Genomic DNA, 72,089 nt, shown 5'->3' with positions numbered 1-72,089 from the left:
CTTATAACCTAAACTTAATTCCCTAAACTTTAACCTACAACTTAACCTAAACCTATTCTCAAATCCCAAAACCTATAACCTAAACCTTAACCTAAACCTATAACCTATAACCTAAACATTAACCTAAACCTATAACCAATTCTCAAATCCCAAAACCTATAACTATAACCTAAACCTTAACCAAAAACCTATAACCTAAACCCGATCCCAAACCCGAACCCGAACCCGATTTCTTAAACCTAAACCTTAACTTATTCTCAATTCCCCAAACCTATAGCTTATAACCTAAACCTATACCTTAACCTAAACCTAAACCTATAACCTATAACCTAAACCTAAACCTAAACCTAAAACCTAAATGTATTCTCAAATTCTTAAACCTAAACCTACACCTAATCCTAATCTCAACTCCCTAACCTAAACCTAAACTTAAACTTGAAAACCCAAACCTAAACCCGATCCCGAACCCGAACCCGATTTTCTAAACCTAAACATTAGCCTATTCTCAATTCCCTAAACCTATAGCTTATAACCTAAACCTAAACCTTAACCTAAACCTAAACCTAAACCTATAACCTAAACCTAAACCTAAAACCTAAATGTATTCTCAAATCCCTAAACCTAAACCTACACCTAATCCTAATCTCAACTCCCTAACCTAAACCTAAACCTAAACTTGAAAATCCAAACCTAAGCCCGATCCTGAACCCGAACCCGATTTCCTAAACCTAAACCTTAACCTATAACCTAACCTAAACCTAAACCTATAACCTGCACTTATAACCTAAACCTATAAAACCTAAACCTAAGCCTAAAACCTAAACCTAAACCTAAAACCGAAATGTATTCTCAAATCCTTAAACCTAAACCTACACCTAATCCTAATCTCAACTCCCTAACCTAAACTTAAACCTAAACTTGAAAACCCAAACCTAAACCCGATCTCGAACCCGAACCCGATTCCCTAAACCCAAACCTAAACCCGAACCTGATTTCCTAAACCTAAACCTTAACTTATTCTTAATTCCCTAAACCTATAACTTATAACCTAAACCTAAACCTATAACCTATAACCTTAACCTAAACCTAAACCTAAACCTGTAAACTATAACCTAAATGTATTTTCAAATCCTTAAACCTAAACCTACACCTAATCCTAATCTCAACTCCCTAACCTAAACCAAAACTTAAACTTGAAAACCTAAACCTAAACCCAATCCCAAACCTGAACCATATTTCCTAAACCTAAACCTATATCTTATAACCTAAACCTAAGCCTAAACCTAAACCTAAACCTGTAACCTATAACCTAAACCTAAACCTAAAACTTAAATGTATTCTCAAATCCCTAAACCTAAACCTATACCTAATCCTAATCTCAACTCCCTAACCTAAACCTAAACCTAAACTTGAAAACCAAAACCTAAACCCGATCCCGAACCCGAACCCGTTTTCCTAAACCTAAACCTTAACCTATTCTCAATTCTCTAAACCTATAACTTATAGCCTAAACCTAAACCTAAACCTATAACATATAACCTAAACTTAAAACCTAATGTATTCTTAAATCCCTAAACCTAAACTTACACATAATCCTAATCTCAATTCCCTAACCTAAACCTAAACCTAAACTTGAAAACCTAAACCTAAACCCGATCCCGAACCCGAACCCGATTTCCTAAACCTTAACCTATTCTCAATTTTCTAAACCTATAGCTTATAACCTAAACCTAAACCTAAACCTGTAACCTATAACCTAAACCTAAACCTAAAACCTAATTGTATTCTTAAATCCCTAAACCTAAACTTACACCTAATCTTAATCTCAACTCCCTAACATAAACCTAAACCTAAACTTGAAAACCAAAACCTAAACCCGATCCCGAACCTGAACGCGATTTCCTAAACCTAAACCTTAACCTATTCTCAATTCCCTAAACCTATTGCTTATAACCTAAACCGAAACCTGAATCTATACATTAACCTAAACCTAAACCTAAACCTATAACCTATAACCTAAACATAAACCTAAAACCTAAATGTATTCTCAAATCCCTAAACCTAAACCTACACCTAATCCTAATCTCAACTCCCTAACCTAAACCTAAACCTAAACTTGAAAACCAAAACCTAAACCCGATCCCGAACCCGAACCCAATTTCTTAAACCTATACCTTAACCTATTCTCAATTCCCTAAACCTATTGCTTATAACCTAAACCTATACCTTAACCTAAACCTATAACCTATAACCTAAACATAAACCTAAAACCTAAATATTTTCTCAAATCCCTAAACCTAAACCTACACCTAATCCTAATCTCAACTCCCTAACCTAAACCTAAACCTAAACTTGAAAACTCAAACCTAAACCCGATCCCGAACCCAAACCTGATTTTCTAAATATAAACCTTAATGTATTCTCAATTCCCTAAACCTAAACCTACACTTAATCTTAATCTCAACTCTCTAACCTAAACCTAAACTTAAACTTGAAAATCCAAACCTAAACCCGATCTCGAACCCGAACCCGATTTCCTAAACCTAAACCTTAACCTATTCTCAATTCCCTAAACCTATTGCTTATAACCTAAACCGAAACCTGAACCTATACATTAACCTAAACCTAAACCTAAACCTATAACCTATAACCTAAACATAAACCTAAAACCTAAATGTATTCTCAAATCCCTAAACCTAAACCTACACCTAATCCTAATCTCAACTCCCTAACCTAAACCTAAACCTAAACTTGAAAACCAAAACCTAAACCCGATCCCGAACCCGAACCCGATTTCTTAAACCTATACCTTAACCTATTCTCAATTCCCTAAACCTATTGCTTATAACCTAAACCTATACCTTAACCTAAACCTATAACCTATAACCTAAACATAAACCTAAAACCTAAATATTTTCTCAAATCCCTAAACCTAAACCTACACCTAATCCTAATCTCAACTCCCTAACCTAAACCTAAACCTAAACTTGAAAACTCAAACCTAAACCCGATCCCGAACCCAAACCCGATTTTCTAAATATAAACCTTAATGTATTCTCAATTCCCTAAACCTAAACCTACACTTAATCCTAATCTCAACTCTCTAACCTAAACCTAAACTTAAACTTGAAAATCCAAACCTAAACCCGATCTCGAACCCGAACCCGATTTTCTAAACCTAAACCTTAACCTATTCTCAATTCCCTAAACCTATTGCTTATAACCTAAACCGAAACCTGAACCTATACATTAACCTAAACCTAAACCTAAACCTATAACCTATAACCTAAACATAAACCTAAAACCTAAATGTATTCTCAAATCCCTAAACCTAAACCTACACCTAATCCTAATCTCAACTCCCTAACCTAAACCTAAACCTAAACTTGAAAACCAAAACCTAAACCCGATCCCGAACCCGAACCCGATTTCTTAAACCTATACCTTAACCTATTCTCAATTCCCTAAACCTATTGCTTATAACCTAAACCTATACCTTAACCTAAACCTATAACCTATAACCTAAACATAAACCTAAAACCTAAATATTTTCTCAAATCCCTAAACCTAAACCTACACCTAATCCTAATCTCAACTCCCTAACCTAAACCTAAACCTAAACTTGAAAACTCAAACCTAAACCCGATCCCGAACCCAAACCCGATTTTCTAAATATAAACCTTAATGTATTCTCAATTCCCTAAACCTAAACCTACACTTAATCCTAATCTCAACTCTCTAACCTAAACCTAAACTTAAACTTGAAAATCCAAACCTAAACCCGATCTCGAACCCGAACCCGATTTCCTAAACCTAAACCTTAACCTATTCTCAATTCCCTAAACCTATAGCTTATAACCTAAACTTAAACCTATATAACATATAACCTAAACATAAACCTAAACCTATATAACATATAACCTAAACCTAAACCTATATAACATATAACCTAAACCGAAACCTAAACCTATACCTTAACCTAAACCTAAACCTAAACCTATAACCTATAACCTAAACCTAAACCTAAACCTAAAACCTAAATGTATTCTCAAATCCCTAAACCTAAACCTACACCTAATCCTAATCTCAACTCCCTAACCTAAACTTAAACCTAAACTTGAAAACCAAAACCTAAACCCGATCTCGAACCCGAACCCGATTTCCTAAACCTAAACCTTAACCTATTCTCAATTCCCTAAACCTAAGCCTAAACCTAAGCCTAAACCTAAACCTTAACCTAAACCTAAACCTAAACCTAAACCTGTAACCTGTAACCTAAACCTAAAACCTAAATGTATTCTCAAATCCCTAAACCTAAACCTACACCTAATCCTAATCTCAACTCCCTAACCTAAACCTAAACCTGAACTTGAAAACCAAAACCTAAACCCGAACCCGATTTCCTAAACCTAAACCTTAACCTATTCTCAATTCCCTAAACCTATTGCTTATAACCTAAACCGAAACATAAACCTATAACCTATAACCTAAACATAAACCTAAAACCTAAATGTATTCTCAAATCCCTAAACCTAAACCTACACCTAATCCTAATCTCAACTCCCTAACCTAAACCTAAACCTAAACTTGAAAACTCAAACCTAAACCCGATCCCGAACCCGAACCCGATTTCCTAAACCTAAACCTTAATATATTCTCTATTCCCTAAACCTAAACCTACACCTAATCTTTAATTTTTGTATCCCTTTTAACACATGTCCCTTTTTACAAAGCTTTAATTTTTGTTGTTATTTCTATTAACTTGAATTGAAACACTTTTTTGCATTATTTGCTTGCATTAGTTTTATTTTAATAATCAGTTTTATTTTAAAAAAGTGCCCACTTTTTTGGAAGAAGTTTATGTAATTCTTCATGATTCTGAATTATAATGTTTTGTTGGTTTAATATTTTTTTCAGATGGAAGATAAAAAGAAAATTGTTGCTGATTTTTTTTCTTTTTTTATTTATGAAGTTAAACTTATATGTATTTATGCGTGGATGAATGTAATGTGGATAAGATTGTTTGTGTTTGGATGGATGTAGTTTATGTTTGGATGAATGTAGTTTATGTTGGATTTACGTAATTTGGGTTTAGATGGATATGAATGTGAATATGATGAAATATGTTATATAACAGGTGTATATCAAGAAGAATACGATGATATTGTAACAAGTAATCCATGAGTCCTTTTTAAGGACGGTCCATGACCGTCCTTTTAAAGGACAGTCTATAGCCGTCCTTTGAATGGTGATAAGAGACGGTCGATGACAGTCCTTTTTAAGGGCTGTCCTTTGAAGGCTCATTAAAGACGGTCTATGACAGTCCTTTTTAAGGACGGTCCATGACTGTCCTTAAAAAGGACTGTCGATAGCAGTCCTTTAAAGGCTCATAAGAGACAGTCCATGACCGTCCTTTTTTTGTCAATAAGAATGACAGTTTTCGACCGTCCTTTAAGTAATACGACACATCAAAATTTGACCGCCCTTGCGACGGTCCATGACCGTCCTTTTTGGTCATTTGAGAGGGTTTTGGACCGTCCTTTTTTCACAGTTTTGGCGTAGTGAATTCTTCATTATCTTACTCGTTAAACGAGCTGATTCGAGCCGAGGGTAGCCCAATCTCCACTAGGGTGACAGCTTCCGAGCCATACACAAGGGAGAAAGGAGTTTCTCCCGTGGCTGTTCGAGCGGTGGTTTGATATGCCCACAGTATCTTAGGAAGCTCTTCAGCCCATGCGCCTTTAGCTCGGTCGAGTTTGGTTTGGAAATGCTGTTTGATGATCTTGTTAACTGCCTCGACCTGTCCGTTCATCTGAGGATGATATGAGGACGCATAAACGTTTCTAATCCCGAGATTACTGCACATTTCTCGATATTGTCTATTGTCAAATTGCTTCCCATTGTCTGTGATAATGGTCTGAGGTATCCCAAATCGACAGATAATGTTTTTTCAAACAAAGTCTGTGATTTTTGGTTTGGTTATCCTAGCCAATGGCTCGGCCTCGGCCTATTTCGTGAAATAGTCTACTGCAACAACAGCAAACTTGGTTTGTCCCTTCCCTAAAGGGAGTGGTCTGATGATGTCGATTCCCCATTGTGCGAATGGCCAAGGGCCGGTCATAGGAGTCAATTCCTCAGGAGGCTGTGGCGGAACGGTGGTGAATCGTTAGCATTTGCCATAGCTTTGGACGAGCTTCCGAGCGTCATGCTGTATAGTTAACCAGTGGTATCCCTTTCGTAAGACCTTATGTGCAAGTGATCATCCTCCCGAGTGATTTTCACAGATCCCTTCATGGATCTCTCGTAGCACATAATCGGCTTCATTGGGACTTAGGCACCGGAGCAAAGGAGAGAAGAATCCTTTCTTGTACAATATCCCATTAAGTATGGTATAACGAGAGGCTCAGATTTTCAATCGTCGGGCCTTGGCACGATCCTCGAGAAACTTTTCACTGCCAAGTTATTGGACGATCGAGTCAAGCCAAGTGGGTTCCGAATCGATTGAATGTACGGTCGAGCTAACCGGGTCGTCGATGCTAGGTTAGCAACATACTTAATTGGAACGGACCTGGGTATATTGTCTTCGTCGGCAGAGGCAAGTTTCGCCAGTAGATCGGCCTTGGGACCACTTCGAGGGATCCGAGTCACAATATATTGTTGAAAACCATCGATCAAATCTTTGGCTTTTTTCATGTATGCTTTCAGCTACTCTTTTCGTGTCTGATATACGCTGGTGACTTGATTGACGACCAACTGCGAGTCGCTGAATACGTTGAGATGAGTAACACCCAGACTGGCTGCTAGTCAAAGGCCAAGCAACAAGGCTTCATATTCTGCGGTATTGTTCAAGGCTTGAAATCCAAGTTTTAAGGCATATTGCATGTAAGTTTGATCGGGAGTTTTCAAGACGACTCCTGCCCCGCTTGCCTTAGAGTTGGATGAGTCATCGACATAAAGCTTCCAGGGGATTGAGTCAGGCGATGACTCGGGAAGAGCAGTCGTCAATTGTTCGATTCCAAGCTTGGTAAGTGAATCGGCTTGTGGTATAACTTCAGCAATGAAGTCGGCCACAGCTTGTCCTTTTATTGTCATTCTCAGCTTGTATTGAATGTCGAATTCACTAAGCTCGATTGCCCATTTTGTTAATCGACCAGAAGCTTCTGGTTTCTGAAGGATCTAACGCAGTAGGAGATCGGTCATGACGATGATAGTGTGAGCTTGAAAGTATGGCCGAAGTCATCGTGAAGAGACGACTAGGATTAGGGCCACCTTCTCCAGAGGCAAATATCTTATTTCTGCCGGCAATAATCCTTTACTGATGTAATACACCGGCAATTGTTTTCCTTCATGCTGGTTTATCAAAGTCGAGTTTACAGCAGCGTCGGAAATCGCCAGATACCATAACAAAACTTCCCCAGGCTCGGGTTTCAATAAGATAAGTGGAGATCCGAGGTATGACTTTAACTACTAGAACGCTGCTTCACACTCTTCCGTCCACTCTACCGTTTGTCGTCCCTTAAGTTGTTTGAAGAACAAGAGGCATTTGTCGGTAGCTCGGGAGAGGAAGCGATTTAGTGCGGTTACTCGTCCAGTCAGCCTTTATATTCCTTGATTATTTTTTGGGATTACATGTCGAGTAATGCCTTAATTTTCTCTAAATTTGCCTCGATTCCTCACTGGCTGACCAGAAATCTGAGAAATTTACCCGAGCCAACCCCAAAGGCACACTTGCTCGGGTTTAACTTCATCTGGTATTTGCGAAGGATGAAAAACATCTCCTCTAGGTTGGCAATATGATCGTCTACGTGTATACTTTTGACGAGCATATCATCAATGTATACTTCCATGGTTCGGCCGATCTGTCAAGCAAACATTTTATTTACCAACCGTTGGTACGTTGCTCCTGCATTATTTAGACCAAATGGCATTACACAGTAACAGTAAAGTCCTTTGTCGGTGACAAAGGTAATCTTAAATTTATCTGATTGATGCATTACAATTTGATTATATCCAGAATAAGCATCCATAAAACTAAGAAGTTCGTGCCCTACCGTGCTATCTACTAGCTGATCGATCCTTGGAAGAGGGAAACTATCCTTTGGGCAGGCTTTGTTTAAGTCGGTATAGTCAATACAGACTCATCACTTCCCATTGGCTTTTTTTCACGAGGACAACGTTAGCTACCCATTTCAGATAATAGATCTCCTCGATGAATTTAACCTTGAGGATCTTATTGACCTCTTCTACAATGATGGTGTACCTTTCAAGGCCGAGCTGACGCCGGATCTGTCGGTAAGTCGGATCGATGTTGAGTCGGTGAGTCATTACCGAGGGATCAATCCCAGGCATATCTTCATAACTCCATGCAAATACATCAGCATATCGTCAGATTAGTGATATCAGCTTTTCTTTCAGAGGCGATTGCAGAGACGAGCCAATATGTACTATTTTGGACTCGTCTGTCCCGAACAAGGGTACTAGAATAAGATCTTCTACCGGCTGACCTCACTTGTATGTATCGGCCCCTGGGTCCAACAATTCAATCGTGGTTACCTCGGCTAGAGCTTTCACATCTGTTGCGTAGCAGCGCCGTGAATCCTGTTAATCGCTTTTTACGACTCCTACTCCCGACTTAGTCGAAAATTTCATGAAGAGATGGTACGTTGATACCACAAATCGGAGAAGGCTCAGAGAGGGTCGGCCGAGTATAGCGTTGTAGACCGAGGTTGGTTGACTATCAAGAAATCGACCATTACTGTCACCTGATGCAGAGAGTTACCAGCAGTGAGTGGCAATGAGATGACTCCTTTGGGGAGTGTTCTTCCTCCAGAGAATCCAATTAATGGGGTGTGAACTGGCCGTAAAGCCGATCGTTCGACACCGATTTTGTCGAACGCTTGAGTGAACAGAACGTCTGTAGATGACCCTGTATCCACGAGAATGCGGAATACTTTAAGGTTTGCTATCGTGAGGGTAACGACTAATGCGTCATCATGCGGGTGATAGATGTCCCGGGCATCCTCATCAGTAAACGAAATGTAGTATTGTAACGTCTTGGATTTTTTTCAATCTGGAGTTAGACATCCTTAGGCGATGGGTCGATCATAACACCTTATTGACTTCTCAGAACCCAATCCCAAAGTTTAAAATCCCTTTTCAACCCATTTCCTTCACAAATCTCACCTTTCACCACCTTATTCTTCATATTTTTCTAAGTACTTTCATAATATATGTTAATCCTAACATTTAAATGATGGAAAACAAAACTTAAACTTAAATTTACTATAATAGTAAATATATAAATCAAAATGGGTTTTGGGCCATTAGTCTTATGGAATCTGACAAAATAAATAGGTGATTTTGATAGAGCAACCTAGTCCGTCGTAATTAGGCGACACGTAGTTAAGTACTAAACTAAACAATCGATGGATTTGGCTTGAACCACTTTCTATATGAACTACAAGACTCAAAACTATTAAAATCACTAACTCAACATTACTTAAAAACCTATGAGCAATCTCAAAACCCAGTTGCTCACAGGAGCACATTGGAACTCCGTAGTGGACCTGGACCGCGTGTCGAAAGTCCGATGACTGCGAAACTATAAGGTTATGACCACCTTACTAGGCTTGACAACCATCGCAGGAATCGAGTCCAAATAGTATCTAGAAACGCACAACTTGAGCCTGGAGCGAAGTGTATGGGAAACGCGAATATCTTTAGAAAATGAACTCAGATTTGAGTGATTTGGGCCGTAGGCTAAATTTAAGGTCTTAGACCATCAAAGTTTGACCCAACTACACCCTTGGATCAGAAAAATTTCCCTACACAAGTCAATGTACTTGTGGCCCTGATCGAGCGACGATAGCCGTTAAACTGAAACTGGTCCTCCACGGTCGATCCACAAATCCGATCAGACCGAAATCTTAACCTGGCCTAGATCCATTGCTAGGAAACTTACCCTACGCCGTGGGTGAGTAATGGACCTTCAGATGGGCCCCGTTTATTAGAAACAGACTCCCTTTCGCTATAACCTAAGTATACCATGGCCCTGGGGCCATTTGAACTAGTTCTGGGCCTATATAAGACCCTTAACCCACCCATTCTCTCTCACATACGATTTTTCTCCAAACCCTATGAGAGAGAAGAGATAAAAGAGGAGAAAAGTGTGAGGAGAGAAGAGAAAGAGTGGGAGATCATTGCTGGGATTCTTTCCCACAACTCCACGCCTCGATTCACCCTTCCACATCGCTTCACGATCGTCTCCAACTTCGATTTGGGTAAGAAATCCTAACCCTAATCTCGTTTTAGGAATCCAAGTAGAAGAATCAGCGAAATAGCTAACCTCTTTCGTGATTTACGTACCCGTTGTGCTATAGACAAAGACGTAGGGTTCGAACCGAGTTCGTAATCGGCGTACCGGTGAAAGGCGCGGACTATAAACGTTTAGGTTATGATTTTCAAGGCTTTCAATGTCAGTTAATGATTTATGACTGACTTGATTGCTATCACATATGCTTAGATGCGATGTTTTTCGCGTATTACATATATATATGAACTATGTTGAATTAATGCATTTCTTGTGTTTGTTGAAATGTTTGTATGAATGTGGAATTATGATTTATTCTTGTCATGATTGTTGTTTGAGAATACATGATTGTTGTACGTGTGGCAACTCCCTTATGAAAAGATTTACTATAATATACATTATAACTAATTTATTACGTATATGTTAATATGTGTAGTCTAAGTGTTTGATAAAATGCCTGAATGAGAAAATGTTTGTTGAAATGTATTTAATGAGGGTATTGAGATAGGATTCTCAATTACCTTATCTATAGTTATAGTTTTCTTCATATAACCTATCTTACTACTACGTGCTTTATGGATGAAATGCTTATGTATGACCATATGTGTACAATGTGTTTGTTAAAATGCTCAAATGAGATTTATATTTGAATTATTTGTCACATGTTGTTTAACTATCACATATGAATGCCTATTGTGTTTGAATATTATTGGGACTACTGCGTAGTCCAGGCAATCGGTAACGGTTCCCGTTTGAGTGGTCGAACTAATTTCACCACATTTGATGCGTTCGGTAAATCCGAGTCATACGATGATTGTCGACAGTGGTAACATGTCAATTAATTCAGCGTACGCTCGTACCAGTCGAACTTGTCTAATAAACCGATGGGCTTATTGTGTGTTTACCATGTATGAACGCTACTGCTTGAATCTAAGGTACCACTTACTAATGTAAAAGCTCGTTTTAATCATGGTACCACGATCCGCTAAGACTCATGAGCGAGGCATAGTGGTATGGGACACCGTGGTCGAACTGTCGGCCTACGCTGGGGTGACGAGCCTCTCCGTAGTGACCAGTGAGCAACCCAAACTCGTGAGCCGAATACGGTGGTATGGGACACTGTATTCGAGCTGCCAGCCTACCCCGGCACAGCCTGGCTATGGTCCCTAGTCGGGTTAGTGACGAGCCTTCGAAAATAGACTACCAGTTGGTAGGGCATTGGTGGTGTGACCTCGAGTACAAAATAGGCCTACGCTGATTGTGACGAGCCTCTCGTAGCGACCTAGAGTGTAAACTCTCGAACTTGCCTATCGTATGTAATTAACTAGGATTGACGACCCTATATGGATCATTATTTGAGTAAATGATATAAAGGAAGGTACCTTAGCTTCCCAAACCTGCTATATGAATAGGTCTAATTAAGAACTTGGCTAACACGCACATGCACCGCATTACATGTGCCTTTGGCGATGGAGTTGAGCACAGCGGGAGTGTTGCATGCGTGACCGTGAGATGATGTCGTTGAGGGAGTGCAGGCGAGGGCATGCATCATTATAGCATATCATCCCTACATTAACAAGAGTACTTAGGACATGATTGTTGTACTGCTTTATCATTACTGCTTAACTGAATTGATAACATGTTAACCTTTACTTTATAGTTCCACTGAATTAGCTACTCATTCTCACCTGGCACGGTGTTTTAAACACCACCCAGACTCTAGTTTAGATGCAGGTGATGGCGAAGTCTATACAGCAGAGTTGGACTTCGTAGGCAAGAAGGAAGAGTTCTCCTACGTTCAACTATCAGGCGGATCTATGTAAATCTCATACCGATGCGCAGGGACTACTGGGATACTTGTTTAGTTGAACACATCTACTTTCCACATTTATATGGTTAGAAACAACACATGTATATATTTAGCCCGATTTCATACTCATACTTTGAAATTTGTGAAACATTTTCATAATTGAATGCATATATTTCAGTCTTCCGCTTGCCAAATTACATTAACTCTGGAGTATGATATGCTGTTTTAATATAATCTCACTCATGTTTACTATATTGCTAATGGACGATATCTAAACATCATTATCTATGTTGCATAAGTGATGCGTTAGAACTCGGGAGTAGAGCTTTACTCAACCCCCGAATTTCAGGGCGTTACAAGTATTTCTCCACTTTCTTTTCTTTTAAAGGCCGAGCTAGTATCAGGATCTCAGACTCGGGCCAACTAATGCTCCTGGCGTGGTTTTTTCGAGCATTGTTTGAGTCGCATCTGCCTCGGGGACCACCGACAATGGTTAAGAATTCCTCCGTGGGCCGGTTGTCACCCGGGCGTTCTCCCGTTGTCCCAGTTTTCTTGAGTGCTCACTGAGACGGCCTTCTCGGATGAGTCGCTCAATTTTCTCTTTCAAGTGATAACAATCACTGGTGTTGTGCTATGATCGCGATAGTAATGCAGTACTTATTTTTGCTTCATTGGTTCGGGTTGCTTTGGAGCCTATCTGGCCAATTGACAAATCCTTCACCCTTGATTTCCATCAACGCTTGTTCTTGTGACTTGTTGAGCGGGGTATACGTTGAAAACTTGCGATCTGGCCATTTACCCTACTTACGCTCATCGCGTGTTCAATCATCCTTACGTTTCTTTCCGCTAGCCGAGTCAACTTCTTTCGTTGTTGACTCTTTGGTCGGGACTTTGGCATTTTGGACGGCTTCACGCATGATCCGGGTTTCTTCAGCATCCGCGTACTTAGCTGACCGGGCCATGCACTCGGCTAAAGTAGTAGGCGGGTTCTTGTCCAAGGATGCCAGAAACGGTTTGTCTCTGATGCCTTGCATGATCGAGTTAAGTATTTCTCATCTGAATGTTTCCGGACCTGGAGCGACTCGAAGTTGAAACGTTTAATATAGTCTTTCAGTAATTCTCCCTCTTTTTGAACTATGTTGTTCAAGTGCGCAGGTGGCTTCAGCTTCTTCTTCCCACCAATGAAATTGGTGAGAAAGGCATCACTGAGCTCCGTAAACGAGCTAATGAACTTAGGTTTCAACTACTTGAACCAAAGTCGAGCTACGTCGGTTAAAGTGAGAGAGAAGGCTCAGCACATCACAGCGTCCGAGGCATCGTGCAACTCCATATATGTCCAAAAGGATTCGATGTGCTCGGTAGGGTCGGTTTTGCCGGTGAAGGGCGTAATCTGTGAAAGACAAAACCGTTCTGGTAACCGAGCTTGCATTATCTCTTCTACATATGATGTTTTTGCCTCGGTCTCGTTTGATGTATATCACGACCCTGTTTCATATCCGCAATCTCTTTCCGCACTTCTCTCCTGAAGTCCTGAAGGTCAGCTTTCCAGGGTTCGTCACTATCTGTCGTACCTTCAACCGGAGGTCTGCTGCGCCTCCTCCAATCTATTTCATGTCGTAAATCGGAAGCCGGCAACGGGGCAGTCACAGAATGAGCGGGCGTAGGCCCGGCCGGACCCTGGTGCTGACTCGGCTGAAGGACAGATCATGGAGCGGCAGGCTGAGGGTCAACGAATTATTGCGAAACATTCGCCCGGCCATTATCACATTGGGGCGGAACTTGCTGGCAATGGATCTGCTCCAGCATCTGCTTCATATAATTCAAATCAGTTCTAAGTTCTTAGACTTCCTTATCTAGCCAACCATTTCCTCGATTTCATTGATTTTGCCTGGTTGAAACAGAGGATGTTGGACGGGGGATAGGGCCTTGTTGGTTGTCAGGTTGGTTTTGAGCCCCTTGGGCCCAGTTCATACCCGACGGACCTTCAAGTGCTGGTGGTCCAGTAATGACCTTAGCAGGTTCGTTTTGAGCAGTTCTTCTAGTCCTTACCATTGGAACTTGTTTGAAGCTACTAGATAGAGCCGGAGAAAACGAATTTTCATATTGTTTCCCACAGACGGCGCCAATCTGTTGATACAAAAAACTGGTGAACCTTCCTCCAATCTACCACCTGCACAAAGATGAAACAAAGGAGACCCTGGCTAGAGCTGGGGACACTCCGATGCTTAAGTCAGTGATAGGAATGCATAGAAAGGGTCTTGAGAGGGGTTTTCTGCATACCTTTTTAGCTTGGAGGTTCGTGTTTTTATAGGAATGGGAGGGTCCTATCGTGCAGGGATTCTCTTCTTGATATCTTGGAGATTTGATTTCAATCCGTTTATGGTCTCTCTCTGATCCCGAGATCCTCGGGATTGGGGATCCTTTTACGAGATTTTCGGGACAGCATTTTTATTCACGCCCAGTCCTGACCGACTTTAATAATGAATTAGTATGGGCCAGCTTTATGGACCAGGTTGCTCGCCATCTGTCGGGCGAGATGGAGTCGATCCGTAATCGACATCATCTCTTACTCCGATAGTCGACCTTATAACTGACCTAATTGGGTCGGTCGGGCGGCTTCTGAACTTGAGGCCTTAACCGGCCTTTTAGATGTTGTTGCCTTGGCTTCCGAGTCAACTTCATGCATCTTATGTACTTTGCCTTTGGCTTGTGACTTTATTCGTCTCGATCGGGGTCTCTATTCCTTACAATCCGAGCTAAGTCTCTCCTTGAGGCATTCAAGTCTCTTGCCTCGGTCAGGCTTAGCCTCGAACTCCCTGGCCACGTCGATAGAGTTGATCCATTCCATAACCGGGTCTCCGGACTTGTCATATTTTTCCCCAACAACCAATATTCTATTATTTCTAAATTTACACAAGGCAATGATATGTTTTTTGAGTTCCATCCTAACTTTTTTCTAGTCAAGTATCAACACACGAGAAGAGTAGTGCGCAAGGCCCACCATGGTAGTTGTATGACATCTTGTTTATTTAATATGGTTCTCCCACTATGAAAACGAGATGGTCCAAAAATCAAATCAATTCAACTATTAGGTGGGGCATTATAGAAAAATATGAACAACCACTCAAAAAACTCTATATTCATGTGAGATGTATCTAACCGTTGGATCCATTTGATTTTTAAGCTCCTCCATTTTCATGGTTGAACAACTATGCTAAACCATCAAGATATCATACAAACACAATGGTGGCCCCACAGTAGTTAGACGTCCAACTAATTGGATGTGAGCATTATTGAGCTCCCTCTAAGTAGCGTGAGGGAGGGACGCCTTTGTTGAAAATTTAGGTGAATTGTAAATTGAGACAAATATATCTACTTGAGATGCTCATTAGAGATTTGATTGAGTGTAGGATTGTAGGAGTGTACTTATGATGCAAGTATGTGTATATTTATGAGAGTATGAGTGCACGTGTGAGTACGATACATGTGCGATGTCTGTGTGTGAAGTGTGTGAGGTGAGAGTGCATCAAGTGAGAGTGTTTGTGGTACAAATATAAGAGATATATGAACGTATGTGTGCTTCGTGTGTATGTGTAAGTGATTATGAGTGTATACTTGCATCAAATAAAAGAATTGATGGAGAATAATGGATGAGTGAATGGATGCATGGATATTTAGATAAATAATTAAATGAATAATAAATTGTACGGATTGATAAGTGGATAGATGGGTGGTTAAATAAATAGTTGGATAGTTGATCCAATAGATGGATGCATGGGTGAATCATTAACTAGGTAAATAAATTGATGTGGTTGGATCATTAATTGAATGGATAGATGCTTAGATGCATGCCACTAACATAGATGAACGGTCAATTTTAAGGAAAAAAATTGTATCTCCAAAATTTTCTAGGGTTAATTACACTATGTGACCTAATCAACATATTGGATTAGAAATAAACATTACATTTTTACCCTCTTGTGATGTGGTCCACTTGAGATTTGGATCTGCCTCATTTTTTAGCTTATGGCTTAAAATGGTCTAGAAAAATGGATGGACTACAGCATCTTGGCATAGTCAATATCCAATTCGAGCTGATTAGGTGAGGCGGGACCTCACCCAACATGGCATGGTGAGATTTAACTGAGTTCTCAACCAGGCTCCCATGCTTCATACCCCCTTCTTAAGGTAAAGGGTCAGGCATGGTGGGGTAGGAGCATCTTACCATGTAATAGGAATCTAGGTGGAGCCCACCGTGATATTTGTGAGAAATCTACCTATCCATCCATTTTTCTTCTATTATGTTAGGACATGAGTCAAAAAATAAAGTAGATCCAAAACTCAAGTGGGCCGCATGATAGAAAACAGTGAGGATTGATTGTCCTCTATTGAAGCATTCATGGGCCACAAAAGTTTTGGATCAAACTATTTTTTGTTTTTTGTTTTCAGTTCATCTCAGTTAGTATGACCTTATGAATGATATGGATAGCATATAAATCGTCACAGTAGACCGTAGGATGTCTCAATAGCACACAATATCTTACCCACCTTTTCCTGTCGTGCGTCCCGCTTGAGTTTTGGATATTCCTCATTTTTGGGCCCACGTCTTAAAAGATCACGAAACAAATGAAGTAGGAGGATTTCTCACAAACATCACGATGGCCCCCACCTAGCTCTATAGCTGGCTATTGCAGCAGCAGGCAATCAACATCTGTTGGGTAAGGAGTCGGATTTCACTAGTGATCTCTCCGGCACTAAGGTCGGTATTGTTCACTATTGTGGGCCTTATAATGATGTGTGTTTTACCAGGCTGTCCGATCATTTTGTCATTTTACATTGGCTCAAATATGATTTGGATCGTTGAAAGGAACGGTGCAGCAAAATCATCATCATCGTTGCAACACATGTAAGTGATGTCAACACATCATTATAAAAGCAAATAATTATTACCTATTTATAGTCATTTACTGTGGTACATCCAAATCTTAAGTCAACCACGCTTAGGAAACGGTGGTGATTGAATGCCCACCATTAAAAACCTTTTAGGGGCCATAAAAGTTTTGGATCAAACTGATATTTATGTTTATCCACCACGGAATGTAGGAAGTTTTTAACGGTGGGAGTTCAACACCACTGTTTTCCTATGGTGCAGAAATCAGTAGTGTGGTCCACTTGAGATTTGGATGTGCCTCTTTTTCAAGTCATGACTTATAGTGAGCTGGAAATATGGATAGATGGCATGGATAAAATATATACATCATAGTGGGGCCCACAGATGCCATTATTGGTAGGGTTAGCATCCACTTGGAGCGGATTAGGTGACGCCCCGCCTCACCTAACATCGCTTGGTGATTTGATTAGGCAATGTGTTGCTTTCGACCCACATGTGGACCAAATCTCACGGCCTGCCTTATTGTGTCAGTGAGGGCATAGATTGCCTTATTAGAGCCTGTCCCAAGAGCTTCCCGTGACAAGAAACTAAGTGTGGTCTATCGCAATGTTTTTGAGAAATGCACCCCATCCATCCATTTTTGCCAAATCATGTTAGGACATGACCTAAAAATGATGCATATCCAAAACTCAAGTGGGCCGTATGATAGGAAATAGTGAGGATTAGACATCCATCGTTGAAACATTTGTTGAACCACACAAGTTTTGGATGAGGTTAATATTTCTATCCACGTGGGAATGACCTTATAAATGATATGGATGGCATCTAAACATCATGGTGGACCTTAGGAAGTTTCAATAGTAGAAATTTCCTTACCCACTTTTCATAATGTGCTTGAGTTTGAATCTTTCTCATTTTAGGCCCATGTACTAACCTAATTTGACAAAACAAATGAATTAGGTGAATTTTTCACAAACATCTCATGTAGCTTCTTTTGAAGGCAATCCATGTTCTCCCCATCTAAGCCTATGTTCTTCCCATCCAAACCCCATTTGCAAGGGATGACCGATTGAGTCCTGATGGGGATTCTCTCTTCATTGCTGGATCCGATGAAATCGAACCAATTTCGATATCAACGATAATTGTCAGATTTTTCACCGCTGGTCGCTGGACAGTTTTTGTCCTGTTTCCATATCATCGAAGGACTTTCGATGATATCGAAGTCTGTCATCGAGAGACCTTCAATGACATCGATAATTGTCAAAAATTTTCACCCCTGGTCATTGGACAGTTTTGGTCCTGTTTCAATATCATCGAAGGACCTTAAATGATATCGAAGGCTGTCATCGAGAGACTTTCGATATCATCGAAGAGTTACGCAGATGCGATTGTGGAAACGCAGATTCTGGAGAAATTGTTTTTCATTTTAATTCTACCTCTTTCTATTCTTATATAAAGGGGTGTATGCGGGATTGGGGTGTATTCCAAGGTATTCTAAGGCTTCCTAAAGGTTTTCTAGGAGAGCTTAGGGCTATCAAAGGTGTGAGAGAGATAGAGAGAAAAAGAGAGAGAGGAAGCTTGTGGACGGGAGATTCTGCTCGTAGAGGTGATCTACTTCGCAGTTCACGTCTCAGCGCTTCTACGTCCTCGTGATCGGTGAGATCCCTCTGTTTTTCCATTATTCTCTTATTGTTCATCTACTCCTGCGTGAGTGAAGAAGGCTTGATCCAAGCGGTGTGTGCTTATGATCAGTTGTAACATTCTGCTTTATAGTGGACTATTGATCTGGACGAGGTCCCGTGGTTTTTACCTCTTTGAGGGTTTTCCACGTAAAATTCCCTGGTGTCGTGTGGTTTATGCTTTGATTTATTTAATTGCATTATTATTCCATAATTCTGGTTTGTTTTGGGAGGTTAGATCCTAAGGTTTTGTGCAAGGCCCCCAACAAAGTGGTATCAGAGCTAAGTTCATTGAACAGGTAGGATCGGTTTTGAATTATGGAAGGTGGCTCATCAAGGATGATCAGCCTCAATGGTTCTAACTAGACCCATATGGAAGGCTAAGATGGAGGACTTGCTTTATTTTAATGACCTATATTCTTCAATTTTAGGCATATCAGCAAAATTTAAGAATATGTCTGATGATGATTGGAAGAAGATGGACCGGAAGGCGGTGGGGTTTATTAGACAATGGCTGGATAATTCTGTGTTTCACCATGTGTCTATGGATACCTCAGCCGCTAGCCTATGGCTGAAATTGGAAGGGTTGTATGAGAGGAAAACAGTCGATAATAAAATCTTTCTGATAAGACGACTTGTGAATCTCAAGTTCAAAGATGGTGATTATGTGGCCAAGCACATGAATGAGGTCAGCAATATAGTGAATCAGCTCTCTGCTATAAAGATGGTCTTGGATGATGAATTGCAGGCTTTGCTATTGCTTAGTTCATTGCCTGACAGTTGGGAGACATTGGTGGTGTCCCTAAATAACTCCATGCAAGACGAAAAGGTATCCATGGAATAGGTAACCAGTTGTCTCTTCAATGAGGAGACAAGGAGGAAGTATCAGGGGTCTACTCAGCAAGAGGCCCTTGTGACACAGGAACGGGGGAGAGAAAAGAACAGGAAGGGCGGGAAGGCCCGAGAGAAATCAAGAGGCAAGTCGAGTACCAGGAAGGATATTGAATGTTAGAATTGTGGCAAGAAGGGCCACTACAAGCATGAATGTCATGGTAAGAAAAACGACAAGAAAGGAAAAGGAAATGAGAAGGAAGATGAATCAGATTCCACTGCGGTCGCTTCAGATGGCGACATTTTAGTTATTCTTTCAGTAAATCACGATATATGTCTCACGACTACGAGTCAGGACACCGACTGGGTAATAGACTCGGGAGCTTCTTTTCACACGACTCCACACAAGGACTTCTTCACAAGCTACGAGTCAGGTGACTATGGAACCGTGAAGATGAAAAATTCTGGCGTATCGAAGATCGTAGGGGTCGGTGATATTTGTGTGAAGACCGATGTGGGCTGCACATTGGTTCTCAGGGATGTGAGGCATATCCCAGACCTTCACCTCAACTTGATGTCGACGGAAAGGTTGGATGATGATGGCTATGACAGCCGGTTTGCTAGTGGGCGCTAGAAGCTCATCAAGGGTTCGTTGATCGTGGCCAGAGAAAAAAAGTGTTGCACCCTTTACAAGGTAAGTATCAGTGTGTGCAAGGGTGGGTTGAACGCAGTGGAAGATTCAGCTATTGACATGTGGCACAGGCGTCTAGGCCACATGAGTGAAAAAGGACATCCCCATCAACCCCATTCAGGATGCTCACTAGATTCCCAAGGCTACTTATCTTGCGGTGACTTTAGTTTCAACAATATGTAATGTTTCCAAACCACAATTCCCATGATGAGTACATGGTGTGGGCACCTCCTCTCATGAAATGAGATCATCCTCAGCCCAAATATCATTCCAAAATGGTGACCAAGATATGGATACCCCCACTCATTAGTACTTCCACCCTTTCAAAATCCCATAATGGGAAACCTAACTTGCTTATATCCAAATGATAAACCCTCTGTCTTGAGAAGCCATTCACAAAAACCAATCCCTATTTTCTTAGACATTTTCCAACATTAGCTGATGAAGAGTTTACTTCTCTTCGTTGAACCCATGCCACCATTTGCTTAAAAGTGCCCAATCATTTCCTTCAAATTACGATCCCCAATTCTCTTCCTCTTTGGTTCTCAATCATCAATGATTTAATAATCGAATTACATGAGTAACTTACTCTATGGTCTATAGGAAAGGGAAGGACAGAAATTAGCATCTATGATTGGGTTACTATAGAGAAATACCTGGACAGAGTAGGTAGGCTAGAGAAAATGTCGTTGCATACAATGGTAATTCATATAAAATTTTGTGCCTATAAAAACTTTTTAGGGTGATCTTTGACCATAAGCACATTAAGAGATTTATTAACCCCCAATTTGGACATGAATAAAAAAACGAGGACTCTCTTAGACCAAGACCCAAAAGACAACCTTATAAATAAAAGATTTAAACTTTTCAATGATGGTCATTCCCTAAACATTTAGATTGATCGGACTACAAAATTACGAAAGTATACACCTGCGAAGCATTCGTGGCTTGACCCAATTCTCAATCCTACGCGACTACCAATGGAGTCACTGATTTGACCAAGCAGAAAACTAGGATCCACCAGGACGAAGAAGGGATACGATGAGCCTTCTACCCTGGTCAGGTAAATGATCGACGTATCGGGTTCAAGCCCACTAAAACCGTCTCTCCGTATTGGTCTAACATTAAAAATAAATATTTTTACTCTATATAGGGAAATCGTCGTCATGAATCTAAATATTTAAAAATAAATAGATAATTAAATAAATTGTAGTAAACCATCAGGGTGAAAAAGTTTTAAAAGGGGTAGACTAAAATGAGCCAAACTAGTATAGATAGTATACACCTTACCATGCATATAAACTTGAAATCAATAAAACTTACGCAAATGAAATAATAAAATCTTTGCTTATTACCCTTAAGTAATTTCGGAGACGAAATTGTTTTTAAGGGGGGTAGATTGTAACATCCTGGATTTTCACTGTTTTGGATTTCTAAAAAAAAATCCTTGAAATTTTTTTATTAATTAACTTATAATATCACTTAATGACCAATAGCACTCAATGTTAGTTTATACAGGGGTGGTACCAGTAAAGAACCGCACAAGTCAGTTTAATCAACTGTAGAAAGCCAACAAATCCGCCCGATCATTTGGACAACAAGTTTAGCCCCATGATTTACTCACATAGGGCCCAAATCTAACGGACCCATCGCTAACTAATCAAGATAAGTATAACCAAATTAAAGATCTAACCGAATCCGAGTCAGATAAGACCCGGATCTTAACCAATGGACCAAATCAACCCCATTACTCTTTTAGCCTAAAACCGACAGTTTAGAGTAATCATGACCAAATCTCCACTTTCACTAGTTATAAATAGGTCACACTATGAACATAGTTAATCCAAACCCTAATCATTGCCCACGAGAAATCTCTATACCTAATTCATTCCAGAAATACCCTGATTTCCCGAACAAGCTCTAGACCGCTCGTTAGTGGGCCACTAGTTCCAAAACTATAAGATAATATCCGTCTTACTGGGCTTGACGTCCATCGCGAGAGTCGGACCTGGGAACAGTCTAGAACCGCTCAACTTGAACCAAAGGACGAGTGCATGAGAAGTGCAAATACCCTAAAGGAAGACGCTGAAACTTAATTGAATTGGGTCGTTCATTCTTATGCAAAGTTAAGAGTTTCAGACTGTCAGTTTGTCACCAAACTTCACACGTAGAGTAAGGATATTTCCCTATTCATATCCGTATAGCCGCGGCCTCGATTGACCATCGGTGACCGTTAAATAGACTTCCAATCATATCCGTTGATTGGCACATCCAAATGGCGGGCTGATCGTATCCATTTGTAGATCATCATTAGGACTAACTATCATACGGTGTATATCGACTTGTACACCCCATAGTGGGCCCTAGAAGCTAGAAAAACCTTCATATAGGGCTAGTATAGTAAAAACCCAAAACTTGGGGCCATTTGCACCAAATCTGGCATTATAAAAGGGGCTTCTTTTGGGCACCCCTCTCCCCATACGATTTTTCCCTAGAAGAAGGAAAGAGAGAAGAGAGAAAAGGGAGAAAGAAGAGAGGAAGAAGAGAGGAAGGGAAAGTGAAGAAGAGAGAAGGTAGGCCATAGCTCTAGTGGGGCCCAAAGGAGACCGATTCTTACAACTCATCACCTCTTCCTCAACAAATCCTTCACCCACAACCGAAAGAGCCCCTCTCCACCGATTGAGTAGGTAAAACCCTCATCTCTTAGAAATCCCTCATGTTGAGGATGGATTCACATGGGATTCTAACATGCAAGTACATTGCTTTAGAGATTCCGGTCGTTTGACCCCAAAAATCCACATTCCTAGGTCATCTTCCAAGCTTTGAACGATCCGAAGGTGCGGACTATTATTCTTAGGTGGCCTAGCACCAATTGTATTATGAGTCTAATAATTTTGATTGCTTGGATGATGCGTTTGGTGAATCTAGAGAAAACCTAGGAATTGTTTGGTTTGTTTGGAATTGTATGGAATTGTATGTCTTGTTTGATTTTCTCATATAATGTTATTCTTGCCTCTCACATGGTTTGGTACAAACGATTGATTACATGTTTATGTCTTGCTTGATTTCTCATATGATGTTGCCTTATAGCATGTATGATTTATTGATTCTTGTGTATGTTGGTTCTATGAGATGTAGGAAGTGCTTAACTTCCTCACTAACCCACACAACACACATGCACCTTATTCATGATATTGTTAGCTTCGCTTGCTAAGAGAATCTGAATTGTATGTTGAGAAGTATGAGAACATGATGATGTTTATGCTAGAGGATAACCCTGATTGTTGGCATGTTATGGATTACCATCAAGGCCCTTGGGTTGGTCAGGAATATGAGGAGAGTGAAGGTGGTCCCGTTGGTAGGACTATCCTAAGGCTAAACCCATGGATTTGGGCGAGTGCGCGTGGACAACAGTAGTTAGACTACATGAGTCGCTCGTACCTGATGTCGTCTGTCATGTGCTTGCCTGAACTCGTGCGGTTTGGCCTATTTACTAACCAACCTTGTTTGTTAACCCTATTTGCTCACTTATGTATAGAACCTGGAACACCCTACAACCGTTATAGCCCATCGATAACCAAATTTAAGCCGATCTACTGACTCGTGAGCCGAGCATGGTGGAATGGGACACTGTGTTCGAGCTGTCGGCCTACGCTGGGGTGACGAACCTCCCCGTAGTGACCACGAGCGATCTCAATTCTCAGCACTCCCCATGTGCTTGAAGTCGGGGATGGGGAACCCGACGGGATCAAGGATCGCGATGCCCTGGCCTTGCACGTTGAGGGGCCTTGGCATCGCAACTAGTTAAGGGCATTGATATGTGGGGTGCATCAGTTTTCCTAACTTGCTGGATGAATGGAATTAACTAAGACTTGGCTAACTTATCATCGCATCGCACTAGTTAAGTTGGCAACTCGGTAGTCGAGGTTGCTCTAAGGGAGTGTTAGTCATACGCGATCGTTAGATGGAGTCGCTCGAGGGAGTGTTATGGTGAGGGCATGCATCATATCATCTATCATGCATATGCATTAACAAGATTAGTTAGGCATTTATGAATGATTATTTTTCATTAAGTTCATAATGTAATTGATGTATGTTACAACTTAAGATTAATAGCACCCACTGAGTTGATCACTCACTCCCACTCTGCGACGGTATTTTAAAACACCAACCAGACTCTTCAGTAGTTGCAGGTAATGCTAAAGACGAAGAGCCTTGTGGCGTGGCCTGGATGAGGAGGACGAGTTGTCCTACTTCCAGCTGATGGGCGATTCTTCATAGGTCTAGTAAACGGACTTTGGACCGCTGGGTGTTGGACTCGGCACATCATTCTTTTAGACATAACCTTTGTTGTATTTTGTTGGGCAACGCCTTGCACGACCCACTGATATTATTTTAGACTTGTATGCATTTAGCCACTTTCAATTCAGTAGACTTGTTGTGATTGTGATTCATGTTTCAAGTAATTTCATATTGCGCATTTAAACCTAATTAAACGCAAAACAATCAAAAAAAATTGGTTATAAGTGATACACGGGAACTTGGGAGTCAAGACATAGACTCCAAGAAGTCTACATCGGGGTTCATGTTCACGTTTGCAGGGGAAGCGATCTCTTGGCAGAGCAAGCTACAGAAGGTCGTAGCATTGTCGACGACAGCGGCCGAGTACATTGCAGTTACAGAGGCATGTAAAGAGATGCTTTGGATGAAGATGTTCCTACAGGAACTTATCCTGAAGCAAGAGCAGCACGTGGTCTATTACGATAGTGAAAGTGTTATACACTTGAGCAAGAATCTAAGTCAGTACTCCAAGTCGAAGCACATAGAGATTTGGTATCACTAGATCAGTGATACTTTGGAACAGAAGGTGTTACAGCTTGAGAAGGTCCACATGGACGATAATGGGTCAAACATGATAACCAAGGCTTTACTTAAGAGCAAGTTTGAGGTTTGTAGAAACCAGACTGACTTGAAGAAGGTGAATTCCTTCTAAGTCGAAAAGGGAGAGATTTAATGGGAATCTTCTCCTCATTGCTGGATTCGATGAAATCGAACCAGTTTCGATATCATCGATAATTGTCAGATTTTTCACCGCCAATCGCTAGACAGTTTTTGTCTTGTTTCAATATCATCGAAGGACTTTCGATGATATCGAAGTCTGTCATCGAGAGACCTTCGATGACATCGATAATTGTCAAAAAAATTTACCCCTGGTCACTGGACAGTTTTGGTCCTGTTTCGATATCATCGAAGGACCTTAAATGATATCGAAGGCTGTCATTAAGAGACCTTCGATATCATCAAAGAGTTACGCAGATGCGATTGCGGAAACGCAGATTCTGCGGAAATTGTTTCCTATTTTGATTCTACCTCTTTCTATTCTTATATAAATGGGTGTATGCGGGATTGGGGTGTATTCCAAGGTATTCTAAGGTTTCCTAAAGGTTTTCTAAGAGGGCTTAAGGCTATCAAAGGTGAGAGAGAGAGAGAGAGAAAGAAAGAGAGGAAGCTTGTGGAAGGGAGATTCTGCTCGTAGAGGTGATCTACTTCGCAGTCCACGTCTCAGCGCTTCTACGTCCTCGTGATCGGTGAGATCCCTCTGTTTTTCCATTATTCTCTTATTGTTTATCTACTCCTGCATGAGTGAAGAAGGTTTGATCCAAGCGGTGTGTACTTGTGGTCGGTTGTAACGTTCTGCTTTATAGTGGATTGTTTATCTGGATGAGGTCTCGTGGTTTTTACCTCTTTGAGGGTTTTTCACGTAAAATTTTCTGGTGTCATATGGTTTGTGCTTTGATTTATTTCATTGCATTATTATTCCATAATTCTGGTTTGTTTCTAAAGGCTAGATCCTAAGGTTTTGTGCAAGGCCCCCAACAAGTCCTACCCATAATAGGACGGACGGCCCCTAGCAGGGGCTCAGTAGGGCCATCCATGATGTATGTGTTTCATTCAAGCCACCATTTAACATATCATCATTTTAAGGACCAGCCAAAAAAGAAGATAGATCCAAAGCTCAACTGGAGCACACTATAGGAAGCAGTAGTGATAATGACACCACATAAACGTCCTTAGGGCCACTATGATGTTTATTTGCCATCCAACCTCACATAGACCGGGGATGAAGGGAAAACACAAATATCAATTCGATTAAAAACCTCTTTGGTCCGTAAGAAGTTTTCAACGGTAAGCATTCAATTCCCATTGTTTCATATGGTGCGGCTCACTTTAAACCTTAGATTTGCCTCTTTTTTGAGCTCATGCCTTAAATTGATCCGTTAAAAATGGATGAACAACTTAGATAAAACATACACATCACAGTGGGCCCACAGAGCCCTTGCCAGTACCGAGTCGGTCCTTTGGGGGTAGGACACGATCCAAGTCCATCTGTGACAGTGGCAACGGACACAGATTGGGGACTAACCCACCCATCCCAGCTAGGAACGAATAGGAACTCTAAGAATTACTACGGCGTATGGGTTTTATCCACACTTCCCATCCATTTTGCCATATCATTTCGAGGTACAAGCTAAAAAACTGAGGCAGATCCGATGCTCGAGTGGACCACACCACAAGAAGCAGTCACCATTGAAACCTTCCTATGGCCCACTATGATTGTTAATTAGCGGTAATGACACTCACCACTGTGACCTTCCTAGGGCCCACTGTGATAGTTAATTGTTTAAAAAAAAAAAAAAAAATCAACAATCCGGATCCTTGGCTTACATCAAACAAGAAAATTTACTTTTCTACATTACGGTTGGTCTACCTTATCACTGACGTCATCATCTCTACTGCCTTAAATGCAGAGTATGATGATGTGCGCCAATTTGATTGCAACGCATGAAATTTGTCGACGCGGAATTCTTGGGAAAGCCTTTTCTGTGGTGGAAACTTAGGTGGGCATACCGTGATGTTTGTAAGAAATCCACCCCCATCCATCCGTTTTTTGAGCTCATTTTAGGACTTAAGACCAAAATTGAGCAGGGTCCAAGACTCAAATGAGCCGCACTAAAGAAAAATGTGTGTAGGAAAATTCCTGCCGTTGAATGTTCCTAGCGTCAACGGTGATGTTTATAAGCCATCTATACTGTTTATAACGTCATTCATATTAGGATGAAATGAAAACTGATATTATCCTGATTCAAAGCTTCCATGACCACACGAATATTTCAACTGTTGATGTTCAATACTCACGTTTTTGGCCCACCTAAGTATTGGATCCGGATCAATTTTTTCCCAAATGTCCTGAAATGAGCTCACAAAACGGAGGAATGGAGTGGATTTCTCAAAAACATCACCTCGGGCCCCACCTAAGTTCCCAGCACAGGCACTTCCTGCAAAGGCTACGGCAGGAATCCCCGTCCCGGAGAAAGCAAAGCATCCATATTCAAATAACAAATATTAGCTTTATTCAAAACTTTGTAGCCCACAAGAAATGTTCAACGGTTGATGGGGTATTTAATCACCACTACGTGGCCCACTTGAGCCATGGAACTATCTTGTTTTTCATATTATTTCCGGCGTCGATAAAATCTATACATCACATTGGCCTCTCAATGTCCACACCGTTCTTAGGATGGGTGTAGTAGTACCCACTTCATGTCTGACCATGGCTTGTTGTTAAATTTCAGTCTTAAATTATCATTTTTTATTGATTAGGGTAGAGAATTTGGATTTAAATATGGCTATAAAAACAAGGTCAAATGCAAGTTAGCCACACTTTCCTTTTGTCTTCTTTTATGCGTAAACACGAAATCTAATTGCGTAAAAAAAAAATAATAATAAATAAATAAAGAATAGGAGAAGACAAAATCTCTTTTTTTTTTTTAATTGTATTTGTTCATTCTACTACTTATCTTATAATATTAATGTCTATTTTATCTTATTGAGGTCATTCTCTAAGGAACTCTATTTAAATCATTACAGTGAATTCCTTCCAATCTCCTTATTTGATGATCTCATTGGAAATCATGTAAAGACAATTTCTATTTGATATAGCTACTTGCAACGGGTGTTTTACTATTAAGAAGCATCTCTTGTACACATCATGTATTAACCGACCATAAGTTACCCTATTCTCAGAAGTTACTCCATAATTGTATTAGGTAAATTCAATTTGGCTACTGTGAATGTACGCGAGATATATATATATATATATATATATATATATATATATATATATATGTGTGTGTGTGTGTGTGTGTGTGTGTGTGTGTGTGTGTGTGTGTGTGTGTGTGGAATAGGTACTATATGCTTGATCGTATTATACCTTCCATAAGGTCGAGTGCTGGCAGGACATTATTCGTCAGACGCTAAAAGTTTTAAACAACGGGGAGATTTTATACGGAAATTGGAGAAACAAAACCGGTGCTATGTGGACCCCACCATGATGTATATTTTCTATTCACGCCGTCCATACATTTTGAAATATAATTTAAAAGATTTACACTAAAAATAAGTTATATCTGAATCTCAGATGGACCACACCATGGGAAAATAGTTGTTATTGGATTTCTACCGTTACAAAGTCCTAGGGCGCACTGTAATGGTTATGTAGGGAAAAATAAGTTGTTATTGAATTTTTACCATCCAACCTATTCATAAGGTCATGTAGACGTGGATGAAGTGAACTTCTCTAGCTCGTAAGAAGTTTATAATGGTGGAAGTTCAATCCCCACCTTGTGGTCCACTTAAGCCTTAAGCCTGCCTCATTTTTGGGTTCATATATTAAAATGATCTGAGAATATCGTTGAACGGCATAGATATAAAACACTTACATCACGTTCGGCCCCACAGAGCCCTACTCGGATGGATTACCGTCCGGGAGGTGGTAGGACGCAATGGACGCAGATTTCCTGCGAAAGCCTTTCGCAGGAAGTTCCTGCACTGGGAAATTAGTTGGGGCCCACTGTGATGTTTTTGAAAAATCCTCCCCATCCATCTGTTTTGTAAGCTCATTTTAGGACAAGTTACCAAAAATGAACCTTATCCAAAGCTCAAGTGAGCCAAAAATGTGATAACTAAATGTCCACAGTTGAAATATTTGTGGGGCCACATAAGTTTTGATTCATGCTAATATTTTTGTTTTCAGTTCATCCCAATAGGAATGACGTTATTAACGGTATGGATGGCATCTAAATATCACCGTTGAACCTAGGAAGGTTTCAATGGTAGGAATTTCCCTAACCACATTTTCCTTTAGTATGGATCACTCAAGCTTTGGATACAGTTCATTTTTGACAACATGTCCTAAAATGAACTCACAAAACGGATGGATGGGGAGGATTTCTCAAAAATATCACGGTGGGCCCCACCTAAGTTCCCAGCGCAGGAACTTCCTGCGAAAGGCTTTCGTAGGAAATCCGCGTCCGGACGCAATCCGCATTCTAATGGAAGCGGATTGGGATTGGCTAGTGTACCTCACACCAGCCATATAGCTGTTGTAGGTACGTGTCGTGCGAGAGGAGCACTGACGCTCCTCCAACGAACGGTGTAAAGGAGATCAAAGTTACATGGGCCCACACTAATGTATTTATTATATCTACACGGTTCATCTATTTTTAGAGATCATTTTAGAGCATTATCCAAAAAAACAATCATATCCAAAGATCATCTAGACCACACCACAAATAGCAGCGGAGATAATGATTTTCACCGTTGAAAAATTTGTAAGGCCTACCATAACGTTTATTTTCTATCCAATCTGTTCATAAGGTCAAAAGGACCTGAATGAAGAGGAAAAAAAATAAAATTCATACTGATCCAAAACTTCTATGACCTAAAAAGTGTTTCAATGGTAAACGTTCAACCTCACACTGCTTCTTGCAGCGTGGTCCAATTGATAGTTAGATCTGTTTTATTTTTTGTCCAAAACCTTAAAAGGAGCTCACCAAATGGATGGACGGTTTGGATATATATAACACATACCTCATGATTAGACCAAAAAAGCTTGCTAACCAGCCAATCCGCTTCCCCTTTTAATCTGGAAGCAGATGTATGCATGGTTGAGTACTGAAGCTACGTCACCAAGTTCTGTGAGCCCCACTATGATGTATGTGTTGTATCCACACCGTCCATCCATTTTGAAATATCATTTTAGGATATGAGTCAAAGAATGAGGAAGATAAAAATCCGTAGTGGACCCACCACAGAAAACAGTGAGGAGAGTGATTTCCACCATTGAAACTATCCCAAGGCCACCATAATGTTTATTTGAAATCCAACCTGTTCAAAAGTTTAAAAAGACATGAAATAAGAGAAAACACAAATATCAGTTTGATCTAAAACTTTCGTGGCCTTTAGAAGTTTTCAATGGTGGGCCTCACTATCCCCACTATTTTCTAAGTTGGGTCCACTTGAGCTTTGGATTTAACTCATTCTTTGCATATTGCCCTAAATCTCTCCAGATGGATGAAAGGTGTGGATATAAAACATACATCATGGTGGGGGCTCACAGAGCTTAATGACATCACTTTAATAGCATTTCTAGCTATTTTAGTATCAATACACCCTGTATTTCTTCCGTTTTCTATCAAATCTCCCCGTTAACCTTTACCATCTGACAAATAATGTGCTGCCAGCACTCAACCTTATGAAAGGTATAATACGGTTAAGTGTATAGTACCTTTTCTCATATATATATATATATATATATATATATATATATATATATATATATATATATATATATATATATATATATATATCCGGTCCATTGGTTTTTTTCAGTTCATCTTAAGGATTGAGCTCAAAATTAAAGTCTATCCATCAGTGATTTGTATTTGTCATCCAACCTGTTCATAAGATCAAAAACACAAATATCACTAAAAGAAAAAATCAACGGTAAAAGTTCATTTCACACTCTTTCCTATGGTGTGGTCGAGTTAAGCTTTGGATATCCTTTATGTTTGGTATCAAGCCCTAAAATTATATGTTAAAATGAATGGACGGAGCGGATAAAATATAGAAATCATGGTAGGCCCCACAAAACTTACTCAGTACGCTAATGGTACCGAGCGACACGGCACGCAATCCGCTCCCTATAAAGACGGGATACTCATACCAGTGCCTTATCGGCGTTCCGTAGGGACCACCACAATAATGTATATGTTTTATTCACGCCCTCTAAATCATTTTGACAGATCATCCAAGAGTATGAGCTGGATAACACCACATGAAGCAATGGGGGTTGGATTCCTACGGTCAAAAACTTGACAGATCATCCAAGAGTATGAGCTGGATAACACCACATGAAGCAATGGGGATTGGATTCCTGCGGTCAAAAACTTCTGTGCCCCCGTGAAATTTTCACGGGTAAACTTTCGATCTCCACTGCTTCCTATTGTGTGGTCCACTTGAGCCTTTAATCTATCTTCTTTTTGGGCTTATGCTTTAAAATGATCCATAAAAATAGATAAATGACATGGATATATATATATATATATATATACACACACACACACGTGTGTGGAAAAGGTTCTATATGGTCGTGGTCATGGGAACTTCCCATAAGGTTGAGATGTGTGGACCTTACCATGATGCATCTTGAACATCTACCCCATCAGTCAGATGCAGCATTCCATGGTGGGCTTGGCACTTAAAAATCATTTCAATCCGTGACTTTTGTGGGCCACACCACATATACAAGTTGAGAGGGGTTGCCCTCCATTAAAACATTCATAATCATTATTTAGGCCCACTGAGATGTGATTCACAAATCCAGCCCATCCATTATGTGTGTCTCACTTGGATGAGTGGTCAGACCAAGTTTCAGATGCATCTAAATTTCAGGTGAGCCCCACCAAGTGCTTTTATATATTTTATGCATATCTTTACATGATTTTAGATGGTATGGCCCTCTTGCGTTTCAGCTGATTTTTGGGATATCTCATAATTTAAATGGGACCCATCAAATACACAATATTGATGGTCAAAACATCACGGTGGGGCCCACACAACTTGACCTCGTGGGAACTCCCCATGAGGTCGAACGGTGTGAGCCCCACCACAATGTATGTCGAAAATCAACACCTTGCATTTGATGGGTACCCTTTACATTACAGGATATCTCAAAATTAAGCCATATACGGAACTCAGGCAGGCCATGGCATCTAAAATCATGTGAAGACATGCCTAAAACATGTAAAAGTACTTAGTAGGGCTCACTTAAAATTTGGATGCACTTGAAACTTGGTCTAACTCCTCATGCAAGTACAAGTGGGACACACATAATAGATGAGCTGAATTTGTGACACACTCCTCGGTGGGCCCAACAAATGCTTATGAATGTTTTAATGGGAGGATAACTCCTCTCAACTTTTGTACATGGGGTAGCCCACACAAGTCATGAATTGACTTGATTTTTAAGCACGAGGCCCAACATGATATGTTGTATCTGACTGATGGGGTAGATGTTCGGTATGCATCACAGTGGGGTCCACACAGCTGGACCTCATGGGACGCTCCCATGAGCTTGACCGCATAGCACCATTTTCATACATATGGGCAGCACACGATCCGGGACCTATAGACGGAAACGGATGGGCTACTCTCCGTGCCACTAGCCCGGAGGCTGGTGGTCGGTGCTCTGTGGGGCCACCAGGATGTTTGTGTTTCATCCATGCCGTTCACCCATTTTTAAAGATCATTTTATAGATATAACCAAAAAATGAGAGGGATATAAATCTCAGGTAGACCACACCACAGGAAAACAATATTAATTGAATATCCATCATTAAAATCCTCCTAAGGCCCAATATACTGTTTATTTGACATCCAATCCGTTGATTAGGTCATAAAAACCTAGATGAAGGGAAAAAACAAAGATCAGCCTAATCTAAAACTTTTATTGCTCGGAAAAAGTTTTTAATGATCAGTGTTCATTCAACCCTGTTTCCAGTAATGTGGTCCACAGTGTTCATTCAACCCTGTTTCCAGTAATGTGGTCCACTTGAGATTGGGATATACCTCATTTTTAGTCTCATACCATAAGATGATCTAGAAAAGTAGATGGACGGCGTGGATGAAACATATACATCATATTGGGGCTCACAGAGCACCGACTATCAGCCATTGGCTTGCGTCAGGTTGAGTAGCCAACCGTTTCCCCCTATAAACAAGAGCCTGTTTGGGCGGTGGGATTAGAAGGGATTAGGTGGGATGGGATTCAAAAAAATATATAATTATTACCCATGGCAGGGATTGTCCCTGTAGCCATGGGATAAGATTAGTGTCATGCTTTGTTGATAATATGGTGGTACGTTGAATGGATATACCCACCATCATTTGAAATCACTGAGACTAACACACGTGTTATATCTAAACCGTTCATTTGTTTTGTAACCTCATTTTATGGCATGGATCTAAAAATGAGGTAGATCCAAAACTTATGTAGCCCCAAAGAAGTTTTCAATGGTAAGTATTCAATCCCGGTTGCTTTCTATGATAGGGTCCACTTGAGCTTTAGATTTACCTGATTTTTTGGCCCATGCTCTAAAATAATCTCGATAAATGGTGGACGGTGTGGATATAGCCCACACATCATGGTAGGACCTACACAACTTGCTAGCATTGAATGAAATTGGCACGGGACCCAATGCAATTCCATTTAATGTAATTCCAAGCTTTTCCGTTTCTTTCCAAACATGGAGTGGAATTGGCACAGAACCATATGAATCCCATCCCACCTAAATCCCTTCTAATTCCAAACGGGATCAATTTTAAGGGTCTGTTTGGGCGTTGGGATTAGAAGGGATTAGGTGGGATGGGATTCATCAAGTCCTGTGCTAATTCCACTCTATGTTTGGGAAGAATGGAAAAGCTTGAAATTGCATTAAATGGAATTGCATGGGGTCCCGTGCCAATTTTATTTAATGTTCGGGAAGTTGAGTAGGTCCCATCATTATGTGTGGGCTATATCCACATTGTCCACCCATTTATCTAGATTATTTTAGAGCATGGGTCAAAAAATCAAGTAAATCTAAAGCTCAAGTGAACCCTACCATAAAAAGCAACGGGGATTAAATACTGTTGAAAACTTTTTTGGGGCCACATAAGTTTTGGAACTACCACATTTTTAGGCCCATGACATAAAATGAGGTTTCAAAACAAATGAACAATTTAGATATAACACGTGTGTTATTCTCAATAATTTCAAATAATGGTGGGTATATCCATTCAACATACCACCGTATTATCAACAAAGCATGGCATTAATTTTATCCCATGGCAACAGGGGACAATCCCTGCCCTGGGTAATAATTATGTTTTTTGAATCCCATCCCGTTGAATCCCTTCTAATCCCACCGTCCAAACGGACCCTAAGATAACGATGGTGGTGGCAGTGGATTATCTTAAGATCCATGGGATTGCTTATATCCCGAGACCTGTTCACTCGGTCTGTTTGGCACGCCGTGCATATCCCGGGATTTTACCTTCAATCCATCCAACCAAGGGATAGGCTCAATTTTAAGGTAATGATGGTGATATCAACGGATCTGTTAGGCTTGTCATGCCTATCCCAGGATATTGCCGATCCCATCCCTCCTAATACCGTGGGATCTGACTGGCCAAACAGGGCCAGTCGGATTGGAAGGGATGGATGGTATTGGAAGGGATTGGAAGTCAAATCCCAGGATTGGCCTGGCATGCCAAACAGAGTCGGTGATCTGATCCCAATCTCATGAATCTTTAAAACCCATCCAATCCACCCTAATCCTTCAAATTTACCTAGGATGTGTTTGGTTCGAGGGATTGGAAGGGATGAGAAGGTTTAATCCCAGGATTGGCCGGGCACGCCAAACAGACTGGATATAGCAAACCAGGGATACTGCAATCCCATGGATCTCCAGACAATCCACTGACAACACCATCATTACCTAGAAATCCATGCCATCCACCCTAATACCATTCAATCCCTCTCAATCCACCCGGCCAAACGGGCCCTAATTATTACCCATGGCAGGGATTGTCCCGTGGTGCCATGGTATAAGATTAATGCCATGTTTGTTGGTAATATGGTGATATATCGGATGGATATACCCACCATCATTTGAAATTATTGAGAATAACATACATGTGTTATATCTAAACCGTTTATTTGTTTTGTAACCTCATTTTATGGCATAGGCCTAAAAATGAGGTAGATCCAAAACTTATGTGGCCCCAAAGAAGTTTTTAACATTAAGTATTCAATCCCCGTTGCTTTCTATGGTGGGGTCTACTCGAGCTTTAGATTTACCTGACTTTTTAGCCGATTCTCTAAAATAATCCCAAAAAATGGGTGGACGGTGTGGATATAGCCCACACATCATGGTGGGACCTACACAACTTACCAACATTGAGTGAAATTGGCACGAGACCAATGCAATTCCATCTAATCTAATTCTCAGCTTTCACATTCTTCCCAAACATGGATTGGAATTGGTACGGGACCAGATAATCCCATCCCGCCTAATCCCTTCTAATTCCTCTGCCCAAATGCGCCCTAAGAAGCCACCCGCGCGTCTTCGGTGGACTCCGGATCACCGAGGTGGGTGGGATCTCTGACCGTGAGGCCCACCTTGATGCATGTGCGTTATATCCACGCCGTTCATCCGTTTTGAAAACTCTTCGTAGGACATCATCCCAGTTCATAATCTCAGGTGGACCATAATACAGGAAACGACCGTTAAAAAATTCTCATGGACCACACAAGTTTGGGACCAAGCTAATATTTGTGTGTTCTCTTCCTTCAGATCTTGTTGGATGGCAAAAAACATTACAGTGGCCCCCATAAGGTTTTTAATGGCGGAAATATAATCATTACTGTTTCCTGTAGTATGGTCGACCTAAGACTTGGATCTGCTTCATTTTTTGGATTATGCCTTAAAATGAGCCGTCAAAATGGATGGACGGTGTGGATGTAAGGCACGTAGATCAAAGTGGGACCACAGTCAGCGATCCCACCTTCTTAAGTGGGCTCACCCCCCTTTCCGCTCCCCACGCCTTATATAAACGTCAAAAATCCCACTCCATCTCTCAGAGACTCTCTATCTCTCTCTCTCTCCAGCCTCAAAACAGTCAAAACCATGCAATACCACCCTCATCCCCTCACTCTCGGGCTCCCTCCAAAACCGCTATCCACCCCAAAACCGCTCTTCCCTAAAACCAGACTCCCCTACAAACCCAGGTTTTCTGCCTCCTCCGCCACGACGGCTCGTCTCAGGACCTTGTACGAACTTCTGTCGGTGACTGAGAGCGCCGGTCAGGACGAGATAAAGGCCGCGTTTCGGAAGCTGGCGCGGAGGTGCCATCCGGACACGTGTCGGTCAGATAACAAAAAGGAGGATTTCACGAAGCAGTTCATCGAGGCTCGGGAAGCATATAGGGTACTGTCCGACCCTGTCCTTCGAGAGGACTACGATAACCGCCTTAAGAACCGTTTTGGGGACTGGGAATCGCAGCTGGCGGGTCTGACGACCCGGTCTGATAGACGCGCCACGTCAGCCTCGTGGGGGAGTCGGATGAGAGCTGCTGCTGCTGCTGCTGTTGGAAATGCTCCTGCATGAGGAGGCCCATTTCTGGTGGGTCACATCGTTTCGACTGGTTGGAGCAGTGGAACTACTCAGAGTTGGTAGTCCCATGGACTATAGCTCTTTATTTTATTATTTTTTTATAAATACTTTTAAAAATAAATAAATTCATTAGTAGATGAAAATAAGTGTTGTTGATGCAGTTTAGTTTTCTGGCTGACCGTCCACAGCTCACCTTCTTAAACATGCACAGGCGAAGGTGAGAGACAAAGGAAGCCCCGGTTTGTATAGGGGACCCTCAGGTGCCTAAGTTAGGCTTGAAGTCGTTAAAGTGGGGTAGGATCTTCATAAAAGAGACTAGTCGAATATTAAGGTTTTTGTTAACGTACCTCAAACAGTGGGCATTTATAGGAGAGAGGATTTGTAGTTCAACTTTAGGTCGAATCTCAAGGCGGGTGCTGAGTTGGAAACAATTGATACCATTCTGCTCAATAGATCAGCATTCATCATTTTCGACCGTCAGTCGAGCAGGAAGATTCGTCCTCTCTTTCTAGGTGTTGAGACCTTTTGACCCTATCAAGGGTATCGCAGATCTACGGTCGATGTATAGTCGATTTGTGACCGATCTATGACTGATTTGTAATCTATCTATGATCGAGCTATGGTCAATCTCTGATTAATATGTGACTGATCTGTGAACGATATATGACCGATCTATGACTGAGCTGTGATCGATATGTGACTGATCTGTGACTGAGTTATGGTCGATCCGTAATCGACAAGTGGCTGATTTATAGACGCTCCATAACCATCCTTTAGCCGACCTATAAAATAGGTTGATATTTCGACTACTTGCGTGAGCTTATAAGATCTTTGTGTGTCCTTACAATTGCATCGCTCTCTTTGGAGATTGCTATGTTTCTAGACATAGAGGTCATATCATGCTCGGCCTTCCATGGGCCCGTGCTGGCTCAGTAGAGTTAGTCCATTCCATAAGCCGATCTATAGACTTTAAGATTTTTTCCCAATACTGATAAATTTTTATAAAAGAAAGAAATACCATGAAGGTAACTCATTACGCTCTACTGAGTAAACTTAGTTGGGCTCACCTTGAATGTATGTAGTCTATCCACTCCGTCCATTGGTTTTTACATCTAATTTAAGGGTCGATACCAAAATTGAAGCATATCCAATGATCAAGTGGATTATACCACTTGAAACAGTGGGGATAATGATTTCCACAGTTGAAACCTTTCTAGGCCCCACGATGATATTTATTTGTCATCCAACCTGTTCATAATATCATAAATACATGGATGAAGAGAAAACAAGAATATATGGTTGATCCAAAACTTCTATGGCCCCAAGAATTTTTCAACAGTAGATGTTCAATTCAACTGTTTCCTGTGGTGTGGTCCATTTGAATATTGGATATCTCTCATTTTTGGTCTAAAGCCCTAAAATTATTTGGTAAAATGAATGGACCGAGCAGATAAAATAAATAAATCATGGTGGACCCCATAGAGTGTACTCGGTACGCCAAGCGTAGTGAGTAACAAAACGGATTGGCTACTCCCCCTGCCACCCGCCAATGGCTGGTGGGTGGTGCTCTGTGGGCCTACCATGATGTATGTGTTTCATCCATGCCGTCCATCTATTTTTCTAGATTACGAGACCAAAACTGAGGTATATCCTCAAGTGAACCGCATTACACGAAACAGTGTTGAATGAACTTCAATCATTAGAAACTTGGTGGGAGATATAAAAGTTTTGTATTAAGCTGATCTTTGGTTTTTTCCCTTCATTTGGGTCTGTATGACCTAATCAACAGATTGGATTTCAAATAAACAGTTCAGTGGTCCTTAGGAGGATTTTAATGGTGGATATCCAATCACTATTGTTTTCCTGTGGTGTGGTCCACCTGAGATTTATATTCCTATCATTTTTGGTATCACAACCAAAAATAATCTGTAAAAATGGATGAACGGAATGGATGAATCACATACATCATGCATCATGGTGGGGGCCACAGGTCACCGACCACCAGCCACGGGGCTGGTGGCAGGGGAGTAGCGAATCCGTTCCCAACATTTTCTCACGGTAGGTCCCACCACTCCTAGGACGCGGATTAGCTACCGACAGGTTGAGTAGCGAGACAAGTGACGTCACCAAGTTCTGTGGGCCCATCATCATGAAGTATGTGTTTTATCCATACCGTCCATCCATTTGGAGAGATCATTTTCAGTCATGATCCAAAGAATGAGACAGATCCAAAGCTGGAGTGGACCCCACTATAGAAAACAGTGGGGAGAGTGACATCCACCGTTGAAACTTTCCTAAGGTCCATCATGATGTTTATTTGAGATCCAACCTGTTAATGTGTTAACGCATACATGAAATAAAGGAAAACACAAATTTCCGCTTGATCGAAAACTTTTGTGGCCCTTAGAAGTTTTTAATGGTGGGTGTCACTCTCCCCACTGTTCTGTGGTGGGGTCCAGTCAAACTTTGGATCTGACTCATTCTTTGGAACATGTCCTAATATGATCCCTACAAATGAATGGACGGTGTGGATACAAAACATACATCAGTGGGGCCCACAGAACTTGGTGATGTCACTTCAAGCCCTGCTACACAACGTGTCTGTAGCTAATCCGCGTCCCCACTCCTACCGCTGACGAAACGGGACTGCGTATTAACTAAATATTTCTTTTATATTACTGAATAAACTCTGTTGGGCCATAATTATCGACGCGGATTGCGTCCTACCCCCGCCCGGACGTAGGTATTGATTTTGATGATTCACACACACACACACACACACACACACACTTATATATATATATATATATATATATATATATATATATATATATATATATATATATATATATATATATAGACACACACACACTGTTTTTACTGTTTGATTGAATACTACTTATATTATATTGAGCATGGAAGTGGTGTTTGACATGAAGAATAAGTATTTAGATATAAAAATTATATATATATTTTTTTCATAAGATTCTTAATGACTAGATTTATCTGATTCAACTTGAAGGTTTTATTTATGAAAATAAGAAGAATTTCATTTGATCACTTTTTGGCTTAAGGCACGTGTTAAGATGTTGGTACAAATTCTTTAATTTCTTCATTGTAAAGCTTAGAATTTGACACAAGGAAGGACGTGAGGTCGAGCATCGTCTTCCTCAAGGGGATAACTATTCCGAATCCACAAAACTTCTCTAGCCTCCTCACATAGACTCCTCGAATCCACAAGGAAAAGAACAAGAAAATATAAAATAAATTATATAAAATTCGAAATTGATTGATGAATGAAATAAACGAGTTCATAACCCTTTTAAATAGGGATACTAAGCAACGAAAGAAATTTCAGAATCAAACTACAACTAAAACTCCTAGAATTGGCAACTTACTACACACACACACACTATGCACTTCACCTCACGAGTCCGTCCCATGAGGTCAAGCTGTGTAGGCCCCACCGTGATGTGTTTCGAACATCTACCCCATTAGTCAGATGCATCATTCCATCGTGGGCCTAGGTCTCAAAAATCAAGTCAATCCGTGATTTGTTGGACCACACCACATACAGAAGTGGGGAGGGACCGTGCACTATTAAAACATTCATAATCATTTTTTGGGCCCACCGAGATGTGGTTTGCAAATCCAGCCCATCCATTGTGTGTCCCACTTGGATGAGGGTTCAGACCAAGTTTTAGCAGCATTCAAAACTCAGGTGGGCCCCACCAAGTGCTTTTATATGTTTTAACGGTGTCTTCACATGATTTTAGATGGTATGGCCCACCTGAGTTCCGTATACGGCTGATTTTTGGGATATCCCATAATTTAGAGGGGACCCATCAAATGCACGGTGTTGATGGTCGACACGCATCACGGTGGGGCCCACACAGCTCGACCTCACGGGAGCTTATCGTGAGGTAGAGCGCATAGTACCTTTTCGCATATATATATATATATAAGTGGGCACCAACTTGGATGGAGCACACTACAAAACTCTCGCTGATTGGCTGATTCCATCCATTTAATGCATGGCCTACAAATCGACAGTCAGAAAAAGAAATCATCAGCAGTCTGAATTCATAACAGGGAAATTGTGCGGTTTGGGACCATGTTTTGTTGGTCTGGGTTGTAGAGCAAGAGTGCCTCGTGTGTGGTGGATGAGTTGCACGCTATGACCGTTATCCATTGGCAAGTAGCAGTCACTTTCATCAACAATCAGAAGAATTTGCTGATGAGTGCTAATTACAAAGACCCGAACGCTAAACGCGGACACACATGGATTGACCACTCATCCAAATCGACTTGGTGTATACCGATTCTGGCTCTGCACCACAAGTCCGGATTGAAAATAGGAATGAATTGGCCTGACACGGCCAAGTCACAACTCGACTCAGGATTAATCCGAGTCACCGAATATGAAAAACATGAACACACCACAAGTGCCAATGTGGCACATGCAAGGCATAGTTCAAAAATTCGAAAACTCAATTCGACTTAATGTTCAACCCAGTCATGGTTGAATTGAAGACTCGAACGAGTCTATACCTGACAACATGTAATAATTCATCATCTAAGCCTTATCCCAATTAATTAGAATCGACTACATGAATCCTAATCCACCATTCTACTCTATCAAGGGCCATACCTTCCATTAGGCCGTAGGTCATTGGTCTTTTCTTGCTTCCTCCATACACATTCCTTTCGGGCCTTCTGACCTTCTCAAGCCTTCAACGTATACCAACTCACTCCTAACTGGCATAGCCATACCTTGGGCCTTCTGACCTTCTCAAGCCTTCAACGTATACCAACTCACTCCTAACTGGCATAGCCATACCTTCCATTAAGCCGTAGGTCATTGGTCTTTTCTTGCTACCTCCATGCATGTCTTTGGGCCTTTTGACCTTTTCGAGCCTTCAACGTGTACCAACTCACTCCTAACTAACATGGTTCTTGGTCTCTGTTAGACATGGCTAATCCATCCAAGTCTACTTTCCTCTCATTATCTACTAGGGATGCTCCTAAATTCCATTGAATGCATTTATTTTTAATTCTATCCTTCCTCGTCTTGACATTCATTCCATCTCAACATACTCATTTCAGCTACACTCATCCAATGAACATGTTGTTCCTTAACTGACCAACATTTGTCCCAAAAAGTATGACTGATCTTATAGCCCATTTATGAAATTTCTCTTTCCGCTTAGCACACAAAGATCAAATAAAATTCTAGAGGCATATCACCATTTCTTCCACACCACTTGGATTTTATGGGCAACATCCTTCTCAATCTCTCCACTCTCATGAATTATCGACCCAACATATCAAAAGTGGTCATTTTGGGAAACTTCTTGGCCAACAAGCCCTTGTTTTCATTTGTTTGTTACTAAAATTGTACTCTAAATACTCCATTTTAGTCTAACTAATTTTTAAATCCTTTAGATTCTAAAGAACTCATCATAAATCTAGCTTTGTGTTCATGCCCTCCCTTATCTTGTCAATCAAAACATCATTTGCAAACTACAGACACCATGGGATCTCTTCCTACAAATAGGAGAAATAATTTTCAATATTTTTTCACATTCGATGACGTGTTAAAACTCAATGATGCAAACAACATACAACATGAGATCTCAATCAAAATTCAACTTGTAATAATTATTTAATAACTTTTAAAATATTTAAGTAGTCGAATCTAGGATATTAAAAAAAAATAAAACAAACAAACAAAAAAAAAAGAAACCCACCAAAAAACAAAACAAAACAAAAATTGAAGAAATGCCCAACAGCAGAAATTGGCATGGTTTTTATAAAAAGATATTTTTTACGTGAGTGACTCTGTTCAAATTATGGCAAGTTGTTGAGTTGACCGAGTCATCGAGTCAAATTGACATGGAGTCGAGATAAAGTCACTCTCATAATTGAGTTTCATGATGACTCGGCTCGAAATCTCATTGAGTCATGTTGACTTGGCGAGTTTCGAGTTCAGTCATTGGGTTATTGAACTATGGTGCAAGGTAGGGAGTCCCACAGTTTGTGTATGCTATCCTAAAAACTAGGCTGGCCCACTAATCAAGTGAGCAAAGACATACACATTGGATATAAACAGTTGGTTGTCATTTCACCAAACGTCCTTTTGTTGGTGTACGGGTTACCCGACTAATGAATGGACACACCCACCTGATGAACGTAAAAACCAGATTTTTGGGCTAGGGAACATTCACCGTGGGGACCACCCTACGAACATTTGGACCATGCGCACACTTGTACTAGGGGCATCTGGAATCAGCATTCCTCATTTGAAAAAGCAAAACAGAAGATATATCAATGGTACATGTCTGATGGAGAACTACAACATTCTACTGTTTGATCTTTTCTCATGCTCCTCAAAAGCACATTTCACCAATTTTCGTTCTGATTAGGATTTTCTGACCTGTATCCTGAAGAGGTAGTAATTTCAGGGAAAGAGATCTTGAAGACAGACGATATCGGCAAGGACTCCTGCCGCCGTAGTGTCGTTGCCCGCCCCAGCACCTTGAATCACCAACGGCAGCTCCTGATAACACCTGCTGTATATCTCCAGCTGCAAATACGACGACACGAGACAACAGCTAATCATTCAAGTGTTATGTTACATAGGGACTTCCTATCATAATTGAATGACAAGATCGGATCATATAAGACTAACAGCATGGAGATTGGTTGTTTGCAACAAGAGAAAACAAAACGAGTATAGGGCTGTCAACAGGCTGGGTTCAGGCCAGGCTGAGGCCTGTCCAAGCCCCACCCGCAAAGTAAAATGCCCAAATCCAGCCCTGGCCTGGCACGGGCCAAAACAAACAGGTCCAAGCCAGGCACGTGATAATTATGCATGGCCCAGGTCCAAGTCTGGCCCGAGCTCGAGCTCGAGCCCGGCCACCCTCTTTTGTGCAAGATCTAGGCTACTCAATTGGTGTGACCAATTATGCACAACATTGGCGAAAATGCACTTGAAACCTTAAATGGGGCGGACCGGATTGGGTTCAGGCCAGGCTGACAGGCTCATGGGTACAACCTGAGCCCAGCCTGATCAATAAAAGTGTTTATATTTTAGGCCTGGATCCAGCCCTTGGGCCTCGTATTTCAGCCCAAGCAGGCCCAGCCAAAGAGCGACAGCCCAGCCCAGACCATTTACAGCCCTAGACATAATGGAAGACTTTAGGATGCATTTTGATGTATAATGGAATTGAATTGCAATCATTTGTCTATAGAAGTGGAAATAAGCAAATTTCCTTTCATTCGCCTTCACATTAAGGGTCATTTGGGCAGCACGGATTTTGGCAGTTCAGAATTTTCAATTCAAATCATGTTTGGAAAATCCTCGAAAGAGCCCCTTCTCAAAATGGAAGAGAAAAGGTGCACTGCAAAATCCTAGATTTTCAATCCTCTCCAACTCTCATAGCCGCTCTATCCTCCTCTCATTAGGTCAAAATCTAGACTGCCAAACATAATTTCTGGATTCCACAGAATTCAAATTCAAAATGCCACCCACAACTGAAAGAATGCAAAATACAGGATTTGGATTCTCAAGTCAGAATCCAAATCCATGCTGCCAAACAACGCATAAGCATGCCCGTGCTCCAGGCATCGCACCGTAGGGAGATGGGATTTGACCCTAAACTGCAATTTGACAGCATAGTTCAAGAACCCTAAAACTCGACTTGATGTCTAGCTATGTGGGGTCGACTCAAAGTCTCAAGCCGAGTCTCCACTTGACTCGAATCAGTATTTGATAATTACTTTAGAACATTTATAGTAGTAATAAAATATTAAAATATTTAAGTTAGAATATGTGAAATGGCTGAAACAAGCGGCAGCACAGCTTATTGTGTCTAGTTGCAGACTGTTTTCTTAGTTAAGGGTGCAAGTTCAAACCATCCAAAAAAAGGTTCACCGGCAATCACCTAGGCTCAAGTAACCATGAGATGTGTCAATTCAACCAAGTAAGCAGACCAACTTGATGAGTCTTGTCAACTTTGAGCCAAGTCAGACTCATAAGCTAGTTTCCTAATGACTCAGCTTGAAATTTAGCCAAGCCAATTACACTCGATGAGTTTCAAGTGACCGAGTTTTAGAACTACGATGAATAGTAGGAATCATCGGTGAGCTTTGTCATTTATTCTTGACTAAAACCGATCGTTCCCAATCCAATTCACTTGTGCATCGAAATGTGGGCTTGAGGTTTGCCCTTTTGTTTTTATGCATAAACAACTACATGGCAGTCGTCGTAAATCAACCAATCCTGGGCAATCCAGAAATCTGAATGTGCTTCTTCTTCTTTTTTTTTGTTTTTTTTTTGAAAGATGAACAATCTGAATATGCATATAACATGAGGGGCCCATCAAAATTCCCTAATCAGTCTTAAGGGCCGGGTAGCCCGCCCAATCCGATGAGCCCATCCTGGATTTGGGCTGGGCTTGGACCTACTAGCTTGGCCCATGTGCTGGGTAGGCCTCGAAGGCATGGCCCGATCAATTTTAGGGTCGCCTTGGGCTCAAGAAATTCTAGCTCAACCTGACTCTGAGCATCTGGCCTGAACTTTAGACGTAAATGTGTTATATCCTACAAATATGCCATTCCATTCTTCGGTTGGCACGCCATCCATCTTGAAATAGGCCATTGGTTGCATTCCTCCAAAATGTCTGTTTCTTTATGCATGTGTGGCCCACATGATTAATGGATTGATCAGGAACATCAAGCAAGAAATAGGATTTTATCACTTTTTGGGCCAGGCAGGATTTGGTTGGGCCCCGAGCCCAACCAATATTTTGGGGCTTAGGCTTGGGCCTGATGAGCTAGGCCCATGCCATGCTTGGGCCAAGTTCAGGCGTAGCATGGCCCAGCCCATTGCCTCCATTAATCATTCTACTACTGTAACAAAACATGAGCACATGAAAGATAAAAGCCACACCTCACCACATACTGTAAATCATTGCCTCATTCACTCTACACATAACTAAAGGCGAATTTACTGTGGCATGATAATCGATTAAATATTGAATAAAATTTTTAAAAATTATGATGAGTAGCATACCACATTGTCGCTTCCTTGTAATCTCCCCAAAGCTGAATTTTTGGGAAGCTCTTGAAGACCAACCTCACACCTGATAGAACAGAGACATGAGCGGCTCATTTATCAACAAAGAGATGCTTTTGTAGAAGTTATACTCCAGTTACCATCATTTGAACCTCACAGAAGGGTTTGCTAATTTCCTCGCCTTCACAGGGTGACCTATTGTCAATCTGAAACATTCATTCATTCATACAGCTAGAAGCAAGCCATAGTGCAAGAATCATAATGGTTTGATGATCCTAACCCTTTGAATGGGGCCAATTTGTTACAACCATCTAGTTGGTTTTTTTTTTTTTTTTTTTTGAAGGATTACAACCGTGCCATAAATCAAACAGTTAAGAATCATCAAATCAAAGTGTTATTTTAGAATCATAAGAAATACAAAGTGGGATATATCTACTACATGTTTCATGATGATGGTTAGACCTATTTTGTTCAGCCGATCAATCTTGACTGTCCATTTTCGTGCTATTGATCAGAAGCTCAAGATCACCCGATTGGCATTATTTTTGCACCAAGGCTTGCTCCTAGAATGAACGGTTCGGATTGACAATAGGTCACCCCAGGTGCCATTTAAAAGGTTTGGGGACGTTGCAAACGTTCCCACGAAGATGGGGACGTTGCAAACGTTCCCACGAAGATGGGGACGTTTGCAAAAAACCAACATAAATATATATGAGAAATGTTCACAGCCAATGGTTGGGCAAGTAAGTTGCTGTCCACCCAGCGAATAACTTCCACGTCCAACATCCTACCCATCCAATAGGTTGCCCCCACCATAATGATCGCCTAATGTAAAAATCAGACCCATCCACTCATCGGGTGGATGACACTTGAATTTAATTAGTTATCAGCAGCTATACATCATTTTCTATGGTGTAGCCCACCCAATGAGTGGATGATAGCACTGAATTTTGCATAAGATGATCCTCATTGTGGGGCAAACCTATTGGACAGGGTGGATGTTGAATGCAAATGAAGCACAGCGAAATCAGAATCAGCAGTGGACACTAACAGAACAATATACAAAGTCAATTCTAGACAATTTAGAGTTATATAGTAGCTTCTATTTGTATGAGATTTACCAATCCCACAAGCTGCCACATGCACCAACTAATCAGGTGGGCCTAGAGTTGCACGAAACGTGAAATGAAGCAGTCACAAATTGGGGCATGGGAGCAGGAAAGCATCAGTTTCAAAATATGGCAAGTAGCTAGGAAGCTAGAGTGGGAAGGCAATTGTAAGCGCGATTTGAAGTAGGAACTGCACCTAGTTAGAAGAATCATACAACTAAGGGTGGGCTACATCATTTAGGTGACCTGGCCCAAAAGCCAACCAACTCATTAGGTGGACCACACATGTATGGAAACAATGGGTAGCTTGAAAATTTGCCAGCAAACATCACGTCTACCCATGCGGCCTCCCTGACAAGTTGACCAGCGTGATTTACAGGCCAGATCATCCAAATGGTGGGACCCACCTGATGACAGATTGAATATCCCTATTTAGATCAACACCCGGTACAAGTACAATCAAAAGAATACCTTGAGCCCTCAATCATACATACGTATCGGAGAACATTCCCATTTAAAGAAGCAGCTTTTACTCTTGCTTCAATATCTTTATCGAGAGATGGAAGGCCATTCTCCAGAAAGTCTTCTGTAGACATTTTATCAGGCCCCAAATCATGAGGATACAAGCTGTCAACCTAAAACAAATACAGGAATAATGAAGGTGATTGTTTTCAGTATTTTTAAATAAAATATCAATTAGATTATACGCATGCTCAGATAAGAAAATACATGTCAGCCAGATAGAGACCTTGATATTTTCCAAGTCCATTTGCAGTCCAAGAAGCCGGGAAAGGATCAGAGCCTGTTTTAGAAACAATGAAAAGAAAACTACCAGTTAAAGATTCACCGAAATTGGGACTTTCCCATAGAAGGCAAGGTTATGTTGGAGACCTAATCAAACTCGCTTATCCTTTCGAACTTGGCCAGTGTATGAACTTAGAGGTTTCGATAGCAGTTTTACACTGTTCCCATTGGTGTGGCCCATCAAAGTTTTCTTTAGGACTGATCTTTTGTATGTATGGTTCAAATTAGAACATGGTGCCCCCACCGAGCTTGTGTGTTTCATGAAACTGTATAAAACAGTTGTTGTAGATTATTCCAACCCAAGAATGGGGCTATTGCCACTGCTGGAAATAGGCCTGGATGGCCCGTTAAGCTTCCAGGTCTGCCCTGCCACAGGCTAGTTTGGGGCCAATTTTTAGGCCCATGGGTACGGCACGGCCCTGGATTTCAGGCCCAGTGAATAAACGGCCAGCCTGAGCCTGACCAGTCCATTGCCAAGTGCAAGCCTGGTCAACTTAAGCACTGAAGTAGGAACCATGTGTAGAAGTATTCAACATCCAAACCTTTCTTGCGACATCCATCCCGCCCAGGTCATCTCGTGGATCTGTAAACAAATAAAAGAGGGTGAAGAATTATTGGACTATCCATCCATCTAAGAGAAGGTAACTTAAAAATATTGGCCAAATTCATTTGAAACTTCTGTGAATTACAAGTTTCTTCTTCAACCTCTTCTTTGGAAGTAGAAATAATTTGTTGTTGTTAATTATGGGTATGTTTGGATGTTCCCACCATTAGCAGCTGCTGGGATGTCCACGTACATCGATAGTCTAGAAAATTTCAGATGGTGGTTTCATATTCTAAACTACCTGAAGCACAGAGGATTGGTTTCACGCGCGTGCACACGCACACAGGTCATGATCTAGTGCAAACGGGTTGAGTGGGGTACACCACGATGTGCTAATGACATCCACTCTGGCCATCTTGCACACCATCCCTCATTTGGCGATGGGCCCAAAAACCAGGTCAATCCATGACTCGGGTGGGCCACACGAGTAGGAACAGTTTGGGGGCACTACGCCCATCCAAGTATCAGAATGGCCTAATTTTTAGGTGTGCCATAATCTAAGGCAGATTTCCATATCAATGGATTAGATGGCATATGCAAAAGCAGCACAACATGGTGGCCATATGTGAGAATCAAGGGTGTGCGTCCCCTCTTGACTCCAGCTCGCATTGGCCTGAATTTTGGGCCCATCACAAAACCAGGGATGGCATGCAAGATGGTCGAGTGGATGCCATCAACACATCACGGTGGGCCCCCACATAACTCATTTGAACTATAAAATAGTGAAAACATTTGCACTTGATCATTTTCCGATGTCTGTGTACACAACAAAGAGATTGATAAGGATGTCACCTAAAGAATTCAAGCAAGGTGGAAGAAGTAGAAATGTTCCTTTGAATACCAATCAAAATGAAGAGGATATTCTAATAGCTATAAGACCAGTAGGGGTGTCAATGGGCTGGATTAGGGCCAGGCCAAGCTCTATCCAAGCCCGGCCGCATTGTTCAGCCTAAGTCCAAACCCGGCCGGGGCTCGTGACGGGCCAAGATAGTCCAGCCCGAGCCTGGCCCGAAATGCTTATACCAAGTCCGACCCCAGCCCAAGCCCAAATTAGGTTTTGTAAAATAAAGGGATGCTTGGTGTACCCACACCTACATCGATTGTGATATCTGATATGTTCATTTGGTGGGCCCTACGGTCAAGAGAGGAAGGGAAAGAGAGGCCAACCGGCTGCAATGTCCAAGGACTCCTGCAATAGCTAAAGGCTCCACTGCTGCAATGGTGTCAGTTTGAGCATCGATGATATTTGGTGATATTATCAATATCAACGATATTTTGATGAAAAATCGCTCACAAAAGTTCCTTGGCATCAATGATACCATCAATAATACATGCAGTAACAGCGAATAGCAATAATATCACTGATACAAGGGAAACATCCATAAATAGGCGAATCAGAAACTTGGGAACAAAAAATCTCCATTGTTTTTAAATTTTGTTCCTTATGTGATTTTGATCACTCTTGGTTTTAATGAATCAAAGTTTGGATTTTGAGAGAAATCTCAACTCAAAATGAAGAAGGGCCATAACCCAAAGGCGATGAAATATATATAGGAACTGCATTTTTTCAAATGTTAGCATAGATTGCAGTAGAAATCCATGTCTATGCGTGATTCTCATGCATTGACAAGGATTTGTAGCTAAAAATAAACATTTAAGTGAAAAATGGAGGAAATTGGTGAAATACTAATTTTTCCTTTTAATATTGGAAAATGTGTTTCTCACTGTTAATTAATATAGAAATTTTATATATTAATCAGTGTTGGAAAATCTATTGATTCACTACAAATTTATATCTTCATTTTGTACTCTTTTTTTACAACACATGGTTAGGCCCATATAAAATGGAAACTTTTGTGTGTGTGTGTGTGTGTGTGTATTATCCCTACACATGTAAACATGTGTCTTTTAACATCTCCTAAAATTTCACTGAAAAATTCCACCTTTTTCCTAATGTTTCCCTCATATGGCAATATATTTCTGAGCATCGGTGATATCGGTACATGTTTTCATATCCCTAGTCATTGATAAATGTAACAATGTTGATACTCTGAACATTGGTTGGAATAAGGTTTAGATGATGTTGATGATGATATGTGAATGTGCATGTATGCATGCATATATATACAAAGCAACCAATCCAAGGTATTCCGAAACGGTTACGTAGCAGCTGCAATAATAGCGGTGATAACTATTACACGTTACACGGCAGTAATGGAAAAAATGGCCTGTAATAATCTATTATGGGGTTGAAACAGGTTTTTCTTTCTTTTTTTTTCAAGAAAGGAGAGGAAGAAGAAGCCATAATGGCCCGTATCGTAACGGTAACAGCGGTGGTCATTATGACCACCGTTATGGAATACCTTGAACCAATCCCAATTTACAGATCCACTGAAATGGGCCTAAAAGTCACAAGTGGATCACACAAAAGCAATACAAATAATGCTTCTAAAAGAATTACTTGTAGAACTCAATTTTAATTGGCCAGCATATGATGGATCTACAGCAGAACTACTACTCAAGTCAACCTGGTTCTGTATACCCAAGGCCTTTAGCTGCACGAACAACTTGGCTGAATGGCTTTCCAACTTCTAATTCGCTCATTACATACCCAAGCGTACCTATTATAAATTTCAACAGAAACAATATGTAAGCACTAATACACAAAAACTTTTAAAGAAATCACCAACACAAAAATCTAAACTACTGATAAAATGATCACAGGAATGCCTTCGACAAAGTCATACCACTCAAACTGCCAACGATACGACAAATGGCGTCTCCAGATGAAATTATACGAGTTAAGGAACATATCACAGGAAGGCCAGCTCCAACCTACGAAGAGACATAAACCCCATAGTGATGTGTGCTGAAAGCCTGAAACTTTGGCTCCATATATACATTTGAATATTTAAAATGATATTGCTACCATTCAACAGAGTATGCAGTTATGCATGGAATGGTGCAATATACATCAGAAAACATAACAGTCCGGCATACCCCTATGCGATTTCATGTAAAAGTTGCACTTGGATGATAAGCGAAGAGGTGAAGAACTGGGAAGGAAAAATATGAGAAGAGGAGAGAGAAGAATATAGGTTATAGGAATGTGTGTCTCAGTCCTGCAGACCACCACACCAATGATATTAATAAAGTGAGGCCAACATGAACTATAGGGGTGTCAACACACCGGACTTGGGAAGGGCTAAGGTCTGTCCCAGCTCAAAAAGTAAAACCTCGGCTCGAGCCCGAGCCCAGCCACCCACTTTTGTGCAAGATCTGGGTTATTCAGAGTGTTCCCCATCATGCATGATATATGAGAAAAGTATCCTTGAAATCCTAAACAGGCCAGGCTCGGGCCGGGCTGAAGGGCTCTTAAACAAAGCCCGAGCCCAGCCCAGTTATTAAGCCTAAATTTTAAGCCAAGGCCTGCCCCTCAAGCCTAGTATTCCATCCCAAGCCCAGCCTAAAACAGGCCAGGCCCAAAAGCCCAACAGGCCAGCCTGGCCCATTGATATCCCTACCTCCGCATGACTACACAAGCAAAATCACTAAAGAAACTAGAAATATACAATACAGTATATTGGCAGGACTACGAATCTCTCTACAGTATGTACAAGCTCCAAATAAGAGATGAAATGCACCCCTTTGGAGACACTGCAGTTCCAAAATCTGATTTTAGGATGGAGTAGCAAGGCACAATTGCTACAGGCATGCACAGATATTCAACCAAGCTAATTTTATATCAGGGTACATCACATCATATACTGCCTACTATGTTTGTCAACAACAACAGTACTACCTCGATTACAAGCACCTAATTTCCCATCAGAGGTGGAAATCATTGGTTTGCAAGTGTAATTTGGGTCGCTGAAAAAAGATGTTACCGTTAATTAATTTTACTTTTGTGTTATTTTAGGCAGCATTTGGGCGTGCAGCAATATTCTAGTTGGGGTTGCTTGCTAAGTGTACGGAACCTTAGATGATCAGTGTTTGGGGCAGCCCAAAAAAAATTTATCAACTTCCGACCCGAAATTAGAAGTGAGATAGAATCAGAAGACCACATTCATATCTCAAGCAAGATTTGGCACAAGAGCATTTTTGGCGTCATTCTCTGCTTAATATAAATGATGTCATCATTAAAACCAGATACCAATACTATTCACCAATGTTTAAAAAATCACTTGATCTACTTAGAACCTGGTTGATTCAACCAGTCAGCTGACCTAGTGAAACACTTGCTTGAGTTGGGTGAGTGCCAAGTCCTGATATTTGGACATACCTACTCATAATTTTATATGGGGCGTGCTCCAGTGGTACTGGTGCCACCGTGGTGCCAGGCAGAGCATGAATGAAATCCAATCCATCCACCAGATGTGTCAGAGCATGCTACCCACCAAACCTGAAAATCAGGCTGATCTATGAATAAGATAGGCGACACCACCGGGTACAAGTCGGGAGGGAATGCCCACCATCTTATGTGTATGGAATCTAGGCCATTCTGACTGTTCATCTAGGCAGATGAAGGGATCGGGCCAAAACTCAGGCTGTTTTGCAATTCAGGTGGGCCCCTGTGCAAATCCAGGGTGAGCGTCCTGTTTTTGTTGTGCTGTGGCCCACCTGAGTGTCATATTATGCTGATTTTTTGTACCACAGGGTAACATGAGGTGACCCTTTGATGAATGAGTTGGATGGCCTGCATACATGTGGGCCCCATATCTACCAGGTGCCATCATTAGCTTACGGAGGTATCAGTATCGCTGGAGCACATCCCATTTCATATAAGATTTGAAGAACTGGCTTTAGCTCAACTGAGAAAAAAAAATCATACAACATAGCACGCAAAAGATAATAATATATAAATCTTAGTCTCTCATAAAAGAAAAATAGCTGCCACATTACAGTCACATCATGGGACCAGAAATTAAAGACTGAATGACTGTTGAAAATGGGAGCTAGAAACGTCAACATCAGCACTCCAGTATTCACGAAGCATGAGAAATGACACCCAAAGAAATTGCAATAAATGCTATGCTTCTAAGTACAAAAGAAAAGTGGATACGGTTAGCAGAACCAGGGAATAAACAAGCTTACAGTTGATTCATATCGAACGCGACGCAAGTTCGAGACTAACTTCTCATAATCTTCCTGCAGGAAAGACGATAAAAGAGAATGAGATGCCCAAAAAGCCCAACATCCCACAAAATGCAGACGTAAGGATGCTTAAACGACATCTGCATTCTAGGGTCTATCCAAATTCCAAACTTCCACTAATTGCATTATTCAAAAGCCATATTATTAGATAAGGAAAGGTTAGGATAAGAGGTTACAGTTCCAGATGTAAGTGGCTTCTTATTTGCCAGCACAATACAACAACCCAAATCAACCGCCGGCTTTAGCACACCTATCGTCTCCGAACTGGCAGAGCAATCAACAAGTGCCAAACCTGTGAAATGAAACGGGACAACAAATTGCACACAAATAAATGAACAAACATGAAAAATGTCCGCATGATGACCCAGGCATTGCAGTTGAGGTTGAGACAAAAAAGAATCATATGCCAGATACCATGCTTGTCGTTGTCGGGTTTCTCGTAAATTCCTTTAAACATTACTTGTTACATAGAAATGACATAACCAGAGTTTAAACACAAAACATGGAAGAAATGACCAACAATCTTCAAGGAGAGAGGTTCGCTCAAATACATCCCAACACATTCCAATGATCCAGACCAGTTATTCAAGCAGTCTCACTTTGTACAGTGTAAATGAAACAAATAGAAACCCTAAAAAATAAAATAACAACAACAAAAACAAATAGAAGCTCTCAATTGAGTTATTTCAGCCCTTTGATTACCTTTCTATTTTGCTTTGAACATAAACAATCACCATAACCATTCCTTTGTATAATCAATGGGTTGAAATATTCAATCTGAGAGTTTTCTTGGTTATCCCCCATTTAAGGGGAGCCTTATCGAATAAATGGCTTTCGTCACTGAAAAAGACACAAATCCGATGGCTAGACTCCCGGCGTTTCTTATTGTAATATGTTGAGATGTATTCAAGCAAACCTCTTGACGAGACTACCAAAGTAGAGGTGGCAGCATTTAATTCATAATGACAACCAACCTGTAATTGCAATTAAATGTGTTTAAAGTTGGACTAGAAACATCAGTTATTGCAAGTTGGACCAAGGATCTAAATGGCGATCTTGGAGTGCAACTCACCGGGGACCAAAACCAGTACTCCCTCCGACATCTGTTTCCCGCAAGTACCAGTTGGTTTCAGCCCCATATCAGCTGGTGATATTGAGGATGGAAACTTATACAACTCCAATGATATTTAAAGCCATGAGTTGAGCAGTAATTCAACATTATGAATGGAGTGGTGCTAGCCACAGTTCCAATTAAACATTCAAATGTGGCATAAACATTGTATCTGGCAATGCATTACACAATGGCACCTTAAAGATACAAAGGGACACCTGAGCCTGGGATGCTACCAACCAGTCGATTTGCCTAGAAGGGCAGCAATATCAATAACTTTTCTTGCTGCTTCCGAGTTGCTGAATATTTGGCATTCATCTAAATCAAGTAAACAAAAACCAAAAAAGAAAAGGAGAAAGAAACATTAGTAGGATAACATTACTTTGGAAACTTGCATCCTATATTCAGTCAAAAAGAAATGTGACTTCTGTATTCCTGTTTGATTAGAATCGATGATATAAACAATGGACGGAAAAGCTATGTAAAGACTAATAAGCTAAAACTTAAAAAACAAGGCATAGTGTGATAATATGCTTCAACCGAACAAATCAGAACAATTAGGGTTGCAAGTTGGGTAACCCAAGTTCAGGTCAGGTTCGGTCGAGTTGTCAAGGTCCTCAGGTTGCAATCAGTTTGGAAAACACCAGCCTGATTTGAACTCGGGTTGAGTTCAGGTCGGGCTAGATCAGTTTTGGAAAATTCACATGTATTTGGGTCAAATCAGGTTGGGAAAATCACGTGTATTTGGGTTGGGTTGGGAAACAAGACATGTATTTGGGTTGGGTTGGGTTGGGTTGGGTTGGGTTGGGTCGGGTCGGGTCGGGTTGGGTTGAGCATAGAGGACTTCGGTTAGGTCAGCGTTGGGCACCTTGGGTTGGAATTCGTTGGGGTCGGGTCGGGGTCGGGTCGCAGGTTGGGTCCTCTTGAGGTGAGGCTGGGCTCAGGTTGCCATCAACCCGACCAAACCCGGCCAAGTTGCACCCCTAATAACAATAATAATAAAATTGTATACAGCACCACCTATCTCTAATGAATTCATCATCAAAACATGGTACAAGTATCTACCAAAGTCTCTCAATGCTGTCAGAGAAGAACCAGATGACTTTGCGCGGCAAATTTCCATCAAGAATGCATCATTTAATTCAGTTGTGAAAATGTCGGTAGCAACCAGCAACGACTGACTATCTCGAACTCCCACAACTCGTAAGCTCAATCCCTGCTCCATACATGGTTAATAATCTCAATCAATGAAACTTCTACTGAAACCAAGAAAAAGTCTTAAAAAAACAAAAAAAAAAACAAAAAAACGTCGAATTCAGTTTAGTTAACTGTAGCAATATCAATTCTTCCTGATGATTTCTCTCCCATCCATTTTTCTTCTCTTTTCACTTTCTTTTTACATTCTTACTGGCCATATAAGCAATTACTGCCACACAAAAAGAGAATCTTTCATTTATAGAATTTTGGAGAAACTCTTAAAAAATGCAATTCCTTTTTTTCTCATGCATTAACTGCCCATTTCGCGAAACAGAGACAAATTGATGGAATATATAATCAGCAAGGGCCTTTTGAGTGATGCATTCGGGCCATACAGCATCATCAGACGCATCCAGGATGATCCTACAAATTGGCCGATCAAATATCGGGCCACCAGATCTCATATGAGGCCCTAATAGACAATGATCTCGATCAAAGAATGTCAGGTCCAACTATCCATCTACCCGTTCATATTGAGGATATGGATTCCAGATTGGCCTGATAAGAAGATCTGGATCAGATCCATGGTTTGATGTTAGATACGGTCCCAATCATGGTGCAGCTGACGATGACCAATTATGAACAATTGCAAACACCTCCCCCTCTGGTTTTAGCAATGACATGCTCTCTCTCTGGATGAGCCCAATATAGGTGCAATTGCTGGATGGTCTGGATAATTTCCTTGCTTGTTGCTGAAACATGTCGATGTGGAACACATGACACTAATCACTCATCAAGTGGTAGATGTGTTGGACCAAAAATCAGGCTGGTAGTCATGCCCATCATGAATGGGCGGTCTAGATCATTTCTCCTTTCGCCATATGGCCCATCAAGGATGAGCCCACTAATGTCCAATGTACCATTTCCACGCTTGCTGCTTGCACATGACGCTAACCACTCATAGGGTCATTCCAGCCCCATTGGGCAAAACATCAGGTCAGTCCTCTCATTCATCAGTCCACACATGTATGGTGAATGTGCACTGCCAGTCAATTCCTTTTACCTATTTACATGTAGCCCACCTAATGAATACACTAGCTTTATTGGTCCAATGCAATTTGGTGGGCCCAACTGATAACCAGCGGGGTTGTGGTACACGCATGGCACATTGCCATGTGTGAATGAGGAGTGTTTACAATTATCCCAATTATAGACAGTAATCATCATAGGGCTTTAGGCCTTTTGTAACAGCCATACGGCCTCTAGAACCATACAATTGGTATATTCATGACATATTTGTGTGGTTATGGACTTCAAAACTTTCTGATTAATTAAGGGCCTGTTTAGTTGCCACTTAAAAATGAGTTTGTCTTATTTTAATGCTCAGGGCAATGAAAGAAATAACTGATTAGCCCAGGTAAATTGCTTCGGTGAGGGGCCAAATTCTGTGATTGAGAGACAAGTGGGCGGATCTCATTTTATTTAATCACAATTATGCATTAGAGATCATTTTTATGGTGGGGATTAAAATTATAACCAATAGCTTACATATACTAATTGATAGTGACTAAAATAAGACAAACTCATTTTTAAGTGGCAACCAAATAGGCCCTGCGTAGAGGATAGGTTTATAGAATAGAATAACTAGTAGTAGATGGCTGGCTCTTCGACCATAGTCCTTTCATTTCTTAGTTTTTCTGCGGGTTTGGTGTTCCAAGGGAACTGAGAGTTATACTTCAAATACAATCAGAGGTCAGATCCGCAATTTTCCACTCCATCCTAAGGGGTTGTTTAGCATCAAGGATTTGGGGTGTTTGAAATCCCCTGGTATGCTTGGCACCATAAGGTAACTGGGGTGTTCAAATCCCCTCAAAGAGGGGGTTTGAAATCCACAGTGAAATCTTGGATTGTATCTAAAATCCTTCCAAGAGTTACATGTGTAACATGTGTGTCACTAGACTATTAATCTATTGGCCACATGGCCCACTAATGATGTCCCAAAACAATTAGATTATCAATTGAATCACTATAATTACTTTAATACAATGATCTGTGCCGTCCAAACATTATCCATGTAAATCAACGGTTAAAAATCGTTGGTTAGTCACTCGAATATGATCTTGTGCTTGTGGCCCATCCGAGACTTGGAATTTCATCATTTTCAGGCAAAGTATATATTTCAGCGAGCTTGTTACAACCATTGTGTCAAACATTACATACATACACTAATTAGAGATGTTAAAATTGATTTAGTAATTAAATTCAAACCCCTATAAATATACCATGCATAGCTACTTTTGGATAAGAGGGAATTCTAAATTCCAGGTGCCAAACACAATGGGAGGATTCCAAATCCAGGGGGTTCCGAATCCACACTCCCAAACAGGCCATAAGGTGATTTCTTTCCCCATATTTGAATTTATAGATCTAGATATGATTCTATAGTTTATCTGCATTGGTGAGGCCATCCATTGTTACATGGCCCAGTGTCCAATGAACTTCACCAAACATGACCCACCACCTCAAAATCCCGGTTAATGCAAAGTAAGCCCATTTATTGAACAGTTATGGTCTGCCAGTCGGAGCTTTAGAAATCCAACCATCACTTCTCAAATACATGGACAAATTACAACATTTTCACTTTAGTCTAATTCTCTTTTGAGAAACATTAGCATGAAGTGTGCACCTCATAGAGTTCCCTGAAGTGCGGAGCAAAGCATCTCTCCTTCATGCATGCGGCACACGTGTACACTAATCAAGACCATTGATCTGGTGCATTATCATGAATAGGGGCCATAGTGATGTAGGACCGATGCATAAACTAATTAACATGTGAGTTCAAGTAGCCGAATTAAGATATTTAACAAAAAAAAAAAAAAAAAAATCACTATAATCATCATAAATATTATAAAAATCAAAAGAAAATCATGCATAATCCTAGCCTAAGCTACCAACATTGTAACACAATATCATTAAATAAAAAGAAACTACAATCTAATGGATGTAGGGACATCCAATTAGCATAAGGTATAGTCTAATTTAAAATAGAAAACTTAATACAACTTAGGGTAAAAATTAGGGTTTGGCTAATTTGGGAAAGTAGGAAAATTAGGAATTTTAGGTTTAGGGTTAAGGTTTCAGGGATGGAAGAAATGGGTTTTGATATAATGATGATGGAAAACCAAAAGGGGGCAAGGTGAGATTCACACATGTGGATGTACGGTCACACGTATGGCGTGGGGTGAATGGGTTTAGGTCGGTGAGGGTTTGGATTGTGAATGGGTAAGGGAAAGTTGGGTTTAAGAGAAGACGAAGATCTAGGATAGGAGAATTAAGAACCTAAAGAAAATATTTGGATGAGGGAGAAAAGAGAAGATGGTGTGGGGATAGATGGAGACCTCGCACCTCCGTTGATGAAGATTAGCCTCGCACCAATCTTCCTTCCAAATCGCATGGAAGTATCTTCAAATCGCAGGAAGATGGAAGAAGAAAACAAAAGCTTTTATTTTTTTTTAATCACAAAATCCAATGGGAGAGGGGTCACACACCCCTCCTCTTTTTATATATCCAAGAAGTTTCAAATTTTACAATAATCCTCATGTCTTGTGAATCTTAACGAAAATAGCCCTAATTTAAATAAAATCAACAAAAACACTCATAATGTGTCTAAATATAAAATAATTAAAAACTAAATCCTAAAAGATGAGAAAGTCTAAAATTGATGTAGACGATCAATGATCAATGGCCTGATCATGTAATTCATGCGATCCAATGACCCGATCGTCGCGTCCCTCCGATCCAACGGTCTGAATCACTCCATAAAGTAACTCATGTGCATCTTCCCAGTGTAAGGTCTTCCATATGCTCGCACATGCACATGGGGTCTTCAGCACGATTATAGGTACTCGCCAAGCCACAGGGAAATCAGTGCGACCCGCCTCCTCCTCTGATATGTATTTCCTCATCACACACCCCAATAATTATGACCGTTGTGGCAGGTAGCAGGGATTTTAAGACTCGGTGGCTTAGACCAACTCAGTCGGTCCTGAGTGGAATTGCGACTCAACTGTGTCGGGGGTGTCATATTTTTAATGTTGACTTGTGGAGCTGAACCGAATTCAACTCAACCAAGTACGAGTCGTCAATCCTCGGTAGCCACCCGATCACATAATGAGAAGTGGTCCAAATTCAACATGAAAAACTCACCAAGACCACTTAGCAAATGTGCAAACCACCACAATTTTCAGGCCATTGCCTGTCTACATGATGACCCACCAGATTAGTGGTTCCAAGTTCCAGCCCAGCACGCCAGAGCCCATGATACATCCAGTCCATCCATCCATCAGATGGGTCCCAAAGATCGGCAAGCGACATGATTTTCAGATAATTTCTCACCTACATGATACACCCGCCAAATCAACGGTCCCAATTTCCAATCCTGGCCGAGGGGCCTGCTATGCATCCAGTCCATCCATCCATCAGATGGGTCCCAAAATCCGGCTGATCAAAGATCAGACCATCAGATGGAAGGCCAGGCACAGATCAGACCCATCCAAGGGTCTTAATTAGAGATCCAACCGTCCAGGTTGAATATCTGCACCCATCTGATGAATGGATGGCCCGCATGCAACAGCCCACTTGCATCAGTATCTGATTTTCCTACATTCCAAGCAGCACTAAACCGAAGCCCTAAATTCATTCCGCTCAGGTAGGAGAATCAGTGAGGGTATGTGTTTTGAAAGCGAAAATTTTGCAACCCCCACTTACTGATAGATACACCCAACCATTCTTTCTACTTTGGGTAATAAAAATAGCACAAGATGTACTAAATGTATTACCGAAAGTAGATACAAAAGGGTGCATCTATCAACGACGGCGGGTGTAGACATGAATGCCCTTCACTTTTTTAATTATTTCTGCTATCTGCTTTATATGTATTTGAAGGAATGGAAATGTAGAAAGGGAAGCGATGTGGATGGAATTAGACCTGTTTGGTGTGGGTAGATCGGGTATTTACGATGTGTTGGAGGAGCTGTCGGCCCACCCCTCCGCAGCCCATTAACAGTACCGCAAGCTTCTTCATCTCTCTCTCCTTCTCTCTCGTTTTTTCTGCTGCGTATTTATGAGAGAGAGAGTTCTTTGTACTCTGGCAGCGTATGCCACGCGGATTGGCTAGTGATCGGTGCTCTGTGGACCCCACCATGGTGTGTGTGTTTCATCCACGCCGTCCATCCATTTTTCCAGATCATTTTATAATATGAGCCCAAAAACGAGGTAAATCCAAATCTTAAGTGGACCATATCACAGGAAACAGTGTTGATTGAACACCCACCGTTAAAAACTTTTTGGTGGCCACAAAAGTTTTGGATCAAGCTGATATTTGTTTTTAAACTTCATCCAGGTCTGTATGACCTAATCAACAGTTTTGGATCAAGCAATGGTTGCTGCTGCTGAATGAGTGATGTACTATAGTGTCTTGGAGACAAGTATTAATATTGGGATTTGGGGTTGTTCTTCTTAGTTTGAAGCTCCTGTCTATTTGGGCCATCAGATTGGTGGGCCTTATTGAGGAGACAATCAAAAGTCGTTCTTTCCGGGATTCATTTTTTGAAGAAGTACAAGATCCATGCCCTGAGGATCAGCACATATTTGGAGTGATGATCTGATATATGCCTGGATAGAGTTGTTTTTTAATGGAATCCTTTAAAGTTGTTTGAGCATCACCATGGTGTCAGTCCATCAGTTGCAACTAACAATGGTGCCCAAAAATCATGCGGATACAAAACTCGGATGGGCCACAGCCGATGGGGACATCCCAAAAATAAGCATGTGAACCATGCAGAGTATATTTAGAGATTTTAGGCAGGCATACTTCTTTTTTTGTAGTGTGGCCCACTTGATTTAGATTTATGGATTTTATTTCTTGATATGTACGGTGAAAATGAGGTGGCTTCACTGAAGAAATGAGTGGATTCAACGCAGTGTCATGGTGAAAACGACGCAGCTTATCTGGTCTTGCCCATGGGTCTTAATGGGCCTGACCTGCTATCCCAGGCTCAGCCTGTTTGTGATGTGGCTGGAAAGTCATTTTCATGTCAGCCTTGGGCTCAAGTCATTTTGATCCGACCCAATGCAGCCTGATCCTACTTTATAGGTACACGTTGTCATCATTCAAATATATACCCTTCTATAGGCAACCATCTACCATGAAGATTGACCGTAGGTTTCATATTCCTCTACAATGTTTATTTCTTTGGGGATGTGTGGCCCACTAGATAAATAGATATATATCAGGAAAATTCAGATGTGATACAGAGAAATTATCGATCTTTTGGCAGTCGGATTGCATCAGGCATGGGTCTGACCAAAAATTTTCAGGTTAGGCTTGGACCTACAATGCTGGGATCATGCCAGGCTTGGGACTTGGATCATTAAGTGCCAGATGGGCACGGGCCAGCCCAGCATATATTTCCTGGGCCAACGCTTTCGTTTCCCGCTTTGAGACCTGATCTTTTACTCTATACAGTGATAGCTAAATCTACAAATGTTGTAGGTGGGGCCAGGCCTGCCGTTGTGCTTATGGCATCCAACCTCTCCGAAAGGGTAACCACAATATATGATGAAAATCAGGCCGACTTGGATACGCTATCTTTTCCCTAATTACCAAATTTATATTGCAATACCCAGCCAATTTACAGCCCGACGTGCATCCATAGATCAGAAGCAAGACGCAAACCAGGTTGGGTGAACCCGAAGACTAAACCGAGTTCAACTCAACTATTTAATAATTATAAATTTAAACTTAATATAGTTTGATTAGAATCATTTTTAAATTGTTGGAAATGGTTAAGTAATAAAATAACCGAAATAGAATGCAGCCAGGCAAGTGACTCATCGATTGAATCACACCAAGTCGTGTCTAGGGGTGTACACGAACCGAGTTAGCTCGGTTAGCTCGCTCGACTCGACTCGAAAAAGCTCGATTCAACGACTCGGTGAAGCTGAGTTCAAGACAAGTAAAGCTGATTTTATTTTTTTTCAAAAAAAATTTTCGACCAGAGTCCGAGCTTGCCCGAGCTCAACTTGACTCGGATCGAACCCCAACTCGAATCGAACTCAGATCAAACTAGTTTAGTGACTCAGTTACTTTGATATTGATGTTGCTCACCAAGTGTTTGATGAAATGACTCAACGAAATGTCAATTAATGGCATGGAAAGTATGTATATGAAACAAATACTATTTTTCCTTGTATATGAGCTGTTTTACATACAGTGAAAATGCCGCAGAGGCTAGATTTTGACTCGAACTCAGCTCAAACTGGCCCGAGCTGCTGACCAAACCGAGCCGACTAGTCGGGCTCGAGGACCGAGCCAAGCCAAGTTCAATCTAAGGTCAGCTAGTGGCCAAGCCGAGTCAAGCTGAGGCCAGCTAGATTCAGTTCAACTCGGTGTACACCACGGGTTGTGTCGAGTCAACTGAGTTTTCAGGCCAACTTGACGAGTGTTGTCAAGTCTCAGAATCTTGTTAAGACTAGTTGGTTAGGATGGGCTTTGAGTCTTCCAACTGACCATGCTTGCAGCATAAAGGGTCCTTAACGTTCACTGGCAACATCAAGCTGGCAGCTGTTGGCCATCATCTACTTAAGCAATAAGAGTCTCCACTCTGCTTTAAGATGGAGTATGAAATCAGGAGTCAGGGACCGCATCCATTGATTACATTACAGCCATTAATCATATGCAGGTTCGAAGCATTAGACATAATGCAAAAATAGTTTTAAGGGGGATATTTGTCAAGATAAGCATGAGCATAATCAATGCATCCAAAAAAATTGGTGCTTGTCATTAGGCATTTCAGATTTATTTGGACCGTCCATTTCTATATGGAAATTCATTCCCATAAGAGGCATCAACAACATTGATTCAATCTGAGTAGTCTTTCACCCTTTCCCATCACACCACAAAACCATGATCAATTGGAATAACGTAATCATAGGAAGTAATCCGACCAATAAACTGGTGGGCCATGCAATTCATCTGATATGGAAGGCTTCAATCATCATCATCATCACGAGTCTCAGTCAAAAAGTCTTTTCAATCTTCATGCAAACCATTGAGATGGGGGTATTAAGATGGGAAACAAAAATCTACGAGAATTAGCATGCTTGCAAATGAAAGGGATCCTAATACGAAGAGCTGTCCACCCCACACTTGTCAAGCTTGACACCTTTGATCTGGTGGGCCACCAGTGAATCTATAGGACAAAATATAGGGGAGGAATCCCAGCGGGTACAAACATGGGAAAGAGAAGGGAAGATGATACAAAGACCAGTTTCGATTGCAAAAAAAAAAAACACTCCTAAATTACTTACCTGAGCTCATGGTCTCAGTATACAAGACGGAGTTACAGGCACCATCAAACTGGCAAGCCGTCCCGGGTTCTACTGTTGATCCGGCTTTTACAAGCACAGCCCAGTCATAACCGCAACCATTTGATTCTCTAGTTTTCATTAGCATAGAAGAATGGTGCCCTGAGCCTCTGCCAAGGCAATCAGAAATTATTGTAGAAGACTCAGTTCTATTGCCGCTGTGAACATGAATGGTACCTGGAAAGCCCGTCCATAACACACAAGAGAATGTGATGACGAGTCATGGTCAGGTTTACCAGCAATGGTGATCGACAGAGAAAGTATGTTTTCATCAGCATCTTCCTATGCAAATGGATTCCCGCCGATGGAAGCAACAGGGCCTTGCGAAGGGATGTTCCTGTTGGTTTTAACCTCATGTTTTGTCAGAGGAACTAAAATTCTCAACATGATGAAAGAAAGATGAGAGAGCAACTTACGGCAACTGAGAAGGCGGTGCTTGTCCTGCGATGTACACCAATCCTCCTGTTAGGAATTTTAGGCAGAAGATAAGTCAATTTGAAAGAAGAAAAACTTCCATCAGTAAACAGTTGGGAGTTTTGCCAGGCCCTGATGTGCTTCCATAAGCAGCAGCTACAAGTTCCAACCTAACATGTTCCGCCACCATGTGAAACATGCATTAGGTTGGCCCGACAAACAAATGATCTGGTTAAGAAATCGGGCGAGTTCACTCATTCGGTGGGGCACGCTAGAAGTATGTACAGTAACTACTTTTTAAACCATCAGTCATTTTCATACAAACATGTTGGGACATGTTTGGCCTCAATTGACTCAACCCAAGTTCAGGTTGAGTCAGGTCATGTTGTCAAGGTCCTTGGGTAGGGTTTAGCGCCTCGCATTAGCCTTTGGGTTGGGTCAGTCCCTAGCCACATGTGGAGAGTTGCAAGTGGGCCTAACAAAACTTCAGTGGGTATCAGAAACTTACCTTGGGGTGTGGCAGGAACCATGACTGAACTCTGAGGGAACCACGGATCAGCTATGCCGCCAAGAAATGCAGCAGGCAATGGTGGGTTTGGCAATGCTGCTTGCAAAGAGCCCATATCCAGGAACTGCAAGGGGAGTACATGGGCATTGTCAGTAACTAGTAACTACTCAGCCAGATAATTATAATTGAAACACCACTACAGTTGATTGAATACATTTACAAATGGTGGGTATACAAATGGCTACTTGTACACAATAATAGAGCAGTATATAGCGTGGATTTAAGACTCAGCCTCGGCCCAACTCGTTGGGTTCCAAGTCAAGGGTAAGTCGGCCCAACACACCTGAGTTGGGGGTGACTCATCAGGGTCATGTGGACTCATGGTTTCTAGCTGGATTGGTTCCAACTGACTCCGAGTCCTCAATCCATGGTATATAGGAGTGGATGTAAAATGCTGACTACTAAGTTACTAACTGGTATCATATACCACATGTAATGTTCAAAACCTGAGTCGATTCGAATTGGTTCTTTCAATTTCAAGAGTATGAAAAACATGCTAACTGCATTGAAGGTCATTCAAATCCATCACACTGAACTGGTAATGGCTGATTTATTTTTTTTTTAAATTTTATTGATGAGATCAGAGTTTGCACTTAGTGATCAGTGAGGGCAAAACAGAATCCATTTGGTTTTTTCAAGTGAATCACCTAGTTTTTGAACACGAGAGTTATGGCCAGAGCTGATCTAAAATATGATATATAGGTTGACTCACTTAGCCCTTGACATAGGTAATATTCCAAATGGATAGGGTACTCATATAATATGATAGAACAGAATATCTTTTTACATGCATGCGAACTAAAGAGGAAATCTTAATGGAGTGGACTAGAAAAAGGCCGAAGATGAGATTCCAAAGTCCGTACAGAGTATAGGTTGCCACTAACTAGTGTGCAACTGAGTTCACTTTTTTAAGCAATAAGATATCACTTCCAAAGCATTGTCAAAAAATTCCATTGGAAAGAAATCTACCGAGGCTGGAAAATACCAATATGTGGACGGCTTGGGTTTTTTCTCTCCACACATCATGAGTATATATCTGTGGACATAACCTTGCAGTCACCAAAACATTTGTATATTGACTTAAGTTCCACCAGCTGCAGTACACAAGGGAGGATCCAATCTTATTTCATGCCACCCAAGGACCATGTTTAGCTTCCAAATCCGAAGGTTAGGGGCATATAACAAGGGAGATATTGCAGGTGTGCTTCAAACTCATGATGAGATTCCAAAGTCCGTACAGAGTATAGGTTGCCACTAACTAGTGTGCAACTGAGTTCACTTTTTTAAGCAATAAGATATCACTTCCAAAGCATTGTCAAAAAATTCCATTGGAAAGAAATCTACCGAGGCTGGAAAATACCAATATGTGGACGGCTTGGGTTTTTTCTCTCCACACATCATGAGTATATATCTGTGGACATAACCTTGCAGTCACCAAAACATTTGTATATTGACTTAAGTTCCACCAGCTGCAGTACACAAGGGAGGATCCAATCTTATTTAATGCCACCCAAAGGGAGATATTGCAGGTGTGCTTCAAACTCATGATGAGATTCCAAAGTCCGTACAGAGTATAGGTTGCCACTAACTAGTGTGCAACTGAGTTCACTTTTTTAAGCAATAAGATATCACTTCCAAAGCATTGTCAAAAAATTCCATTGGAAAGAAATCTACCGAGGCTGGAAAATACCAATATGTGGACGGCTTGACATAACCTTGCAGTCACCAAAACATTTGTATATTGACTTAAGTTCCACCAGCTGCAGTACACAAGGGAGGATCCAATCTTATTTCATGCCACCCAAGGACCATGTTTAGCTAGGTATTCATACACATCGTCACAATACCCAAGATGGCAACCTGCTGCGCTACATAGCTCCTTAGCTTCACATGCCAGATTTAGATATCAAAAAATACCGTTTAACCCAAATACCTTTAACTAACCTGTGCATGCCTTCATGTAGACAGCTATATGGTTCTATCATCTCATGGAATAATAACATACTATCAGGCCTTGAATGCTTCCCCAAGCATAGAACATGTGGCACTCCTACTCCCAACCCCACAATACATGCTCCATTGTTGCAATTCGTATTGCACCAACTGTTTTAGTCCTTCTTGGAGTTGAAATCCTTCTCAGGCATGTCAAGAATCTCTAACATAAGCATCGAGAATACTTTCCTTTTTTAGAGAATACTTAACATGCTCGCAAATAGAACACGTGTGCTTCAACCTCTTCAGTTTCTGCCACACCAAATATTCAGCATCCTCAAGCTTTGAAGTCCTCCCAAGTGTCGATGGTACACATACCTCGCTCAATGACAGCACAATGCCTACGCGACCACAGGGCCATCACGCCAGTGAGATATATTGCCATGGCCCACAAGTTGACCTTCTTGTCCTATAGCAAGAGGCCTCGAAGTGTTGTTCCAATTGCACGACTTGTACTCACAACTCCTTTCTAGACGAGTCAGCCAATCACCCAAGTGCTAGCCTAGTTATCTTGGAAGTACACAATAGAAAGAATGAAGAGGAGACATGTATTGCACAAGAGAACTCGAGAGCCTAAAATTTGAGATGCCTCCCAAATGAGCTCTCTTTACTCTTCACAAGATAACTCAAGAGCTTACAATTTCTAAGATGCCTCCCAATTCTCCACCTTAAATCAATGTTTAGGATGAAGCCATGCGGCATTCATCCAATGTTCAAGAACACTTTAGAACTTCTCTAGCCGAATCTACAAACTTGGTTTGACACTTGCATGGCAAGATGCATTGCCAACTTTTCGCCATTAATCCCTTCCTCCCTCCCAATAGGACCACATTACCGAGGCACTTGGATGGGTGCAAATATTAAAAAGATATCGGACAAGATGTTCTTTCTAACTCACCAGTCATGCTAAAGAGACGTACATTACAATTTGTCAGCATGGTATAACAAAAAACCAATGCAAAATTTTCACCATTAAATATTAACAGTGGGATTGCAAGTATGCCTTGAAAATACATTAAACCATTCAGAGAATTTTGACCCAACAATTTCCTTCTACATTGGCCCACCTTTGGGTGACAGAAATCATCCATACAGTGGGAATTCTGTAAAAATATACCCCATCAAAATATCATAACCATCCAATATTCAATAATTTCCCAGTTAAAAGTGAATCGCTGACTAGAACTATCCATTTTCAAGCTAAAAATCCGAAGGTTAGGGGGCATATAACAAGGGAGATATTGCAGGATGGGTCCGACCAGATAAATAGCTTAGATTGGTGAAAGGTAGGGTCCTACCCGTACTGTTGCCAGGATGAACAAAAAAACATTGTTTACTTTTGAGCATCGTACAATACTTCTTCATCATGTAAACCCTATCCAACTAACTAGGGACAGCTGTTTGGAGTCATGAAAGTTATGGCATAAGTTTGACACCTGCTGCCAACCTGACACAACCCTCCTTTATCCAACCTGGGGAGCAGCAATGAGAACACAAAACTCCAACAGGCACAATGTAACAGACTATTACATTGGTTGATTACAATCAAGAGCTATCTAATAATAAATTACGTAGGTTGATTACAATCAACGATAACTCTGAGCATAGTAAGTTGTAACATACCAGAGTGTTAGGTTCCAGTTCAGAATCATATGGAAGATCAAATGGATTTGTAGATTTCCAATCATGAGTATGTGACGGCATCCCACCCTGCAAAATGTGAAATAGTTAATACTAAAAAAGAGAAGAAATACAGAAACTATCAGTGGCCAGCTATTTATTTTTTATTTTTTATTTTTTAAAAGGTAAGCCCAGTGAAAACCAAGTAACAAACCATCGATGGAGGAGCCGATTGAAGAAATGATGACCCAGTAATGACGCCATTAAAAGTCAGATCTGTCAGGCCATCTACAGTTGATCTTTGAACCCCATCTTTGCTGAAGTCCTGTGAAGTGCAGAGCAACAAGAACACATAGCATAAGACATACAGTCTCATATTTTCACTAGGACAATATCAGTAAGGTGTGGCACCTGTGAAATTATGGAGCTCTTATAGTTGTCACCAGAAATAGGTGTAAATGATGGAAATTGTGGTTCACTCGTCTGTGGGAGATTCTTAAAGGAAGCTTGAGGAAGATTTCCAGCGAGATCGTCAAAAGCATTCCATGACTGTTCAGAAAGCACATAATTCAATCAGGTTCCTTAGCCTACCATCTTAAATCTTAAAATAAGCATACAGGAAATGGACATCTTTTTCAAAATTTTATATAAAAGAAACAGGTGTCAATTCCACAAAAAAAACTAAAATTCGGAGCAATTGCAAGGTAGGGCCTCCCAAGTGCACTTAATGAACTTGGTCTTTGGGATGTTGTGGAAAAAAGAATCAGATTGAGCAGGCCAGCTTTTCTCCTCTTTTCTCCACAACAAATCACAGTTGAGGTAAGAAGGATATCTCAACCGAAGTTTGGGTGAAGGGCATCCTATTCCTGTCAACTTTGGGGACCATGAAAACCCATGCAACCCAAGGCGATTTGACATCACGTCCAAACTGGCACATATCACCCCGATACATGCCGGTATCGTCCGAACGTGCGAGTATTGCCCGATACGTGCCGGTATCTATCAGCCCGAAACTGCCCAGTACAGGAGTGATACAGGATGATAAGATCCATGGATATGAAAATCTGTAGCGTATCGGCTGATACGGCCGTATCGTATCCGTATTGGCACAAACCAATAAACAAAACGGGGTCATATCAGTCCGATACGAAAAATTTGACCCGCGTCAGCACCAGTACGGCCGATACACCTATAAAAGGCCAATTTTGATTTTATTTTTTTTTTCAAAATTTCACACAGTTCTCTCTTTTTTTTCCCCCATTTCAACCATGGAAGAAGCTTAAAAACTTATTTTAGGCTAGATCTAGACCTATTTTGTGATCAAAACAAATGATTTGAATGGGAGCCGACAAATCAAAGTGAAGTGGACCATTATAGGAAAAATCAGAAAGAAGGGTAAACCTCCACTTTCTTTTTTATATTTTCATCTTCTTTTTATTGTTTTTCAATGTAATGGGCCATTGTTCACCAATCACGCTTGATTTATGTTTAATTAAGGTCCATTTAGTTGACCTTCAACAAGTCAAAACAACAGACAACATTCTCATCAAAGAATAGTGTGATACACCATTGAACTCATGGTCAAAATACAGAAATAAATAAAAATTGATAGATTCTTAGATATCTCAATTTTTTTCTTTTTTCTTTTTTTTTTTTTTAAAAAAAAATTCTATACTATTTTGCTTTTAAAAAAATTAAAAAAATAAAAATGACCGATACAAGCCGATAAGGCCCCGATACCGATACGCGACGCCGTATCATATCATTTTTCCGCCAGGCCGATACGCCTACCGATATCGACATTCAGAACCATGATAAGATCCCATATTGGTGGTGAACAATACAGTACACCAAAACCGATTTGCATATCTTGAAGGCAACTGCACATCTTAACAAACCTATGTTGAAACATCACAATGAATTCCAGAAGGATCATCCCCAGTCCTTAAATTGCATTGAAAGATCGTTTACCTGGGAACTTGTTGGAGCAATTGGTGCAGGAACTCCATTAGCGTCAGCATGCCACTGATTAGGCATAGATGAAAATGGTCCATGGGCTGTGGAACCTTGAACTGGCGGCCACTGCATGCTGTTATTTACAGATGGAAACACCTCATGGTTTTCCTTAGCTGCTCCGCTCCCAGGAGGCACACTAGCAGGGTGTTCATGTTTCATTTCAGGAGCAGATGTAGCATGGTGAGGCAAGTCAAATGTGGCCCATCCTTGGTTTCCCGTTGAAGGACCTGTGGATGGTTTCTGCTCTAAATAGTTTGTAGATGTGTGCTGATCAGTGATATCAGCAAATAAGTCAATTGCTGGAGCTGAAGAAGTTGTCACCGGTTGTATAAAAGATGGATTGAAAGGGTCATTGCTGACAGTACTAGCAGAAGCAGCTGATTGCGGCAAAGAGGGGAAAAGAGACGTGCCTCCTTGCTGGGTTCCAGTAGATTGTTCAGGCTCTAGTGCATTGTCAAGTAAGCTAGCTGAATTAACTGATTTAAGAGATGTGGAGTTGCTATCAAAGGATCCAAAGCTGCCTGCAGATGCAGTTCTCTGTAGAAGAGGTAACTTGTCACCATGTATGATATAGGATTATTATATATCTATGCGATTAACAAATGGTATCATGGAATCTAATCTGAATGATGATAAAAGTGTCTGAAAATTGTGAATGTGTAGGCCTACTTACATCTCTCCTGGCATTTACTTCAGAGCGTGTGCCTGTCGTTTGGTGCCTAACATCTTCAACTAAGATATCTCGCACAGGGCGCATAGGTGGGCTGCTCAATCCCACATCCTTTTGAAAACTAGGTGACTGGTTGTTGGATCTGAATGTATCACCTGCACTAGATGCAGAGTAGTCTGAAACTCTTGCAACAGAGCCCTCGTTGGAAAACCTGTCGTCATACATTTGCTCCATTGAGCGACCTGGGCTACAAATGAAGCTAGATATCTTCCCTTCATAGTGTCCCCTATCAGAACCAGGTTTTCTAGTAAGGATACCAGTTGGTTTGCCATATCGTCGATCTTCGTATTGATGTTCATAAGGAGGACTCTGAGAATAGGAATGATAAGAACTGGCGCGCCTGATGTCATCTTCATGGCCTTTTTGGCCCTGTCAGCACATGCAGAACTCTATGTTAATACGGTATAACTTTGCTGTGTTTGTGATAAATTGGTTAATTTCAAATAGAAAAACCAATCAAAATATAATGACAATCAAATTGAAGGATCTTCGAATGT

At 41.0% G+C, this 72,089-nt stretch overlaps 3 protein-coding genes across 8 annotated transcripts in view; 1 reads left to right on the top strand and 2 right to left on the bottom strand.

Annotated features, from left to right (window-relative positions):
• The first annotated feature begins 36,281 nt into the window (after window positions 1-36,281).
• LOC131228098 (chaperone protein dnaJ 20, chloroplastic-like) lies at window positions 36,282-36,761 on the top strand. Its single transcript, XM_058223930.1, has one exon. The coding sequence runs from the start codon at window positions 36,282-36,284 to the stop codon at window positions 36,759-36,761; it is 480 nt and encodes a 159-aa protein (XP_058079913.1).
• A 3,970-nt stretch (window positions 36,762-40,731) lies between these two features.
• LOC131227061 (uncharacterized) lies at window positions 40,732-60,958 on the bottom strand. Of its 3 annotated transcripts, none has more exons than XM_058222765.1 (13): window positions 60,813-60,958; window positions 55,694-55,844; window positions 54,869-54,946; window positions 53,694-53,809; window positions 53,458-53,511; window positions 51,111-51,198; window positions 50,892-50,984; window positions 48,302-48,342; window positions 47,704-47,757; window positions 47,427-47,590; window positions 45,844-45,913; window positions 43,204-43,353; window positions 40,732-40,806 (listed from the first exon to the last, which is right to left on the bottom strand). In XM_058222765.1, the coding sequence occupies exons 1-12, from the start codon at window positions 60,906-60,908 to the stop codon at window positions 43,228-43,230; spliced, it is 1,131 nt and encodes a 376-aa protein (XP_058078748.1). In that variant the 5' UTR covers window positions 60,909-60,958; the 3' UTR covers window positions 40,732-40,806; window positions 43,204-43,227. The 3 variants fall into 3 exon arrangements, with proteins under 3 accessions (XP_058078748.1, XP_058078749.1, XP_058078747.1); XM_058222766.1 differs by lacking the exon at window positions 40,732-40,806 and adding an exon at window positions 58,512-58,594 and having other exon boundaries at window positions 43,041-43,353; window positions 60,813-60,930; XM_058222764.1 differs by lacking the exon at window positions 40,732-40,806 and having other exon boundaries at window positions 43,041-43,353.
• A 2,953-nt stretch (window positions 60,959-63,911) lies between these two features.
• Window positions 63,912-72,089, bottom strand: part of LOC131227059 (probable ADP-ribosylation factor GTPase-activating protein AGD14) — a 12,562-nt gene continuing 4,384 nt past the window's right edge. The window contains exons 6-14 of one of the 4 annotated variants that reach the window (XR_009162050.1): window positions 71,536-71,961; window positions 70,818-71,399; window positions 69,258-69,395; window positions 69,061-69,171; window positions 68,850-68,936; window positions 65,175-65,298; window positions 64,669-64,714; window positions 64,196-64,589; window positions 63,912-63,970 (exon numbers count right to left, since the gene is read on the bottom strand). Coding sequence is in view for 3 of the 4 variants with exons in the window: in XM_058222761.1 (XP_058078744.1) it covers window positions 64,535-64,589; window positions 64,669-64,714; window positions 65,175-65,298; window positions 68,850-68,936; window positions 69,061-69,171; window positions 69,258-69,395; window positions 70,818-71,399; window positions 71,536-71,961 (1,569 nt within the window). In the remaining variant the exon portion in view is untranslated. Of the gene's footprint in view, window positions 64,590-64,668; window positions 64,715-65,174; window positions 65,299-68,849; window positions 68,937-69,060; window positions 69,172-69,257; window positions 69,396-70,817; window positions 71,400-71,535; window positions 71,962-72,089 lie in introns of all 4 variants that reach the window. The other 3 variants (XM_058222762.1, XM_058222761.1, XM_058222763.1) reach the window with 3 other exon arrangements.

This window comes from Magnolia sinica, chromosome 15 (genome assembly GCF_029962835.1).
Source record: "Magnolia sinica isolate HGM2019 chromosome 15, MsV1, whole genome shotgun sequence".
Classification (NCBI taxonomy): Eukaryota; Viridiplantae; Streptophyta; class Magnoliopsida; order Magnoliales; family Magnoliaceae; genus Magnolia; species Magnolia sinica.
The sequence above is the reverse complement of the archived record's forward strand: the minus strand, read 5'-3'. Positions and strand labels throughout refer to the sequence as shown.

Bases quoted from the DNA above. Each gene is read 5' to 3' on its own strand.
- LOC131228098 (XM_058223930.1), top strand. From the start codon at position 36,282: ATGCAATACCACCCTCATCCCCTCACTCTCGGGCTCCCTCCAAAACCG.
- LOC131227061 (XM_058222765.1), bottom strand. From the start codon at position 60,908: ATGAAGAAGCTTGCGGTACTGTTAATGGGCTGCGGAGGGGTGGGCCGA. The intron at 55,845-60,812 runs GTCTAATTCCAT...TGTATGGAGCAG, and splicing joins GATCTACCCACACCAAACAG to GGATTGAGCTTACGAGTTGT. The intron at 53,512-53,693 runs GTAACCTCTTAT...TCTTTCCTGCAG, and splicing joins AGCCACTTACATCTGGAACT to GAAGATTATGAGAAGTTAGT.